Genomic DNA, 72,089 nt, shown 5'->3' on the forward strand with positions numbered 1-72,089 from the left:
GGACGACGAATACGATAAAGAAGTGTCGAGCAATGGCGACAAATTAGAGGTGGATTACAACGATGCGACAAGCCACGATGCCGTGGATGAAGAAGGATTGAGTGTCACATGCAAGTCCAATGATGATTGTGCAATAGTGAACAAACCCGAGAACAAGAACGATACCTTTGACGACGATGCCCGTCAAGGAGTCTCAAGCAATGAGGGTGAAGACGAGCCAAAGAGCGAAGAGTATGGCAACGAGTCATCTGTCCAAGATGGTCCATCTGATGACTAAGACGACGATGATGACAACGATGATGATGAAGAAGAGGAGGAGCACGACGACAATGATGAGGCGATATTGCAATTCTTGGATGGCGAGGACAAATATTATGAAGATGATTGTTTGATGCCGAATGGCAAGGAGGATGAGGACGACTATTATGAGTGCAACGAGGGCATGCCATGCGAACCGAGGCACTACATAGTGACTAGTCGATATCTTATTGCGTCAAATGTAAGTTGCTTATGCTAAGGCATAAAGAACACATACCTCTTTCATCCAGAAGCTACACACTCGAGATGGATGTTGTAGAGGCGGATGGACGCCCGTGAGTGGGTTCCAACGGAGATGACAGGCACATTGTGCGTGAGCGACCGTCACTCAAAATATGTTTCTGCACTTAGTGACAGGGAGGATGGATTGATCTGCTACTTCGCACATGTACATGACGTGATGGACCAAGAGTCTCAAACCCTGAAAGAAATAATTGGGAGTATGTCAACGTGGTTTTTCCCACGAGAGTTAGTTGTTTAATTAATGTGATGTTTATTCATTCATAATGTAGACCTTGATTATTTGTCTATATATAACATACGTGCATTTGCAACAATTATGAGTTCCAAAGGATGTGTTAGGGACAATCCATGGAAGCGACCATCACACAAAATATGTCTCCATGCTTAGAGCAACTGTAGAAATTCTCATTAGGGTCCATTTTATTTAATACTCCCCCCGTTTTTATTTACTCTGTATATCAACTTTGACCATAATCAAATTTTCTAAAGTTTGACCAAATTTATCGAGAACAATCTTAACTTTCATAATAAAAAATATAAATGGTATGAAACTATGTTGAATGATGATTCTAATGGCATTGATTTGGTATTGTGGATGTTATTTATTTTTTATAAACTTGGTCAAAGTTTAGAAAGTTAGACCGGAGACAAAGCCAATATGCAAAGTAAATAAAAACAGGTGTTCAAAAAAGAAGTAAATAAAAACGTAGGTAGTATATGACTTTTGGGGCACAAAAACAAATAAAATAAACCTCCATTCTCTATAGATGCACGTTTGGAGCCGGCAACACATCATCACGGGAGAGAGATATAGTCCATCTCATGATTGCCCGTGGTTTGAAATAGCATTTTTCTTTTTCAATATATAACCTTGTCGAGGCCGTCACGTAACCTTGTCCGTCTCGACGTGGTTTATTTTTTTTACAGATTCCCCGTATCGATCGGATCTCCTTTCCCTGTCTATATGCTACCAACGTATCTTTTATCTCTGCGCTAGTAGATAGATTGAAATAATCGAACACCGCCGCTGGCGCAGCATAAGATCGACTCGAACCATGGCGTCGGCTTGGCGGCCTTCTCGACGGTGGGCCGATCTCCCGTCGGAGCTCCTAGGACTGGTCATCGGCCGCCTCCCCTTCCCCGACGACCGCGCCCGCTTCCGTGCCGTGTGCCGTCCATGGCACTCGGCGGTGCGTGAGCACGTTTGTCCGAGGCTGCCGTGGATCATCCACTCAGACGGCACTTTCATGGATTACTACTACGGTTTTCACCGGCGTGTTCCTTTCCCCGACAACACGAGATTCATACTCGCCCACGGCAGCTGGCTTGCGCTCTACCGCACCGACGCCATCACGGGGCGGCGCAGCTATCTTCTGCATAACGCTTTCACCAAGGCCATCGTGCCGCTCCCCGGGCTGGACTTTGTCATCGGAAAGGTCTCGGACCGCTTCGAGATCCAGAAGGTGCTCATGCGGTCTGATCAAGATGATCTTGTCGCCGTGACGACCAACAACAACAATTATCCCATTATCTTGTGTTGTCCAGGAAAGTCTGGTGTATGGTTGCAGTTAAATGATTTTTCCGGGATATTTCCAGTTAAATGATTGCAGGATAAATCAAGACTCACTATGTCTATGAATCGACCAATATATTCGCGCCCTTGCCCTTTTGTGACTACAAATATGCTAGCAGTCATAGCATGCTCATACCCACCACCAGGATCTTGGGGGTCATCTACTACAGTAATGCCATCATCTACTGTAGCCATGTCGCTGGAAGTGCTGGATGGGTAATCCCGAGCTGCTAATTCTGTGGTCTTGGTCATGCCATCCATGTTTAGTAGGGATCGAGGTATAGTACCTGAGAAGTTGTTGTGTGCTAGGTCCAAATATTGGAGATACCGAAGTCCTCTAAGCTGCGTGGGTATATAGCCAGAAAACATGTTGGACCTGACGCTCAGATATTTCAGCTGTGGTAATTTCTCTCCAATCCAAGGTGGTATACTTCCAAAAAACCTATTTTGCCCAAGATCAATAAAAGTTAGTTCTGGGCAATTCTGTAATATCAAAGGGAATTCATCCGAGAGGCTATTGTTGTTGAGCCTCAGAGTTTCAATTGACATCGACGATGATATCTCAGAGCTTGAATCACTATCCACAGAAGCTGTGTTTGATGGCACCGTTCCTGAACTTGACGCCACATTCTCTGAACATCGAGGGAACTGACCTGTTATCATATTGTTTCTAATGTCAAGCAATGTTAGTGACTTCATTTGGCATAACGATGCCGGGATAGTGCCCGTGAAATGGTTGTCAAATAGAAGCAAACTATCCATGAATAATGGCCATCTGACATTTAATGGCAGAGCCCCTGACAGGGAGTTTCTTGAGAGATCTAAAGTCGCTATATTCTGAGGCAGCTGTTCTACTGGACCAATGAACTGATTCGAGCTTAGATCTAAGAAACTGGCGTCCATCTGTCCAAGAGTAGCTGGTAATGTGCCACTGATGTTATTGTTTGAGAGGTCCAAAACGTCAGCCTTTCTATACACAGTCCAAAACCAATCAGGCATGGTATCAGCTATGCTGGCATTGGACATATAAAGGTAGGAGATATTCTTTGGTGATTTGAGCCACTGAGTAAATCTCGGCCCAAGATAGCATGATCTTAATCCTAGTGTGAGCAATCTCCTTGGAGGGATCCAGTCAGAGTTCAGCTTCATGGTAAAGGAATTTCCAGATAAGTGCAGCTCCTGCAACTCTGTAAGCTTGGAGAAGTGCTCTTGAGTGATGAGACCATCCATCTGATTGTACCCTATGTTCAGGTAAATCAGGTTAGAAAGCATGCCTATCGCAGTGGTCAGAGGTCCTGTAAGCTTGTTGAAACTGAGATCAAGAGTGCTCAAGCTAGTCATGTGGCTGATCCAATCTGATGGTGAGCCAGTTATGTTATTGTGGCCCAGATGCAGCTCCTGCAACTGACTCCATGAACATTTCGGTAACCTCTCGATGAACTCCGTCACGTCCCCTTGAACATCATTATATGCCAATTCAAATATTCTCAGGCTGCAAAGGCTGCTCAGTGTGTCTGGTATCATTCCCTTTATATGGTTCTCCCTCAGCTTAAGGACTTCAAGTGAGGTCAAGTTTCCCTATTGTGCAGGAAACACACCATATATATGGTTGGACTCAAGGTTGAGATATTTCAGGCTGCTTGCGTCCCAAACCCAGCTAATAGCGTCAAACTGCATTTCAATGGAGTTCCGAAAGAGGTCGAGGATCTTGAGCCTGGTGAGATTCGAGCGAGGCATATAGTGGTTTGTGGTAATAAGCGAACATGTTGATAGCCTGAGGACCTCAAGAGAGGACAGCATGTTCACTGTGTCAACCCAGCCTATCACGGCGCTGAGGTTCGCAAAACTCATGTCAAGATGCTTGAGCAAAGAGAGCTGTGACAGCCACCGGAGATCTTCTGAGTACAGACCATAAGATGTCAGATCAAGGTATCGCAACCTCGAGAGGTTGCCAAGCTGATGGGGCACCGTGCCAGAAAAATTCAGGCCCGAAAGGTTGAGGTACCGCAGATTGCCAAGAGACCCTAAGAAGCCTGGCAGGCGGCCTCGACGCCCGGTGAGATGGTAATCCCCGCCAAGGTCGAGGTGTTGCAGATGCTGCAGGGTTTTGAGAGAAGAACTGATCTCACCTTCCAGGGAAGACCGGATGTACCGTGCATGAAGGTCAAGCTCAATGACATGGCCGGTCATGTTGCTGCACCTGATGCCCTCCCACTGGCAGCAGTCCTGCCCTCGCCACGACGAGAGGAGGCGCTCCGGGTCAGCTGTGATGCCGGCTTTGATGGACAGAAGGGCCTCCCTCTCCCTTGCGATGCATCCTCCTCCATGCGTCTTTCATGAATCAGGTTTGGACCATCCTGCTGTGGTTTGTGTGAGCAGGAGCACGAAGACTGCAAGTGCAAGCATGGTGCATTGAGATCTCAGAAAGAACCAGCTCATGTTCTTCTTAGGTAGTGCTAGTCCTGGTTTGTTGTACAATTGGTGTTTGTGGTGTTTATAGTGTAAGTTGAAATGTATCTCATTGCTGAATTTAATTGTTACTGATATTATAGGAGCAGATTGCATGTTCAGTCAACATCTGATATGACAAGGATACTATTGTGGTCAAGCTGCAGTGTGCTGAATATTGTGATTTTTCAGCATTGCATTAACTGCGGTCAAACTGATTGTGGAACAGGGAAGGAAAAGAGAGCGTTCAGCAGGATTGACCCCATTTTCGTCCTAGCTGCTGGAGTCAATGGCTAGCTGTTCATTTGATACAGTCTAGTCACGTACAGTATATGCGGTTTGTTTTCAGTTTTCTATGTAACGCAGAATAGTTACTGTAAAGTTAGTTTGTTAACGAAGATAAAAAATATTTAATCATTTGCCTCCACCTGTAGGGCCATAGAAAAAAAAGTAAGGCAAAGACTAATACTGTTGCTGCCCAGGAAAACATCTTGGAACAAGGTCCTAGAGCTATGCCGAGTGTGTCCGAAAAGGAGGATCAAAGCAAAGGTAGCATTGTCAAAAGTAAACTGAAATGTATCTCATTGTCAATTTAATTCTTGTTGACATTAGAGAGCAAATTGCATGCTGGGTCTACATCTCATACAGGAACAGTGGCCTGAACAATTGCAACTTTTCAGCATTGTATTAATTGCGGTCAAATCAAAAGTTGGAACAGACAAGAAAAGAAAGAAAGCATTCAGCACTTGCGAGGATTGACCACATACACATGGAGGGAAGAGAGTACAAAGAGACAGTTTGTGTTAATTATCTCCCTGTCATGCTAGAGTTCTAACTGTTCTTTATTAGGTACTCCCTCCGTAAACTAATATAAGAGTGTTTAGATCACTACTTTAGTTATCTAAACGCTCTTATATTAGTTTACAGAGGGAGTACAGTTTAGTGACTTTAGTCGTATTTATGCAATTTGTTTCCTTACTGCTCCACTCTCCACGTAACACAAATTATTTACTGTAAAGTTAGCTTGTCGATGAAGAGAAAAAATGGTTTCATCATCTGACCCTGCTATGTACCATTGACTTGCAGAATAATGTCCATCTCTGATTCTGTCGTCAAGAAAGAAGAAACACAAGGTAAAGAAACATAATGTTGATGCCCAGGCCTTCAAATTTGAGAAAGCAGGTACCGGCGTAACGGACATAGAAACCAGAAAGCAAAATGGCCGAGATTCCCCAGCTAGGACGGCACCCAGAAAACAGAGGATCACACAGAATCAGAGGATCTCGCCCCTGCTTTGTTGTGTAACTGGTGTTGGTGGTGTTCATTCATAGTGTAAGGTTAATAAAATGTACTAGTAGTGTATCTCATTGTCAAGATGTCGGTGGCCTGGATAATTGCATTTTCCGATCATCGTATTTAATTGCGGTCAAATAAAAGTTGGAAGGTGGAACAGATTTAAAAATAAAATAAATAAAGCATTCGGCAGCATTCAGCAGTTGCCAGGATTGACCACATCCACGGTCCAGTGTTGTCTCTCTGTCATAACTATACATGATATTAGTTTGTGGCGCTTGTGGACACGCCGGGGTCCCTTGCTTCGGCTGCCGCTACGTTGGTGGGCTCGGCGGCCGGGCGCGCCACCCCGCTGGTGGGTCGTGGGCTGTTCTGGCGTGTCCTGCTGTCTCGCTCCCCGAGCCTGCCGCGCTCTCCTTGATCGGTATGCTTTACGGCAGTCGACTCTACGGCATGGGGTCGCACCCGCGTTGAAACTATGCATCTCGCCACCTCGCCGCCTTTCGTTCAGCCCGGAGAAAACCGCGGAGGACATGATCAGGAGGGCGTCAGTCGGGTTGCAAGACGCGCTGGCCAGCTCGGACGAGGAGGAAGGTGGTGGCGTGCGGGGACAGGATTTGGATGCCGACATGCTGTCCATGGGCGATGGCTTGCCGCGCATTCAGACCACCAACAGGCCTGTCAGCCCTTTGGGCAGCAACTCCAGCACGGTGTGTACTCCGTTCGCCGTTCCGCTGGAGCCTCATCAGTTGCTGCCTCCAGCTGCGACTGTGCCGCCGCCGGAACCAGCCTTGGGTGTGATGGTCGGACCCAAATCGGCTACTGACACTCTGCTGGAAGGGCTTCTCGCCTCCCCAGCTCCATCCATTTTGGGCCCAAGACCGGCGGCCTCGGCTCCGGCGAGGCGCAAAAAAGCTCTGCCCCCCAACTTCACCCCCCGGAGGAGCGCCAGGATCAATAAACTCAACGGTGGCAAGCGTATTGGTCCGGTGCTGCGCGCTCAGACGGTGCTGCTTCGCCGCATGGGTATTATTCAAGCTGAAGAACACCTGTCGCAAGAGGCCCTGGACGCGTATCTGAAGCTCTTTGACAAGCAACTGGCACCGCACCACATCAAGGTTGTAGCTGCTCTCTTCGATCCCGATGGGGCAGAGTTTGACGAGCCTGCCCACGAGGGGTTCGCTGCCTTCTCGTTGCCGGAGTGTGTGGAACCGTGTGGGGCTTAATACCCAGCAGTGGCTGCTCACGGGATCTCTCACACCTTGATCATGTCTCTGAGTGTGCTGAGCTGGAATGTGAGGGGGTTGAATAACCCCGCGAGGCGTTCGTCTATTAGACTTTTTGTGCAATCCTGTAATGCTGCTCTTGTTTGTCTGCAAGAATCTAAGCTTGACAGTGTTGATGCGTCGGTGGTTTGTAATACTCTTGGGCCAGGGTTCGGTGGTTTTGAGGCTCTGCCGGCGGTGGGCACCCGAGGGGGCATTTTGATGGCTTGGAAGCCCGATGTGCTGGGTGTCATGGTTGTTCAGAGAGGCGAGTTCTCGATTACGGCCAATGTTCTGTCTCTGGTGGATGGCAAGGCTTGGATGGTGTCCTCAGTGTATGGGCCACAGGCAGTGGATGACAAGGTGAGGTTTTTGCAGGAGATCGAGCTCATTGGGCAGCAGGTGCAACTCCCTTGGATCATCAACGGGAATTTCAACCTGGTCAGAGGAGAGGGGGAGCGCAGCTCGGGGAGGGCTGATCGAAGGATGGTCAGTAAGTTCAGGCACACCATAAACTGTCTCGGTTTGCATGATTTGCCGCTGGTGGGCAGAAAGTTTACTTGGTGCAATGATCAACAAAGAGCTATCATGGCTAGGCTTGACATGGTGCTTTTTAACAACGAGTGGGAAGAGGTATATCCCATCAGTGATCTCATGGCTCTGAGTTCCAATATTTCTGACCACTGCCCTCTGTTGTTGTCGTGTGCGGCTGCCTGTCCACGTGCGCACCGGTTTCGATTCGAAAATTTCTGGTGCAAACTGCCTGGTTTCCTGGACACGGTGAAACGAGCTTGGCATGCGGAGGTGGCTAGTTCCGATCCGGCGAAAGTTCTCTCTATCAAGTTAAATCGCACGGCTAAAGCCCTTCGAAGCTGGGGTCAGAAGAAGCAGAGCACGTTGGAAGTGCAGTTTCAGATTGCGAATGAGGTAATCCCGCGTCTTGACACGGCACAAGAGTCAAGATCTCTCTCGGAGGAGGAAAGAAGACTGAAATCGTTCCTAAAGGGGAAGTGTCTTGCCTTGGCTTCTCTCGAGAGGGTTAGGCTGCGCCAGCGTGCTCGGGTCAGGGACCTGAAGGAGGGGGATGCCAATACCAAATATTTCCATATGAAGGCTAATGGTAGGCATCGACGGCATTATATACCTTACCTGAAAGATGGTAATCGTACCGCCACTAATATGGATGATAAGCTGAACCTGGCTCGGGAGTTCTTCTGTAATCTGATGGGTTCCTCGTCCCCGTCGGGCTGCACTCTCCGTCTGGACGCTTTGGGCTTGCATCGGCTGTCGCTGGATTCAGCCCAGGGACTGGAAGTGCCGTTCACAGAAGAGGAGATCAAGAAAGTAATCTTTGATATGCCGTCTGACCGCGCGCCGGGGCCGGATGGGTTTTCTGGGCTGTTTTTCAAGACATGTTGGGAGATTATCGCCAAGGACTTCATGGATGTCATGGCAATGCTGCATGATGGGCGTTTCTACTCCTTTCATGATCTTAACTCCTCAATTCTTACCCTCCTGCCTAAGAAAGAAGATCCCTTGCAGCTATCTGATTTCAGACCAATTAACCTGATTCATGGGGCAGCCAAAATCTTTGCCAAGGCGTTAGCCATCAGGCTTGCGGCACTATTGCCGTCTCTGATATCCCAGGCCCAAAGTGCTTTTGTTTGCAAAAGGAGCATTCATGAGAATTTCAAATTCGTTAGAAATGCAGCGAGGGCTTTGCACCAGAAGAAGAAACAAGCGGTGCTGATGAAAATCGACATCTCTAAAGCTTTTGACACACTCTCTTGGGGCTTTCTGCTGGAGGTGTTGCGGGCCAGAGGGTTTGGTGTTCGATGGTGCTCCTGGATCTGCGGCCTGCTGAGTACTGCTACCACCTCGGTGCTCATAAACGGTGAGTTGTCGGCACCATTTGCCCTTGCTCAGGGCGTCAGGCAAGGTGATCCGTTGTCCCCAGCGTTGTTCATCATCGCCATGGACACTCTCCAAGGAATGTTGCTGTGGGCGGCGCAAAGGCAGGTGTTATCAGATATGGGGCTGGGTAGGGAGATACTGAGGGCATCCATCTTTGCAGACGACGCGGTTCTCTTCTTTAAGCCGCACTCAAATGACCTTCAGGTGATCTCCGCGGTGTTGCAGTTGTTCAGCCAAGCCTCTGGCCTTCGCATCAACCTTCAGAAAAGCTCGGTGTCCTGTATTCGCTGCGAGGAGGACCTTGCATCTTTGGTGGCGGAGCACTTCCAATGTCAGAAGCAGGGTTTTCCCATCAAATATTTGGGCCTACCTCTGTCAGTTTTTAGATTGAGGCGTCAGGATGTTATGCCCCTGGTGGATAAACTTTCTAATAAAATGAAGGGCTGGAAACCAAAGCTTTTGCCGGCAGCGGGGCGGCTCACTCTGGTAAACTCGGTGCTCATGGCGCTGCCGCTTCACCTAATGGCAGTGCTTCCTCTGCCGGTCTGGGCGATCAAGCTCATAAACAGAAGGTGTCGGGGGTTCATTTGGGAAGGGGAGGAGGCCATCAGTGGTGGGCACTGTCTAGTGCCATGGGCGCAAGTTTGCACTCCCAAGGAATGTGGTGGGCTTGGTGTACTCAATTTGCGATGGTTTGGTTGGGCAATGCGGTGTAGATGGCCTTGGTTGAAATGGGATGAGAACCCCAGGCCGTGGCATCTGCTGCCCGACAGTATAGAAAAGGAGGTCGCGGCGATGTTCAGCGCTGCTACTGCTATCTCTCTCGGCGGCGGGGACTCTGTGAGGTTCTGGACGGACAATTGGCTGCCGAATGGCTGTTCGATTGCCACCTTTGCACCAGAGTTGTTCTCCTTCGTCAAGCACTCTGGCCGTTCTGTCCGTGAGGCCTTGCATAACCAATCCTGGATAAGAGAAATTGAAGGCGGCATATCTGTGCAGGCGCTCGCCCAGTACCTATCTGTCTGGGATATGGTGCAGGCCACTAATCTTTCGCCAGGGACGCGAGATCGGGCAATCTGGAAGCTTACTAAGGAACAAGTTTTTACGGTCAGCAGCGTGTACAGACTGCTCTTCATGGCTAATGTGCGTTTTGCCTGCAACAAACCAATCTGGAGGTCAAAGGCTCCCCCACGGTGCAAGTTCTTTATGTGGCTGGCTGTTCACGGCAAATGCCTGACAGCAGACAACCTTCTTCGCCGCGGCTGGCCTGCTAATGCATCCTGCCCCCTCTGTTTGTCGGGAACCCGAGACATGTACGCACTTGTTCGTGCATTGCCGATACACGCAGCAGCTTTGGGGATTGCTCAAGCGCAGGTTTGGGGCTCGCTTCATCATGCCAGAGGACAGTTTTAGCGGCATAGAGGAGTGGTGGCTCCAGGCCAGAGCCGGCGTTCCTAAACCGATGTGTCGCAACTTCGACACTATTACTATTCTCATGCACTGGAGGCTGTGGAAGGAGAGGAACTCCAGGATTTTTGACCAGGTGGCAAGCAGCGCCGACAGGGTGCTGGATTTGGTCTGTGAAGATATTGCGGTTTGGCGTGCGGCCGGTTGTATTGTTGAGCTCGGAGCCTAATCTGAGAACTTTGGATGTACCTCTGTGTTTCCTCTTGTATAGCTGTATTTGGCTGCTTTAGACGGTTTTCAGCTTTAGTACGCCTAGACTGCTAACCAGACTGTACCTCTCTTCTTTCTATCTAATAAAGTTCGGCCATCGGCCCTTCGATAACTATACATGATGAACAGGTGGGGCGACTGGCTAGCTGATCATCATGTATAGTATGTATGTGCAGTTTGTTTGCATTCCACTCACCATGTAACACAAATTATTTTACTGTAAAGTGTAGTATGTATCATTGACAATGCCAACACATTGCTGTCTGACAACAGCGCGAAGGATGCCAACACGAGTTGATCTTTCTAGCTTCCTGACGAACATGGCGGTTTGATGCAGTTGTCGTGAGAAGAATGGTGGCTGTGCCGTAGGCTTTATTTCTTTCTCTCTGTGATGATGCATCGTTACATTAGAGGCTGTAATGAACGATCTTGTGGAACTCGTTGTGCCTTTGTTGTAGAAACAGACTTCCGCTCTGCATGGCATTGAGGAAATTCCTAGAGGCCGATCAAAAGAGAAACACACAAAACACGCCGACCGCGCTAAAAAGCACAAAGAGTGCACTACTAAACACCTTCAGCAAGTCGCCGAGAAGAAGCACAGTAGACACGCTACCGCGACTTAGAGACATCCACACTCATCGGCAACATCCCCTAGAGAGTCATGACACAAAGCAGCGCCACCGCCACGTCTACCAAGGCGGGCAAAGGTTTTCACCCCCAAGTGTCAAAGGGAAGGGAGAGAGGTTGGTGCCCCAAGAAGAATGCGGCGCCCGCAAGCATTGCCGCCACCGGCACCGAGGCAGCAAGCGTTCACTTGACCCCTTTCGTGCACCACAACATGGGAACTCAGGCCACCAAACCCCCACAACAGCGGATCAGGGACTCCAGATACATATCAGGGCTTCGTTGCAACAACCTATGACAGCCTCTCCATGACCACCCGCCACAATACACCTCGCCACCCACATGGTCAAAGCACAACGCCAACACCAACGACAGCGCTGCTCGCTGAAGAACCAACAGTGCAGCCTGCCATCCAGGGTCATCGCCCTAGCACCTGGCCCCAATTCCACCCCGCACCAAGTATGCAGCCACCAACCTTCGAAAGAAAGGGTGGGAAGGCCTTTGCTTCCCCACCACTACACAAACACTATCCCCATAGCCACCAGTGAGCATACTCATATGTGGACATGCATGAACCCCAACTCGACGATCGTCGACCACCAACTGTAGCAGCAGCCATCGAGCCCAAGATCGAGCCCCACCCTCTTCTGCGACTGGATCCGGAGTTCAGGACAAGGCACTGGTCAGCACCAGTGCCCCCATCGTGCTCACTTGGGTAGAGGGCAAGCCCCCGCGATGGTGCACAACCACCAAACCGGGGAAGGGGACAAGGTGGCGAACGCCACACCCCCAAGTGGCGACCACTAGTGGGGCATGAAGAGGCATCCAACCAATCAACATCAACCCGCTCAGGCCCGACTAGGGTTTGGGGCATGTGTCACCCCTAGAAAGGAGGAAGACGAGAAAGGGAGGGGAGAGATGAGGAAGGGGCGACCCCACCACCACCAACCGCAGAAAACTTTTCCCAACGACGCGCGGACAACAACAATTAGGAGGAAGACCTAGGTGGGCAGCGAGGAGCACCCTACGGATGGTCAGAGGGCCAAGTGGGGTTAGACAATCTCCAACCGGCGCCCTACTACCCCATATGTCCGGGCGGTCAGCCCGGGAATATATGGGACAAAACAAATGCCACCCAATCGGATGTCCCATACCCAGATGATATATATGGGCTATTCGACACCCATCCAACCCAGCTCATATGTGGGACGGATTTGGGGCCACCGGATAAGCCCGGACGTCTTCGCCATGGCAGACCCACACAAAAAATCGCCCCAAATTGACCAAACCGTCCGTTCTTATCCCCCTCCCCGCCCCACGCGTGCGCACGTCTCCGCCATCGCCGTCCTCCGTGTCTGTGCCATTGACCACCTATTCCACCCTAGGTGCTGACACCCGCTTCGCCGTCAGCCTGCTGCCATGCACAATGGCACGGAATCTATGTGGGGTACCAACCATTGGAAAGGAAGTGGAGACTATCACCCACAAGGATCGATGCTGACGGAAGCGCGCCCGGAAGAAGGCCGAGAAGGAACATGTAATGAATGACGTCCTCAACATGTAATTCGCCTTTGTTTGATGTTCTGGGCATCATCAGGCCTTCAAAAAAGAAGGTGAAGGCAAAAGGACTAGCATTCTCAAACCATGAAGATGTCTTTTGTGTAAAGCTTTGGTTGGCCATAAGCATGGATCCTATGTGTGGAACCGAGCAAAATGGCTCTAACTATTGGCAAAAAATCCACACGCGATACCATGAACACAAGCACTATGTGGATCGACATGCAATCCATATCACCTGTAATGAGGGCTCTATCCAATGTAGATGGACCACCATCCAAGAGTGCATGAATAAGTTTTGCCATTACTATGCGCAAGTGCCAAATAGGCATCAAAGTGGTGTTGGACTCGATAGCCATGTAGGTTTTGTTTGCTTCATATTGTTCACCATCTTTCTTTCTTGCTTCGTTTCTTGCATTGTGTTGATGAGTGGTTTTTTCTTCATAGATGGGGTTGGCCGGGGAAATACGAAGGAGAACCTGCTCACGCCACCCCCCTAAATCTCACCATTCAAGGTTCATCCAAAGCCGTCAGTAACTAGTATCTCTCTGATTTTTTTCTGTGTATAATTACGACAGACAACCAACCCGTATATCATTAGTATTTCGCATTCAAGTTGGTTCTGCTCACGTCAGCATTAAATGATGAATCCTGCGCTTATCTGAAATCCCCTGCCAACCCACCACGCATATATAGTTAATGCCTCAATCAACCTCTATTGATTAATAGCCAGATTAACTACTGAACAGCCAGATTAATAACACAGATCATATGCAAATGTTGATTTGTCGCCTTGTTTTTCTCTAATTAAGGATTAGACGACTAACTAATACACAATACTTTCACTTTGGTTTCTAAACCGAATTTTTTAAGCCAAAACTAATTAATCACTTCATTTTTCTCGAATTAAGGACCATACGACTAATTACATCTGAAATACTTTCACTTCGTCTTTTGAACCAAAACATTTTTGAGCCTAAATACATGCACTAATTAATCGCCTCCTTTTTGCTCTAATTAAGGATCGGACGACTAATACACCTGAAGTACTTCCACTTTTTTTGGAACCGGAACATTTTTGAACCGAAATGCTTGCACTGGTTAATCGCCTCATCTTTATCTAATTAAGAATTAGGTGACTAATACATTCAAAATGCGTTTACTTTGCTTTTTGAACCAAAACGCTTTTTAGCCCAAACACTTGCACTAATTAATCATCTCATTTTTGCTGTAATTAAGGATCAGACGGCTAACACATCCGAAGCTTTCACTTTGCTATTGAACTGAAATGTTTTCGGGCCGAAATACTTACACTAATTAATCACCTCAATTGTTATAGTCGTGTGTTGTGTTTTTTTTTTCTTTAATTGAGCAGCATGCAACGGCGTATTAGCCATCAAAGTTCCTTTACTGATTTTATCAATGAAATTCGACTACCTTAACCACACATCTTAAAGACATCCTGCACCGTCAAGATACAAGGGGCGCGCGCCGCCCGGAGCCAAAAGTGCGCTTCCGGGTTGGCCGCCACTTTGGACCATGAAATTGAGAATAAGCCATTCATCATGTCCTATTATTGGGTGCAATAGAATGGGAAATTGAAGATGATGGCGTTCAACTCTCTCCCCTAGTTCGATGTCTAATTCTCCGTTGCCTACATGTACACCATCCCTAAGATAAAGCAGACGAGATTGGAAGAAGTGCCTCCCATGGCTGCTCTGAGTGAAATCAACAAGAGGGGACAAGATGGTGCAGGCCAACCCCACCGCAAGGGAGAGTTGTGCCTGGCCTATGACGTCGGCAAGCCATGGGGGGAGTTGCCTGTGTTTTTTGCGATTCTTGTTGCGACAGAGAGAGGGCCACCTAATGGCTGCTGCAACCAGCGACCAGCGATGTTGCAAGCTACAACCGGTACGGGGGAACTACTATAACCGGTGGGCACAAGCGCCGACGAGCTGCAACCGGTGCCTGGCGCTGCTACGATGTAGATGGGCATTGCGACGAGTCTTGGCGGCCATCGACGATGACAACGATGGGCAACCACGCGATGTTGCGACGAGGGGGGGGGGGCATTGGGGGATGGGACTGCTATCGTGCCTCGTCGGAGCTGCATGCGTGTGGTGGGAGGCGGAGATGTGCACGTTGATGTCGCGACTAAGAGGCAGAAGGGATTTTTTTTTGTTCGTGCGTTGACCAAGCGTGGGCGCTGAACCTCTCCATGCAACGGTTGCACGACGATCTCCATGCAACGGTTACACGACGACCGATCGGGTGCTTGCGCCGGTCAATCGACACATAGCGCTCTCCAATTATTTCAGTCTGGTTGGAGATGCTCTAACATGCGCGCCTCAAACCAAGCCAAAAGAAGAGAGAACAAAAAGCGAACGAAGCATGGTATTGCAATATAAAAAAAAATCACATGCTGCAATTTAATATTTGTACCCACAGAAATTGAAATCAGAAAATTGCGATGCCAATCTAGTCTGTCTTCGTAATTTTGGATGACCTTCTTTGTAAGTTGTGCTACTACTACTTGACTTGTATGGTCCCACACTGACACACACACGGCCCACACGGCTGGAGCCGCAGCCACATCTGCCGCCACGCCGGCATCGGCAACGGCGCGGCGGTCCGCGGAGGCCAGCGAGCTCGCAGCTCGCTCCAGGGTCCAGGCCACCCCCACTCCGTGCCCTACGCGCAGCGGCCGTCCATGTGATGCGCGCGGGCTGGGCGGGGCAGGGCACGGCCGGCGATTCGTCGGCTACCCCAGGCTCGCCTCCCTCGCCATCGCCACCATCGGTTTCCGTCTACTCGCCTCCCGAGCTAGGGTTCCTGACCGGGCCTTCACTCTGCTTCTGCTGAAGGTCTTTTTCTAGCACTCACAAATCATGGCTGCAATAATCCCCACATATATTTATGCTCTCTTTGGCCACTAATACAATTACAGAGTACAGACAGGTAAATAGACTACTATTTCTTCCGTAAACTTATATAAGTTTACAGAGGGAGTACTACAAATTAGAAGCATCAGGAATGCAATAAGAGTCTGTAACAACATTGTTTGATTACATGAACAAGTAATTCAGTAGTAGCAGCTTACTGCATTTATCTCCACAAATCACAACCTCGACAGGACACTTGTTGGACATAATGCACTGAACTGCATAGTAGTACCACTTGTTGCAGTTAAACCTGCTCAATCTGTGGCCATCACCTTCCGCCTCATCCTCGCCCAATTCACAACCACAAATACATACATTTTATCACAAGCCTCATCAAAGAACAGGAAATAGGAGACCCTCCACGTTTTCTTGAACAGAAGGGAGCAGAACACTACCCAAAGGCCAAATACCAAGCCGACGCTTAGTCCAAAACACAAGGGCATCGTCTCGGATCCTCCTTTGCTCTCTTTGGGGTGGCTTTCCGCTGCATGGTTTCCTGGACAAGTCTTCCGGAGACGAGGCCCGCAGAGTCCAGGGTTGCCAATGTACATGGAGGTGGGATCATCAGGGTTGAGTGTGTCGAGCTGGGGGCCTGACGGTATCCTTCCTGACAATTTGTTGTAGGACAAATTCAGATAGCTTAGCAATGTTAGATCGGATAGTCTCGAAGGGATTTCGCCAGAGAGCTGGTTGCTGGAGAGATCAAGTGATTCCAGTGAGCGCATGGAGCCAATGCTCTCTGGGATTTTTCCAGTCAAGTGGTTCAGAGACAGATTCATGCTCACTAAACCGGATGCGGGACCAATGCTTTTGGGGATATCTCCAGTTAAATGATTCAAGGACAAATCTAGACTCACCATGTATATTGATTGACCAATATATTCTCGTCCTTGCCCTTTTGTGACTACAAATATGCTATCAATATAATAATACGCAAATCCTCCAGGAACATCGCCATCATCTACAGCAATAATGCCGCTGGAAGTGCCGGACGGAATATCCCGATCTGCTAATTCTGTGGTTTTGGTCATGCCATCCATGTTTAGCAGGGACCGAGGTATAGAGCCTGAGAAGTTGTTGTGTGCTAGGTCCAAATATTGGAGATGACGAAGTTCTTTAAGCTGGGCAGGTATATAGCCAGAAAACATGTTGGATCTGAGACGCAGATATTTCAGTTGTGGCAATTTCTGTCCAATCCATTCTGGTATGCTCCCAGAAAACTTATTTTGCCCAAGATCAACAAAAGTTAGTTCTGGGCAATTCTGTATTAACAGAGGGAATTCTCCCGAGAGGCTATTGTTGTCGATCCTAAGAGTCTCAATTGACATAGATAGTGGCATGGTAGAGCTTGAATCACTATCCGGAGAGGTTGTGTTAGGCGTTACCATTGCTGAACTTGATGTCACATGTTCTGAACATCGAGGTAAGTGACCTGTTATCATATTACTTCCAATGTCAAGATATCTCAGGGACTGTATTTGGCATAACGATGCCGGGATAGTGCCTGTGAAGTAGTTGTTAGAAAGAAACAAACTCTCTATATATATTGGCCATAAACTCAATGGTAGAGGCCCTGACAGAAAGTTGCTTGAGAGATCCAATTCAGTTGTGTACTGAGGTAGCTGTTGTACTGAGCCTGTGAATCGATTCGAGCTTAGATCTAAGACATCAGCTCCCATTTGTCCAAGAGTAGCCGGTAATTTGCCACCAATGTTATTGCTGGAGAGGTCCAAAATTTCAGCCCCTATAAATACTGTCCAAAACCAACCAGGCATGGTATCAACTATGCCAGTACCAGACATATAAAGGAAGGAGATGTTCTTCTGTGATTTAAGCCATTGAGGAAATCTCGGCCCAAGATAGGATGATGTTAATCCTAGTGACTGTAATGTGAACGGAGGGATCCAGTCAGAGTTCAGCTCCATGGTAAAGGAATTTCCAGATAAGTGTAGGTGCCGCAACTCTGTAAGCTTGGCGAAGTGACCTTGAGTGATGAGTCCATCCATCTGATTGTAGCCTAGGTTCAGATAAATCAGGTTAGAAAGCATACCTATCCCAGTTGTCAGAGGTCCTGTAAGCTTGTTGAATCTAAGATCAAGAGTGGTCAAGCTAGTCACGTTGCTGATCCAGTCTGACAAGGAACCGGTTATGCTATTGTGGCCCAGACGCAAGACCTGCAACTGACACCATGAACATTTCGGTAACCTGTCGATTAAAACTGTCACATCCCCTTGAACATCATTCCCTGCCAGTTCAAATATTCTCAGCCTGCAGAGGCTCGTGAGTGTATCTGGTAGCATTCCCTTCAGATAGTTACCACTCAGCTGAAGGACTTCAAGTGAGGTGAAGTTTCCCAAATGTGCAGGAAACATGCCATATATACCGCTATACTCAAGGCTGAGATATATGAGGCTGGTTGCATCCAAAACCCAACTGATAGCCTTGAACTGCAATTCAATTGAATTGCCAGAGATGTCAAGGATCTCGAGCATGGTGAGATTCGAGCGGGACACAAAGTGGCCTGTGCTATTAAGCGAACATGACGATAGCCTGAGGACCTCAAGAGCGGCCAGCTTGTTTACTGTGTCAACCCAGCCTATCACAGTGCTGAGGTTCACATAACTCATGTCAAGATGTTTGAGCAAAGAGAGCTGTGGCAGCCATAAGAGATCTTCTTGGTGCAATTCTTTAGATAGACCATAATAAGATCTCAGATCGAGGTATAACAACCTCGTGAGGTTGCCAAGTTGATGGGGCACTGTGCCAGAAAAATCCAGGCTGGAGAGGTTGAGGTACCGCAGGTCACCAAGAGACCCTAAGAACTCTGGGAGGCGTCCTCCAGGCCCGGTGAGATCCTCATTCCCGCCAAGGTCCAGGTGCTGCAGATGCTGCAGGTCTTTCAGAGAAGAGCTTATCTCACCTTCCAGGGAAGACTGGTCGTCCCGTTTATGGAGGTCGAGTTTGATGACATGGCCGGTCATGTTGCTGCAGCTCACACCCTCCCACCGGCAGCAGTCCTGCCCTCGCCACAACGAGAGTAGGCCATCTGGGTCAGCCGTGATGCCGGCTTTGATGGACAACAGAGCTTCCCTCTCCCTGGCGATGCATCCTCCTCGATCATGGGTCGTCCTCAGTGCTTCTGGCTTGGACCACCCTGTTGTGGTTTCGGTGAGCAGGAGCAGGAAGACTGCGAGTGCAAGCATGGTGGATTTGGAGCTGAAAGTGAAATGTGTTTCGTTGTTGAACTTCATTGTTAGAGGAGCAAAGTGATACGACAACAGGTATTATCGCAGTCAAGAAGACGCAATGGCCTGAACAATTGCAAATTTTTACCATGGTATTAGTGCGGTCAAATCAAATCGATGTTGGAATGGAGAAGAAAAACAAAGCATTCAGCACATTCAGCACTTGGCAGGAAAGAGGATCTACCGGGTCAAAAAGACAAAGGAAAAGGAAAGGGGACATAAACAAACATTTTCCTTTTCGTAGTGCTTCAGACCCTTCAGTCCCGTGTTATGCTAGTACAGTTGAGTATGAATGTGCAGTTTGTTTCCACTCCACTCACCGTATAACATAAATTATTTGGGATAATCGGTTTTATACCCTTAATTGGGTACCACTCGTCAGGATTGCCCCTACTTTTGGAAAACACGCGGTCTTGCCCAACTCAGTTCGCTTGTCTTGTGCTTTTGCCCTTCTGGCACGGCTCCATCCAGTCAGCGCCATTTGACCGTAAGGGGCGCTAGATTTTGGACATTTTTGCCCCTGTCGGTGCTACACTTAGTACCCTTTCGTCCTTAGTGAGCTCGCGCTGAACAAAACAAAGGAGCGGAGCCGGCGACGCGAGGCCTGACAAGGAAGAAGATGGAGCGGCGCAGCACGGCGAGCTCGGGCTCGTCCAACTGCTCGCAGGCGGCCGGTGAGGTAAGTGAACATGAGCTTGTGCTGCTCCTCCACCCCCCAATTCGTTCTAGGATTTCTAGGGTTTGTGAGATTTGGGGGAAATTTTGACCTTCCTTCCCTTCCATTTGGTTTAGGTTGATGGGGTCGGGATTGTGCAGAATGTCTCCGAGTTCTATCTTCCCGATGACACCTATTGTGGATCGGAGTATCGTTCAAAGCATCGTTGCCCTGGTCACGGCCTTGTTCTAGCCCGCCGTGTTTCCTGGGGAGGGGCAGGCACTTGCCACCGGTTTTTAGGGTGTCCTTTCACTACTAGGGAAAACCTTATACACAGAACTTTAGCAGTAGCGCGTGCTAAAAAAGCACGCTGGTGCTATGTAGCAGTAACGCGCTGGTGTAAACAGCGCTACAGATACAATTGTAGCAGTAGCGCGCCTGAAGATAAAAGCGCTACTACTAAAATTCCCACGGCTTAGCCGATAGGCTACACATAGTAGTAGCGATCTACGTCGAACTGCGCTACCGCTACTTGCTTTGTAGCAGCGCGTTTACGCTGAAAGGCGCTAATGCTAAAGGAAATAAAATTAAATGGAAAGCAAATAGAAAAGTAAATGAAAATGAAAGAAATAGAAAAAGGTGAAAGGAAAAAAATAAAATGTAAAGAAAAATAAATGAAAAAGGGGAAAAAAGAGAAAGGAATAGCAGTAGCGCGTATGAAGGAACGCGCTGTAGCTAACTTTGCAGTAGCGCACTTCCTGTAACGCGCTACTGCTACTTCTGACTTAACCGCGCTGTTCGTTCTTCCCCACGACCACTTCCCCCAAATCCCAACTCCTCCGCTATCGCCGCCGCCGTCGCTCGTCGGCCACCGCGCGCTCTCCCGTCGCTCTCCGCACATCCTCGACGCTGCCCCCGACCCCGGATTCGACGCCGCCCCCGACCCCGACCTCGACGCCGCCCTCCGCCGCGCGCCCAAGCCCCGACCCCGACCTCGACGCCGCCTGCCCCTCCCTCGCCGCAGACACCCGAGGTGAGCACGCCTGCTCCTCCCCCTCCCCTACCTCTGCCTAGGGTTCTTCAAATTTTAGTTGCATCAAATTAGTTAGGGTTCATCTATGGGTGGAAAGGAATCGGATGCGGATCGGATAGTGCTCTTACGACTTCCGTTTTCATATTTACAAAACGAATACGAATGCGAATACGGATGTTATCGGATACGGATGCGGCTGGATGTTTTCTTACATGATGTTTTCTTAGATGATGAATAAACACTATTGTAATGCATAATAATTTCTAAGATTAATCATAAAACGAGTAAAATTTGACCACTTATTTGACTTTTAAGTTGGATAATTGGAATATCCGATTGAATACGAATATCGGATATTTTGGATTATCCGCTACCACTTTCCACCCCTAGGTTCATCAAATTAGATGGTAATTAGGGCAGTAGTTCCTAGGTACTAATTAGTTAGTAAGAACTAGGTACTAATTAGGTACTAGTTTATTTTTATTTATAGTAAGTTTATTTTTAGTAAGAACTAGTTGAATTAATAGAACTAGTTGAACATGTCACATTTGTTGTTATTTTTTTAGTTAAAGCAATTTTTCCCGCATCGACGTCGACGATGCCTATCCCGCATCCTCGTCGTCGACTCGGTGGAGGACACCTGCTTGACCAGATGGGCCATGTCCGGGAATGGGCTCTGCCGGGCTGGTACTGAGAGGCGGTACCTACCGGGGGCGCAGCTTGGTGAGGAGTCAGCCCGTCGTTGACCCGAACCTTCTTTGGTGGCGGTCGCGTGGGCCAGCGACGGTCGAGAGGCTTGAGGACCCCACGGAGGTGGTACGTCACCGTGTCAGCGAGGAGGACGCGCACGTCCGTCGCTACTTGGTTGTGCTGGAGCACAGGTTCTCCAATACCTCGCAGGTTCTTCAGGGATCTCACTGGAGCTATGATCCTGTGATGGTCCCTTCTCTTTGGGTGTCCACTGCCCGCGCCGATACCCATCGTTCGCTAGGGTTTTAGTTGTATTAGTGATGTTATATGTATGATACTATTCGGGATGTATTAGTGATAATATTCGACGATGTGCGGACGCAAGAGATGATTTACTTTTGCTTATTGAATGCATGCTAATTTGAATACTTATTTATTTTATGATTTGGTTTCGCTTATTGAATGCTCATGTCAATATGAGTCCTATAAGATATTCTGAAATGTATATCTTGTGTTGCTCAAATAGGATATGTGTTTGCCCAAGTGGCCGGTCATGTTTGCAGGTTACACCTCCGAGTGGCCTATGTTTTGCCGGAGTGTTGATTCATTTCCGTTCCGACAAATTTCAGGCGCCCGATATGTCCTATTTTAGCAAAGTGCCGGATTTTTCCGTGAATTTTGGCATGACTTGTGCTAGAATATGTAGGAAATATCGAGTGCCCCGGATTTGTGTGTTGAGTATCCTGGTAGTTGTCTTCGATCGATTTTCAATTAATGTTTCAACTATGAACATAGGAAATGTCTGGCGACGAAAAGGATTTCGGTATTTGCAAATACTGCGATAACGAGCGCGGCCTGTGCGACAGAATCTTCCTAAATGATGATAGGCGCTTCAGCATCAAGCTGGACGAGAACTTCGAAGTGGATACAGTAAGTCACAACGACAAGTCTTTTTTCGTAATTAAGCATGACATCTGCTTCATTTGCTTCAACTTATAATTTATTTTTTACTATTCTACTAGTGTATCCCCTGCCATGCAAGAGTTTTTGTCTTGGATAAGATAGGTTTTAGTCCTATGAAAACTACTATGGAGGTGAAGAGAGTTTACTTGAAGACCGAGCATGGTTGTACTTTCCACGCAAAATTATACAACGCAGACACCTACACCTATTTTGGATGCAAAACTTGGCAAGCACTATGCAAGACTTATGCATTTGAGCCTGATATGGTTATCATCTTTGATATTTGTCCGAAAGATGATATTGAAGGCAATATCGACATCTGGGTCGATGTGCAGACGCCTCCAGTTATACCATTATGTGAGTTTCTCAACCATATTTATGTCTTTGATATTGTTTATTCAAAAATAGTTGACAACTAATTTTTATTGACAGCTATTTCCATTCAAGCAAATATGTCCAGCGCTTGGTAGACATGACCTACTACTGTCCCGGGGCTGTACTAAAGTGCGAGGAGATGAGTCATTATGTTTCATGGCTTGAGGATCTTCATACTGTCAAGACAAATTAGTTTTCTGGACTTAAAAATCTTAGTACTCAAAACGTGCGACCAATAGTGTTCGTACTGAACTACGGTCACATCTATTTAGGAAAGATGGTAAGATTTTTACTATTTGTCCTTAGTGCATCTTTTGCATCCATTATTTTTTAAGCTAAACTTCATTGCTAAGTATGTTACTATACGATATTCTTCAACAGGGACTCCCGATGAATGTTGTGCCTCATTGGATCGAGATTAAAGGTCGCATGAGAATTGTTAGCTTACGGCCAAGATATCCTACAATGCATTTTAGTGCATTCAGGATTTCTAATAGCGAGGAATGCTTAATAGTGAAAGATTGGAGCAAAATTGTGAACGATCGCAGAGAAGTACTAGGGGGCAGCAATCAGAAGCGCAGCCCACGATTAGGAGACAGGTTCATCTGCATGCTCCAACATGATGAAGCAGGAGTGCTACACATGTTTTATGTTATTTTACCTGAGAGAGAGCAGCATGAGTGATTAGCTAGCTAGAAATGAGTTTGAAGATGATGATGTGCTACACTATGACTATGATGATTAAATAGCTAGTGTTGGTGGTAATGACTATGATGATTATTATTAGCTAGTGTTGGTGGTGATTAGATAGCTACCGCAGCTAGTGTTGGTGGTGATTAGCTAGCTAGAATGAGTTTGAAGATGATGATGTGCTACACTATGACTATGATGATTAAATAACTATTGTTGGTGGTAATGACTATGATGATGATTACATAGCTTGTGCTGGCGGATTAGATTCAAGTGGAGGCAACATGTGGTGCACATCGAAAGTACTACTAGTCCAAACTAGATCAAGTTTGAATTAGTAGTATACTTTTGACATGCACCACATATTGCCTCCACTTGAACCTAATCCACCTTCATTGGACACACTGTTATGGACATAATGATATAAACCTCATAATTGGTATTGTACCAAAATTTGTATAATGACGTATAAATACATTAAAAATAAAAAAATAAAAAAAAAGAATACTAGTAGCGATGGATAGTAAACACGCTGCTAGTAGCTAGATTAGCAGCAGCGCGGGAGAGAACAAACGATGTGGCTATGTGTCTTAGCAGTAGCACGTGTCGCACGCGCTACTGCTAAGTAATAGCTGTAGCACCTTATTAGTAGCGCAGTGTCCCGCGCTACTAGTGGGCATTAAACTCGCGCTACTACTAGGGTTTTCCCTAGTAGTGTTTAGACGTAAGAGATTGTGAATTTGAGCATGTTTTAGTTCTTGTTTATGAAAAATCTAATTTTTGGTTAATGTGATGTGCAATCAGTTACCACAGGAGTGTGAGTGGGTGGTGTGGGTTGATCCTCCTCCTCCATTGCATGTTTCCCTGGCTTTTGAAGACCTGCACGCAGAGGTAGAACAGAGCTGGATCAAAAGTCACAAGTTGAAGAAGGAAAACATGGAGCTGTCAAGAAAGAATCATGTTTTGAAGAAGAAGCTGAGAGAAAGAGATGAGATGATGCTTCTTTTAGCAATGTTGTTTGTAGGAAGTTGTGTTGTAATGTTGTTCATGTTGTAGTTGTATCAGTTTGTGCTTGTTGACCGAATGGTACAACCTAGTATGATGTATCTGAAGACGATGATGCACTGTTGTGGTCAAGATGAACATGCTATTTTGTCAATGCAAACTAGATGATGGTGTGGATGGATGCAAAGTAGATGTTGGTTTAGATGTCCTAAGTAGAAAGAAGTGTGCCAAGGTAGATGTAGGTTTTGTCGTCGACGACGTCGATGACAAAACTATGCCAAGGTAGATGTAGGTTTTGTCGTCGACGACGTCGATGACAAAACTATGCCAAGGTAGATGTAGGTTTTGTCGTCGATGACAAAACTATGCCAATGTAGATGTAGGTTTTGTTGTCGATGACAAAACTATGCAAAGGTAGTTTTAGGTTTTGTCGTCGACGACGTCGATGACAAAACTATACCAAAGTAGATCAACAACAATCCCAACTTATTAAACACCACAGTGAGCACAAAGCATTAAGAATAAGAAGTTGATCATCACACATGTACCAAAGACTGCATAACTAGTGCATAAAGCATTAAGAAGTTGATCATCACAGTGCACAGACAACAACACCAAGTGCATAAAGCACTAAGAATATAAAAGTACTGGTATCACAATGCACACAGTAACAACATCAAGTGCATAACAGTTTCAAACATAAAACTGAAGTAACAGGACTAAAACTGAAGTTTTTTGCTCCTGGTGTTCTTGGCTGGGTTTGGAGCCATCTTTGCTTTGCTTCTAGTGTTCTTTGCTGGATTGGGGCAGTGGGTGGAGCTTCAACTGCTGTTGCTGCTTTTTTGGCTGGAGAGACACCCTTGCTGTCAACACTGCTTCCAGTAACTGAGCAAAATGTAGTTGTTGGTCCATTTTTCTTCTGCTTGCAACACCTTGGAGAAGCTCCCCTCTCTGCTCCTCTTTTATAATTCTTTCTAGGACTAAAACAAGTTCAAACATAACACAATTTTTAAGATATGAACTAATGAAAACTGTAACAAGTTCAATATAAAACTGAAACAAGTTGCTGGCACACACCTCACTACACTAGCTTGTGTAGATGCCTCATGTGAGATTTCCTTTGGTGGTGGCATCTGCTGCTGAAGAACATCAACTTCTGGCTCTTCATCCTCCTCCTCATCTTCTACTTGTGCTTCTGCTGGCTCATTAGCTGTTGGATGATCATCTGCATTATCTGCTCCCCAATGTTCTTCTTCTCCAAAGGCTGGATCAACAGATTCTTTGCAGCCTTTGGTTTTGTGTCCACATCTTCCACATCTCTTGCACTTATACTTCCTAGGACCAAGGCCCTTTCCTTCACTGGTAGATCTTATCCTCTGCTTTCTTGGTCTTCCTGGTGGTCTGTTCTGAACAGGAGCACACAGTTTGAATCCTAGATCTACACAGTCCCACTGTTGTTTGCCTTCTAGAGCTGGTAGATTCTCAGCATAAGTTGCTCTAAACATCTCAACTGAGTAATATTTGTGGACATACTGATCTATTCCACTAGCTTCACCTCTTAGAGCAGTGATGACAAAAAGGGCATGGATGCAGGGTTTACCAGTGATCTACCACTGCCTACAACTGCAAGACCACTTCTCTATGTCAACAGGGTACCTCCATTCTCTTTTCTCTCTGTCAGTAGCAGTCACCTCAGCCTCTGTTGGGCTTCTCCTAACTATGCTCATCTCCAAACCTTTTGTCTTCTCCATCAAAACCTTCATTATTGCTGGTATGATGTAGTGCCCAATGAAATGGTCAGTGGCAATTATGTTTCTTAAATCAAATTTCTCCATGATGTATTGCCTAATCTTGTCTAGCAAGTCAACTATGTGAAGACTCTTGTATTTCCTGATTCTTGAGTTGAATGATTCAGCAGGGTTGTTGTTCACATAGTCAACCTTGGACATCTCACTGAACTCTGCTCTTGCCCAGATTTTTGTGTGGTGCTCCTCCAGATATTCCTTAACTTTGGGTTTGCTTTTGAGCTAGTTCAGATGATAATTACGCTTCTTGATACTGTAGGTTAGTGAACAAGGCCATAAGTTATCATCAAAGAACTTTCCCTTAAATTCTTACTGAAATTCTGAGCCAAGTGTCTCATACACTCTCTATGTTCCACTCCAGGGTACACATCATCAACAGCAGTTTCCAATCCCTTGCAAGCATCAGTATGTATCACTAAACCTTCTGGATGACCTACCATTTTCTTCAGGTTTGTGAAAAACCATGTCCAACTCTCAGTAGACTCCACTTCTAGAACACCATAAGCAACTGGAAACAACCAGTTGTGTCCATCCAGTGCACAAGCTGCTACAAGTTGCCCTCTAAACCTACCATTCAATGTTGTAGCATGTACAACTAGGTATGGCCTGCACCCCTCCAGAAAACCCTTCTGGCAACCTTTGAAGCAAACAAACACTCTTCTAAAACACTCCTTGTAATACTTCTTGCCTTTAATCTAATACTCAACTGTGTGCCTGTCAATTTCTACAAGACTGCCTGGTGATGCCCTCTCCACTTCAGCTTTGAAAGAATAGAGAAGTTGGAAACTATCACTGTACTTGCCATATATTTTGTCCAGTGCAATCTCTTTGCCATTGTAGCACCTGTCTTATGGCACCTCCACACCATACTTCTCTAACAACTTCATCTGAATTTCCTTAGGACCAATAGATGGATTTTGTCTGATCCAGGGCATAGAAGCATCTGCAATCCACCTTCTTTTTGAAGCTCTCAATCTCTGAGATCTGTTAACACTAGGACAAGTATGCCGGTGTTGGTTCACTTTAATCTAAAACAAAACAACACAATAAACATTAAGTACATATAACAACAGTGAGTGCAGAAAATATAACACATTTCAGAGATCACAACATTTAATACCTGAAACAATGTGGTCCTCCTCATTAAAGAGGCATGTAGCCTCCATTTACACATGTCATAAGAACATTTGACAGTAAACCTAGTTGGGTCACTTTTCAGAATACAGAACTCAGTTTCAGCTTTGATTGAGTAGGTTGCAACTACATTTCTGCAATCAACTGCAGAAGGGAAGACCACACCTTCCTCAATAGATGGATTTTCCTTGTCATACATCATGACAGGTCTGTCCTCATTTGCATCTTCAAAATCTCCCATTTCATGATCCTGTTGCATCTCATTAGCATCTGTATCTGAAAATTCTGCAGGGATATAATCTTTGTCTGCTTTTTCTTCTTCATTGTTGTGTTGAACATATCCAGGATAAAGTATCTCATCCTCCAGGCCTGGTGCATCAGGCAATGCCTCCTCCACAACTGGATCACCTATTTTGTTTGCTTGTTCCTGAATTTCATTAACACTTGGAGTTCCAGGAGCAGTAGAGGTGTCACTTGCTGCCCTGCTTCTACTGCTAGCCCCAGTTCTAGCCCTTGTCCCTCCAGCAGTGGGATTAAAACAAGATGGCCTAGATGCAGAGGGCCTAGAAGTTGATGGGTTTTCAAACCTTTGTGCTCTAGTTCTCTGTATCACTGTGATTTCCAAGTTGCATGACATAGTTTGTTCATTACTTGCAAACATCACACCTAACTCTGAATCACACTGTACAGGGACCCAACTGTTGGGGAACGTAGTAATTTCAAAAAATTTCCTATGCACACGCAAGATCATGGTGATGCATAGCAACGAGAGGGGAGAGTGTTGTCCACGTACCCTCGTAGACCGAAAGCGGAAGCGTTAACACAACGCGGTTGATGTAGTCGTACGTCTTCACGATCCGACCGATCAAGTACCGAACGCACGGCACCTCCGAGTTCAGCACACGTCCAGCTCGATGACGTCCCTCGAACTCCGATCCAGCCGAGTGTTGAGGGAGAGTTTCGTCAGCACGACGGCGTGGTGACGATGATGATGTTCTACCGACGCAGGGCTTCGCCTAAGCTCCGCTACGATATTATCGAGGTGTAATATGGTGGAGGGGGGCACCGCACACGGCTAAAAGATCGTAGATCAATTGTGTGTCAAGAGGTGCCCCCTGCCCCCGTATATAAAGGAGCAAGGGGGAAGCCGCCGGCCTAGGAGGTAGAGGCGCGCCAGGAGGAGTCCTACTCCTACCGGGAGTAGGACTCCCCCCCTTTCCATGTTGGACTAGGAGTGGAAGGGGGAAGAGGTGGAGGGGAGGAAGGAAGGGGGGGCGCCGCCCCCCTCTCCTTGTCCTATTCGGACTGGGGGGGAAGGGGGGCGCGGCCCTGCACTAGCCTCCTCTCCTCTCTTCCACCTAAGCCCAATAAGGCCCATTAAGTTAACGGGGGGTTCCGGTAACCTCCCGGTACTCCGGAAAAATCCCGATTTCACCCGGAACACTTCCGATGTCCAAACATAGGCTTCCAATATATCAATCTTTATGTCTCGACCATTTCGAGACTCCTCGTCATGTCCGTGATCACATCCGGGACTCCGAACAACCTTCGGTACATCAAAACATATAAACTCATAATATAACTGTCATCGTAACGTTAAGCGTGCGGACCCTACGGGTTCGAGAACTATGTAGACATGACCGAGACACCTCTCCGGTCAATAACCAATAGCGGAACCTGGATGCTCATATTGGTTCCTACATATTCTACGAAGATCTTTATCGGTCAGACCGCATAACAACATACGTTGTTCCCTTTGTCATCGGTATGTTACTTGCCCGAGATTCGATCGTCGGTATCTCGATACCTAGTTCAATCTCGTTACCGGCAAGTCTCTTTACTCGTTCCGTAATACATCATCCCGCAACTAACTCATTAGTTACAATGCTTGCAAGGCTTATAGTGATGTGCATTACCGAGTGGGCCCAGAGATACCTCTCCGACAATCGGAGTGACAAATCCTAATCTCGAAATACGCCAACCCAACAAGTACCTTTGGAGACACCTGTAGAGCACCTTTATAATCACCCAGTTACGTTGTGACGTTTGGTAGCACACAAAGTGTTCCTCCGGTAAACGGGAGTTGCATAATCTCATAGTCATAGGAACATGTATAAGTCATGAAGAAAGCAATAGCAACATACTAAACGATCGAGTGCTAAGCTAACGGAATGGGTCAAGTCAATCACGTCATTCTCCTAATGAAGTGATCCCGTTAATCAAATGACAACTCATGTCTATGGCTAGGAAACATAACCATCTTTGATCAACGAGCTAGTCAAGTAGAGGCATACTAGTGACACTCTGTTTGTCTATGTATTCACACATGTATTATGTTTCCGGTTAATACAATTCTAGCATGAATAATAAACATTTATCATGATATAAGGAAATAAATAATACTTTATTATTGCCTCTAGGGCATATTTCCTTCAGTCTCCCACTTGCACTAGAGTCAATAATCTAGATTACACAGTAATGATTCTTACACCCATGGAGTCTTGGTGCTGATCATGTTTTGCTCGTGGAAGAGGCTTAGTCAACGGGTCTGCAACATTCAGATCCGTATGTATCTTGCAAATTTCTATGTCTCCCACCTGGACTAAATCCCGGATGGAATTGAAGCGTCTTTTGATGTGCTTGGTTCTCTTGTGAAATCTGGATTCCTTTGCTAAGGCAATTGCACCAGTATTGTCACAAAAGATTTTCATTGGTCCCGATGCACTAGGTATGACACCTAGATCGGATATGAACTCCTTCATCCAGACTCCTTCATTTGCTGCTTCCGAAGCAGCTATGTACTCCGCTTCACACGTAGATCCCGCCACGACACTTTGCTTAGAACTGCACCAACTGACAGCTCCACCGTTCAATGTAAATACGTATCCGGTTTGCGATTTAGAATCGTCCGGATCAGTGTCAAAGCTTGCATCAACGTAACCATTTACGATGAGCTCTTTGTCACCTCCATAAACGAGAAACATATCCTTAGTCCTTTTCAGGTATTTCAGGATGTTCTTGACCGCTGTCCAGTGATCCACTCCTGGATTACTTTGGTACCTCCCTGCTAAACTTATAGCAAGGCACACATCAGGTCTGGTACACAGCATTGCATACATGATAGAGCCTATGGCTGAAGCATAGGGAACATCTTTCATCTTCTCTCTATCTTCTGCAGTGGTCGGGCATTGAGTCTTACTCAATCTCACACCTTGTAGTACAGGCAAGAACCCTTTCTTTGCTTGATCCATTTTGAACTTCTTCAAAACTTTGTCAAGGTATGTGCTTTGTGAAAGTCCAATTAAGCGTCTTGATCTATCTCTATAGATCTTGATGCCTAATATATATGCAGCTTCACCGAGGTCTTTCATTGAAAAACTCTTATTCAAGTATCCCTTTATGCTATCCAGAAATTCTATATCATTTCCAATCAGCAATATGTCATCCACATATAATATCAGAAATGCTACTGAGCTCCCACTCACTTTCTTGTAAATACAGGCTTCTCCAAAAGTCTGTATAAAACCAAATGCTTTGATCACACTATCAAAGCGTTTATTCCAACTCCGAGAGGCTTGCACCAGTCCATAAATGGATCGCTGGAGCTTGCACACTTTGTTAGCTCCCTTTGGATCGACAAAACCTTCCGGTTGCATCATATACAACTCTTCTTCCAGAAATCCATTCAGGAATGCAGTTTTGACATCCATTTGCCAAATTTCATAATCATAAAATGCGGCAATTGCTAACATGATTCGGACAGACTTAAGCATCGCTACGGGTGAGAAGGTCTCATCGTAGTCAATCCCTTGAACTTGTCGAAAACCTTTCGCAACAAGTCGAGCTTTATAGACAGTAACATTACCGTCAGCGTCAGTCTTCTTCTTGAAGATCCATTTATTTTCAATGGCTTGCCGATCATCGGGCAAGTCAACCAAAGTCCATACTTTGTTCTCATACATGGATCCCATCTCGGATTTCATGGCCTCAAGCCATTTTGCGGAATCTGGGCTCACCATCGCTTCTTCATAGTTCGTAGGTTCGTCATGGTCTAGTAACATAACCTCCAGAACAGGATTACCGTACCACTCTGGTGCGGATCTTAATCTGGTTGACCTACGAGGTTCAGTAATAACTTGATCTGAAGTTTCATGATCATTATCATTAACTTCCCCACTAATTGGCGTAGGTGTCGCAGAAACTGGTTTCTGTGATGATCTACTTTCCAATAAGGGAGCAGGTACAGTTACCTCATCAAGTTCTACTTTCCTCCCACTCACTTCTTTCGAGAGAAACTCCTTCTCTAGAAAGGATCCATTCTTAGCAACGAATGTCTTGCCTTCGGATCTGTGATAGAAGGTGTACCCAACAGTCTCCTTTGGGTATCCTATGAAGACACATTTCTCCGATTTAGGTTCGAGCTTATCAGGTTGAAGTTTCTTCACATAAGCATCGCAACCCCAAACTTTAAGATACGACAACTTTGGTTTCTTGCCAAACCATAGTTCATAAGGTGTCGTTTCAACGGATTTTGATGGTGCCCTATTTAGAGTGAATGCAGCCGTCTCTAAAGCATAACCCCAAAACGACAGCGGTAAATCAGTAAGAGACATCATAGATCGCACCATATCTAGTAAAGTACGATTACGACGTTCGGACACACCATTACGCTGTGGTGTTCCGGGTGGCGTGAGTTGCGAAACTATTCCGCATTGTTTCAAATGAAGACCAAACTCATAACTCAAATATTCTCCTCCACGATCAGATCGTAGAAATTTTATTTTCTTGTTACGATGATTTTCAACTTCACTCTGAAATTCTTTGAACTTTTCAAATGTTTCAGACTTATGTTTCATTAAGTAGATATACCCATATCTGCTCAAATCATCTGTGAAGGTGAGAAAATAACGATATCCGCCACGAGCCTCAATATTCATCGGACCACATACATCTGTATGTATGATTTCCAATAAATCTGTTGCTCTCTCCATAGTTCCGGAGAACGGTGTTTTAGTCATCTTGCCCATGAGGCACGGTTCGCAAGTACCAAGTGATTCATAATCAAGTGATTCCAAAAGTCCATCAGTATGGAGTTTCTTCATGCGCTTTACACCGATATGACCTAAACGGCAGTGCCACAAATAAGTTGCACTATCATTATCAACTCTGCATCTTTTGGCTTCGACATTATGAATATGTGTGTCACTACTATCGAGATTCATTAAAAATAGACCACTCTTCAAGGGTGCATGACCATAAAAGATATTATTCATATAAATAGAACAACCATTATTCTCTGATTTAAATGAATAACCGTCTCGCATCAAACAAGATCCAGATATAATGTTCATGCTCAACGCTGGCACCAAATAACAATTATTTAGGTCTAATACTAATCCCGAAGGTAGATGTAGAGGTAGCGTGCCGACCGCGATCACATCGACTTTGGAACCATTTCCCACGCGCATCGTCACCTCGTCCTTAGCCAATCTTCGCTTAATCCGTAGCCCCTGTTTCGAGTTGCAAATATTAGCAACAGAACCAGTATCAAATACCCAGGTGCTACTGCGAGCATTAGTAAGGTACACATCAATAACATGTATATCACATATACCTTTGTTAACCTTGCCATCCTTCTTATCCGCCAAATACTTGGGGCAGTTCCGCTTCCAGTGACCAGTCTGCTTGCAGTAGAAGCACTCAGTTTCAGGCTTAGGTCCAGACTTGGGTTTCTTCTCCTGAACAGCAACTTGCTTGCTGTTCTTCTTGAAGTTCCCCTTCTTCTTCCCTTTGCCCTTTTTCTTGAAACTAGTGGTCTTACTGACCATCAACACTTGATGCTCCTTTTTGATTTCTACCTCCGCTGCCTTTAGCATTGCGAAGAGCTCGGGAATTGTCTTATTCATCCCTTGCATGTTATAGTTCATCACGAAGCTCTTGTAGCTTGGTGGCAGTGATTGAAGAATTCTGTCAATGACGCTATCATCCGGAAGATTAACTCCCAGTTGAATCAAGTGATTATTATACCCAGACATTTTGAGTATATGCTCACTGACAGAACTATTCTCTTCCATCTTGCAGCTGTAGAACTTATTGGAGACTTCATATCTCTCAATCCGGGCATTTGCTTGAAATATTAACTTCAACTCCTGGAACATCTCATATGCTCCATGACGTTCAAAACGTCGTTGAAGACCCGGTTCTAAGCCGTAAAGCATGGCACACTGAACTATCGAGTAGTCATCAGCTTTGCTCTGCCAGACGTTCATAACTTCTGGTGTTGCTCTTGCAGGAGGCCTGGCACCTAGCGGTGCTTCCAGGACGTAATTCTTCTGTGCAGCAATGAGGATAATCCTCAAGTTACGGACCCAGTCCGTGTAATTGCTACCATCATCTTTCAACTTTGCTTTCTCAAGGAACGCATTAAAATTCAACGGAACAACAGCACGGGCCATTTATCTACAATTAACATAGACAAGCAAGATACTATCAGGTACTAAGTTCATGATAAATTTAAGTTCAATTAATCATATTACTTAAGAACTCCCACTTAGATAGACATCCCTCTAATCATCTAAGTGATTACGTGATCCAAATCAACTAAACCATGTCCGATCATCACGTGAGATGGAGTAGTTTCAATGGTGAACATCACTATGTTGATCATATCTACTATATGATTCACGCTCGACCTTTCGGTCTCCGTGTTCCGAGGCCATATCTGCATATGCTAGGCTCGTCAAGTTTAACCTGAGTATTCCGCGTGTGCAACTGTTTTGCACCCGTTGTATTTGAACGTAGAGCCTATCACACCCGATCATCACGTGGTGTCTCAGCACGAAGAACTTTCGCAACGGTGCATACTCAGGGAGAACACTTTTATCTTGAAATTTTAGTGAGAGATCATCTTATAATGCTACCGTCAATCAAAGCAAGATAAGATGCATAAAAGATTAACATCACATGCAATCAATATAAGTGATATGATATGGCCATCATCATCTTGTGCTTGTGATCTCCATCTCCGAAGCACCGTCATGATCACCATCGTCACCGGCGCGACACCTTGATCTCCATCGTAGCATCGTTGTCGTCTCGCCAACTATTGCTTTTACGACTATCGCTACCGCTTAGTGATAAAGTAAAACAATTACATGGCGATTGCATTGCATACAATAAAGCGACAACCATATGGCTCCTGCCAGTTGCCGATAACTCGGTTACAAAACATGATCATCTCATACAATAAAATATAGCATCATGTCTTGACCATATCACATCACAACATGCCCTGCAAAAACAAGTTAGACGTCCTCTACTTTGTTGTTGCAAGTTTTACGTGGCTGCTACGGGCTTAGCAAGAACCGTTCTTACCTACGCATCAAAACCACAACGATAGTTTGTCAAGTTGGTGCTGTTTTAACCTTCGCAAGGACCGGGCGTAGCCACACTCGGTTCAACTAAAGTGAGAGAGACAGACACCCGCCAGTCACCTTTAAGCAACGAGTGCTCGCAACGGTGAAACCAGTCTCGCGTAAGCGTACGCGTAATGTCGGTCCGGGCCGCTTCATCTCACAATACCGCCGAACCAAAGTATGACATGCTGGTAAGCAGTATGACTTATATCGCCCACAACTCACTTGTGTTCTACTCGTGCATAGCATCAACGCATAAAACCAGGCTCGGATGCCACTGTTGGGGAACGTAGTAATTTCAAAAAAATTCCTACGCACACGCAAGATCATGGTGATGCATAGCAACGAGAGGGGAGAGTGTTGTCCACGTACCCTCGTAGACCGAAAGCGGAAGCGTTAACACAACGCGGTTGATGTAGTCGTACGTCTTCACGATCCGACCGATCAAGTACCGAACGCACGGCACCTCCGAGTTCAGCACACGTTCAGCTCGATGACGTCCCTCGAACTCCGATCCAGCCGAGTGTTGAGGGAGAGTTTCGTCAGCACAACGGCATGGTGACGATGATGATGTTCTACCGACGCAGGGCTTCGCCTAAGCTCCGCTACGATATTATCGAGGTGTAATATGGTGGAGGGGGGCACCGCACACGGCTAAAAGATCGTTGATCAATTGTGTGTCTAGAGGTGCCCCCCTGCCCCCGTATATAAAGGAGCAAGGGGGAGGCCGCCGGCCTAGGAGGTAGAGGCGCGCCAGGAGGAGTCCTACTCCTACCGGGAGTAGGACTCCCCCCCTTTCCATGTTGGACTAGGAGTGGAAGGGGGAAGAGGTGGAGGGGAGGAAGGAAGGGGGGGCGCCGCCCCCCTCTCCTTGTCCTATTCGGACTGGGGGGAAGGGGGGCGCGGCCCTGCCCTAGCCTCCTCTCCTCTCTTCCACCTAGGCCCAATAAGGCCCATTAAGTTACCGGGGGGTTCCGGTAACCTCCCGGTACTCCGGAAAAATCCCGATTTCACCCGGAACACTTCCGATGTCCAAACATAGGCTTCCAATATATCAATCTTTATGTCTCGACCATTTCGAGACTCCTCGTCATGTCCGTGATCACATCCGGGACTCCGAACAACCTTCGGTACATCAAAACATATAAACTCATAATATAACTGTCATCGTAACGTTAAGCGTGCGGACCCTACGGGTTCGAGAACTATGTAGACATGACCGAGACACCTCTCCGGTCAATAACCAATAGCGGAACCTGGATGCTCATATTGGTTCCCACATATTCTACGAAGATCTTTATCGGTCAGACCGCATAACAACATACGTTGTTCCCTTTGTCATCGGTATGTTACTTGCCCGAGATTCGATCGTCGGTATCTCGATACCTAGTTCAATCTCGTTACCGGCAAGTCTCTTTACTCGTTCCGTAATACATCATCCCGCAACTAACTCATTAGTTACAATGCTTGCAAGGCTTATAGTGATGTGCATTACCGAGTGGGCCCAGAGATACCTCTCCGACAATCGGAGTGACAAATCCTAATCTCGAAATACGCCAACCCAACAAGTACCTTTGGAGACACCTGTAGAGCACCTTTATAATCACCCAGTTACGTTGTGACGTTTGGTAGCACACAAAGTGTTCCTCCGGTAAACGGGAGTTGCATAATCTCATAGTCATAGGAACATGTATAAGTCATGAAGAAAGCAATAGCAACATACTAAACGATCGAGTGCTAAGCTAACGGAATGGGTCAAGTCAATCACGTCATTCTCCTAATGAAGTGAGCTCGTTAATCAAATGACAACTCATGTGCTAGGAAACATAACCATCTTTGATCAACGAGCTAGTCAAGTAGAGGCATACTAGTGACACTCTGTTTGTCTATGTATTCACACATGTATTATGTTCCCGGTTAATACAATTCTAGCATGAATAATAAACATTTATCATGATATAAGGAAATAAATAATACTTTATTATTGCCTCTAGGGCATATTTCCTTCACCAACAAAGGTTGCTACTATCCCAATATCTCATCTCAACAGCATCAAACAATCCCCATGGATACTTAGCACAAATGGCAGCCCTAAAATCCTTGTATATATGAAGTAGTATTCCCCACAAACAATGGAAAAGTGAAGCCACAATCTTTTCCTTTAGTACCCGCAGAAACAAGAACGGTGGTCTCCATTCTAATAGATCGATAGAACGCGGTCGCTAGATTCATCCTACGATAAAAAACATGCCATCTGCCGTGAAAAAATGAACAAAACCTAGCCTAAAGCATTGTTGAATCAACCCTACAGCAGTAAACACGAGCAAATCCAGGTCTGATACTTACCCGCAGGAATTTCCCGTCCAGATCCGTTGCCCTTGTCGCCGTGGGAGCCGTCGGCGTCGCCTTGTCAGTGCTCCCGTGCAGATCCGCTGCCCTTGTCGCCGTGGGCGCCGTCAGCGTCGCCTTGTACGCGCTCCCGTGCAGATCCGCTGCCCTTGTCGCCGTGGGCACCACCAGCGTCGCCTTGTACGCGCTCCCGTGCAGATCCGATGCCCTTGTCGCCATTGGCTCCAGCAGCACCGCCGCCTCCACGCTGAAGTGAGGATGTGGTGTCCCTACGGTGGCGGCCGCGTCCGCCGACGCTTTCTCCGGTCTCCACCATCGCCTGCCAATGGATCTGGCGGTGCGGGTTTCGCCGCCACCGAGCGAGCTAGGGTTAGTGAGAGAGAAAGAGAGACAGTGGGGAACGAGAGAGTGTGAGCTGGTTAGGTCGACCGGGGGGCTGCGGGGGCAAGACTTGTCCAAAATCTAGCGCCGCTTACGGTAAAACGGCGCTGACTGGACGGAGCCGTGCCGGAAGGGCAAAAACACAAAGCAAGCTAGCTGAGTTGGGCAAGACCGCGTGTTTTACAAAACTAGGGGTATTCATGTCGAGGGTGACACAACTAAGGGCTCAAATGCAATTATCCCAAATTATTTTACTGGAAGTTAGTTTGTTCACTAAGAAAAAGGAAAGCTTTAATCATTTGCCCACACTATGTATCATTGACAATGCCAACACATTGCCGGCTGACAGCAGTGCCAGAGAAAAAAAATGTTGCTGCCCAGGATGGAACTAGCTAGACCTTCAACATTGACGAAGCAGGCACCGGCACAACGGAGCACAGACATAGGAAAAGATAAAATACTCGAGAATCCCGGGCTAAGATGGAGCGGAAGGAACGGATGATCACGCCGAAGCTATGCAAGAAAGATGCCATGATCGTCGCGGATAATCGCCCCTGTCCCTCGTGAACCACCGTCTTCATGAATGAAACTAAGCATCAATGTCACATCCCAAAAATTTTGAATTTTGAATTTTTAATAAAATAAATCTAGAAAAAACAGGGCATGTACATTCATCAGAGTAGGATTTTCTACAATAGCTTGCCACACAACTAGTTAAGGTTTTCGACGGTGTAAAAGTTCTTAAAAATCCTGAAAAAATACTGAACCAACACATCTATAATATAACATGATCTAACGGGGGGTTGAAAAAACATGACTGCATGTGTCCTGAACAAAAATACAAATGTTTCAATATATATTGATCCTGCAGTGAGCTAAAATGCTTGTTTTTTCTTGCTGTGGACACATAAATGCATATTTTCACAATCACACTGTTGGATCATCTTATTATATTAGAGTGAGGCTCCCCTATTTATTTCATATTTTTTTACTTATTTTTAAACCGTTAAATGTTTAGCAAGCCATAACTAGTTCTGTGGCAAGTTATGATAGACACAGTTTTACCTATATATATAAATATAAATATAAATATAAATATAAATATATATATATATATATATATATATATATATATATATATATATATATATATATATATATATATAACAGTCTACTCTATGAAAAGGAGAAATTGCTATGCCCAATCTACTCTATGTCTTCCGTAATTTTAGGCCTCCATTGGTTTGAAGGAATTTTGTAGGAATTCCATAGGATAGGATTTCTATAGGAAAAATTTCTTTAGTGCCCTTTGGTTTGTTGTCTTTTAAGGTTATGTTATGTTGTCTTTTAAGACTGACCTTATTAATGTCTTCTTTATCAGGATGCAAATATACTACCTTTGTTGCTGGCTGGTGATGGAAACAGATTGTTCTGCCTCCGTCCAGGGCAAATGAAGATTTAAAGGAAGTACATTGCGTCTCCTTATTATAGGTGACCAGAGGTGTCACCGATTCTATTTTCCAAGACTTAATACCCTACAAAAATTATAACCATACTTCTTTGGGTTTTTTGAGTTGATAAATAGTTGATCAAGCTAGGTTGAGGACCCTGGTTTAAAAGCCTAAAGCATGTTCCAATCATAAACAGTTTTCATTCTGAAAAGGATTTCAAACTACATCTCATGTATGCTCTGATGAAAGAGTTAAAAACAATTTGTTTTCTAAAAATTTAAGTTGTAGTTATCACGATTTAATACATTGTCTGAATTTCAATTTGAACTTAAACGCGAGATTGCAGGTTATATATACACAGACCAGTTACTATAGAGTTGCATTTTTCTTCTCCTCATATCATATTATGCTCGAATGTGTGAGTTACAGGAGAATGAGATTTACAAGATTTACCAAAATCAAGACACAATAGTTTCTATGCAAAATCCATCTCCTCCCAAGTCATTCTTCATTTTTCTTCCCCCAATAGCAATTTCCTCACATGTATCATTTACCATCATATGGGTTCACGTAATTCCGTGTTTTTAGCTTACACTACAATAGCTGGATAAGTCACAATTAAACAAACAATGGGCATTTGCAGGGCGCGGCGTGTCGCCGCGCCTCCGCCCCCTAGTAACACCTAGGCTGCCTAGTTACAAACTGAATCAGCATAGAATACTAATCCTATAAGGTAACTATTTCATGCACTAGCTGGACCCGTATACGTACATGTAATCCGATTGGACGTTAGGTTTACTTCCAACATACACTAGACCAATGGCGGAGCTTGATGAAGATTCTTGAGGGGGCTAATCAGAGTTCAGGGGGCGAAGAAGATAAGCTATGCATGAACTCTTAGAAATAATTGGTATTCAAACCTAATAATTAGGGGTATTATTCCTAGAGTAGGGGGGCAATGGCCCCCTTTGCCCCCCATCAAGCTCCGCCTGCACTGGACGGTGTAGTATTACCATTGGTTGCGGTTAAACCCGCTCAATCTGTTGTTGTCGTGGCCTTCCACATCATCCTTGCCCAATTCACAACCACAAACACATATATTTCATCACAGACCTCGTCGAAGAGCTGGAAATAGGAGATTCTCCATGTTTTCTTGAATAGAAGGGAGCAGAACATCACCCAGAGGCCAACCACGAAGCCCACGCTTAGTCCAAAGTAGAAGGGCATCATCTCGGATCCTTCTCTGCTTGTCGTGGAGGGGCTTTCCGCTGTATGGTTTCCCGAGCAGCTCTTTTGAAGAGGAAGCCCACAGAGGTCGTCGGGATTGATTGTGTCGAGCTGGTGCCCTGACGGTATCCTTCCTGATAGATTATTGTAGGACAAGTTCAAATAGCTTAGAAATGTTAGATCAGATATGCTTGAAGGGATTTCACCAGAGAGTTGGTTGTTGGAGAGGTCAAGTGATTCGAGTGAGTGCATTGAGCCAATGCTCTCTGGGATTTTTCCACCCAAGTGGTTTAGAGACAGATTCATCCTCACTAAACCTGATGCAGGACCTACGCTTTTGGGGATATCTCCAGTTAAATGATTGCAGGACAAATCAAGACTCACCATGTATATGATTAGACCAATATATTCATGCCCTTGCCCTTTTGTGACTACAAATATGCTCTTAATGAAATAAAACCCATGTCCACCAGCATCCTTGGGGTTATCTACACCATCATAATCATCTACTATAGCCATGCCGCTGGAAATGATGGAAGGGTTATCCAGAGTTGGTATTTTTGTGGTTTTGGCTACACCATCCATGTTTAGCAGGGACTGAGGTATACTAACTAAGAAATTGTTGTGTGCTAGGTTCAAATATTGGAGATAACGAAGTTCACTAAGCTGGGAAGCTATATATCCAGAAAACATGTTGGACCTAAGGCGCAGATATTTCAGTTGTGGTAATTTTTGCCCAATCCATGTTGGTATACTTGTAAAAAACTTATTTTGCCCAAGATCAATAAAAGTTAGTCCCGGGCAATTCTGTAATAACAAAGAGAATTCATCCAAGAGGTTGTTGTTGGCAAGCCTCAAAGTTCCAATTGACATAGACAATTGCATGTGAGAGCTTGAATCACTTTCTGGAGAGGCTGTGTTAAGTGGGACCATCCTTGATCCTGATGCTACATTTTCTAAACATCGCCGGAACTGGCTTGTTATCATATTCTTTCCAATATCAAGAAAATTAAGGAACTTCATTTGGCATAATGATGATGGGATAGTGCCTGAGAAGTGGTTGTTAGAAAGAAACAAACTAAATATGGCCATCCGAAATTCAAAAATAATGGTAGAGGCCTTGACAGAGAGTTTCTTGAGACATCTAAAAAATCTATATGCTGAGGTAGCTGTTGTACTAAACCTGTGAACTGATTCGAGCTTAGATCTAAGACAACAGCTTTCATTTGTCCAATAGTAGCTGGTAACGTGCCACTGATGTTATTGCTAGATAGGTCCAAAATTCCGGCCTATGCAAATACAGTCCAAAACCAATCAGGCATGGCATCGGCTATGCCACCATCAAACATAAAAAGGAAGGAGATACTCTCTTGGGATTTGAGCCACTGAGGAAACTCTGACCCAAGACGGCATGATGTCAATCCTAGTGACTGTAATCTGAACGGAGGGACCCAATCATAGTTCAGCCCCATGGTAACAAAATTTGCATACAAGTGCAGCCCCTGCAACTTTGTTAGCTTGGAAAATTGATCTTTAGTGACGAGCCCATCCAGCTCGGAAAATAAAACATAACGCCAGCAAGTGTGCAGGGGGCCCTTGCCCCCCCTCCCCAAGTACTTCAACATGTTATATTTATCCAAATATTCTCAGGCTACAAAGGCTATTCCCTTCAGATAGTTACTATTTAGCTGAAGGACTTCAAGTGAGCTCAAGTTTCCCAACTGTGCAGGAAACATGCCATATATACTGTTGCGCTCAAGGTTGAGATATTTGAGGCTGGTCGTGCCACATGCCCAGTTAATAGTGCCGAACTGCATTTGAATTGAATTGGAAGAGATGTCGACTATCTTGAGCCTGGTGAGATTGGACCGGGGCACAAAGTGGGCCTTGTTATTAAGCGAACATGATGATAGCCTGAGGATCTCAAGAGAGGCCAGCATGTTCACTGTGTCAACCCACCCTATCACGGCACTGAGGTTCACATAGCTCATGTCAAGATGCTTGAGCAAAGAGAGTTGTGCCAGCCATGAGAGATCGTCTGAGTGCAGATAATAAGATCTCAGATCCAGGTATCACAACCTCGAGAGGTTGCCAAGCTGATGGGGCACCATGCCATTAAAATTCAGGTAAGAGAGGTTGAGGTACTGCAGGTCACGAAGAGACCCTATAAAGTCTGGGAGGTGGCCTCGAAACCCGGCGAGATTATAGTTCCCGCCAAGGTCCAGAAATTGCAGATGTTCCAGGTCTTTTAGAGAAGAGCTTATCTCACCTTTCAGAGAAGACTGGATGTTGTAAGGTGCATGAAGGTCGAGCTCGATGACATGGCCGGTCATGTTGCTGCACCTGATGCCCTCCCACCAACAGCAGTCCTGCCCTCGCCACGATGAGAGGAGGCGCTCTGGGTCGGCCATGATTCCTGCTTTAATGGACAATAGGGCTTCCCTGTCCCTCGTGATGCATCCTCCTTGATCATGCGTCCTCCATATATCTGGCTTGGGCCACCCTGTTGTGGTATCTGTGGGCAGGAGCGCCAAGAATGCAAGTGCAAGCACGGCGGATTTGGATCTGAAATGTGTTTCATTGTTGAACTTCATTGTTAGAGGAGCGATGTGATATGACAAGAGATGTTTTATCGCAGTCAAGACGAAGTGGCCGGAACAAGTTGATTTTTTCAGCATGGTAACATATCGCGGTCAAACCAAATCGATGTTGGAAAGAAGAAGAAAAAGAAAGCATTCAACACTTGGCAGGGTTGGCCACATTTACATGGAGGAAAGAGTATCTGCCGGGTCAAGAATGAAAAGAAAAGAGGATCTAAAAGACGATTTCTTCGCACCGCTCCCGTCCAGTGTTATTATTTCTGTGTCACTAGCGTTGGTGGAGTCAAAAAGGAAAAGAAAAATGATCTAAAGAGACATTTTCTTTTCCCTAGTGCTTCAGTCCAGTTTTATTACTCTGTCATGCACTCATGCTAGAGTCAGTGGAGTGAATGGCTAGCTATTAATCAAGTAATCCCCCCTCCGTTTCTAAATACAAGACTTTTAGATATTTCAATACGGATGTATATAGACGTATTTTAGAGTGTAGATTCACTCATTTAGCTCCCTACATAGTCTGTATTGGAATCTCTAAAAAGGCTTATGTTTAGAAACGGAGGGAGTACAATTTACTAATTTAGTATGTGTATCTGCAGTTTGTAATTCCCACTATCTGAGTAACATGATTCACACTAAAATCAGTTTGTTAACAAAGAGAACAATATCTGATCATCTGCCCCTCCTATGTATCATTGACATGCAGAACAATGGCCATCTGATTGTAATGCCAAGCAAAAAATGAAACATGGTAAAAGACAATAATGCTGCCGTCCAGGATTGAACCCCAGACCCTCAGTACTGATCAAGAAGGTACCAGCGTAATGGACGGAAAGGAGAATGCCTGAGATTCCACGGTCAAGATGGCGCCGAAGAGACAGACAGAGGACCGGATCACACTGAAGCTAGTGGGGCCGGGGACGCCTAAGGCTCGTGTATTTTGAGAAAACACATCTTCGGATCTTTGTCATCCTCTCCTGAGGAACATGATGGTTTTTGCTGTAGTTGCCATGAGAATAGCAGTGGCTGTGTGGTGTTGCCGTGGGGCTTTATTTTCTTCATGAAGAACATGATGATTTTTGCTGTAGGTTGTAATAGATGAAAAGACACAAATTATATACTGTACAGTTAGGTCGTAGATGGAGAGAAAAAAAACTGCTCCTAAGCTATATTATCATTGAGATGCAGAAAAATGCCAGATGATTGGGGCCAAAAAAATAGGAGAAAGAAAATGCTGCTGCCCAGGATCGAACTGGAGACCTTCAGTGTGTAAGACTGACGTGATAACCACTACAGCACAGCAGCTGTCGTGCCGATTTATAATCGACGCTTTAATTGTACGGTAATCATTATCATTACGTTCCTAAGCTCTCTGCTCCTTACCGTACGTTATTATTACCCTCCTCTGCTCCATAGGTACCAAAACAACTTTTAGGGCTCATTGAAGCTGCCGGGAGGGAATATCTGTATATGCGCGTACTCGTCGATAATGCATAAATCATAGTATATGACATGCTTTATCCGCAAAACATACAACTTTGTCACATTATTACTGCCATGACAAGTACGTACATTGTCTAGCTCCAGACCATACATGAAGACATGAAGTTACAACACTGTCTGAACTGGATTAAGAGCAAGTTTGGTTGATCCCGTCAGAGAGATGAAGCGTGCAGCCTTTGGGAGCCATGCAGCAGTTGCACCTCGCCGGGAGCTTCTGTGACCCGGAGGACGGGCAGGTTATGTAGTCGACTTCCAGGCAGTACTGCGGGCAAGCCACGGCTTCCATGCCCTCTTGATTTTGCCCCAGAAGCACAACACCTGAATACACAGTGAAATAAATACTAATAACAAATTCGTTTCAAAGCTTTTGAAAAACTGCCATTAAAACAAGAGTTGGATCTGCTTTGCCTACCAGCGAGGAGGAGAGCGCAAGCGATGTGGAGTCTGGAGGTGGCCATGTCTGTACTCTGCACACGCTCTTGAGGTGGTTCTGAACTCTGATCTGAAACGCTGGGTAAGGTGTTTGCTTCCACTGACATCCTTATATGTAGCCTATGTCCTGAAGAGTACTGCCTTGTACAGTAGTGGGTGGCTACGCTGAAAACCACCATTTTTCGTAGCTTGGAGTCAACTAAAGCAGGCTTGAACCTTGACCAGATTCGTGATGTCTACTTTGTACTATGGATCTAGTGGAACTCTCACCGTAAATCTACCATGAGTGCATTTAATTCTCAACGCGTCTACCGCTATGGCCCTCGTCGCCGGCACTGCTCTAGCCCGCTCTGTTGCCATCGTCGTCGCTGTCGGAGTCACTGGAGCAAAGGTTGATGACCTATGTCATCCCGGCCTTGTACTGCTCGTACTCACAACGGGCATAAAACCGGATACCTAAAGCCCGAATCCTAAAAACCCGAGACCCTAAGCCTGCACCCAAAAAAACAGAACCCGAACCCATAGCTTGAACTCGAAAACCCTGAGCACTAGATCGGGTAACAATTTTAGAATGAAAAAACTAACGCCCACACGCCCACACGCCTCCATCACCACTCATTTTGCCACGTATGAACAGATGACATGAGCAGAATTTTTTTTGCTTTTCGGCTTAAAAATGTTTTATCTCCTAATTAAAAAATCAAATTAAAAATCCGTTTTCACCATTAAATCCGTCTCGACGAGATCTTCAAAACTAGACCCCATGTTGATATGTTTCGACGAAATTTTTTTTTTCCCAAAAGTTGCCATGATGTTTACACTGTAGTTGCCATAGTGCTTAAACTAAAGTTGTCATGTGGCAATTTTAGTTTGTAGAGCATGACAATTTTAGTTTTTTGATGATGGCAATTCCAATACTTTGACCATAAAAATATTTTTTTGTGAACCATGGCAATTTTAAGTGCATGTATCATGGCAATTTTGTTTAATGGTGCATGGCAAGTCTAGTTTCTTAATTCTCTGTTTTATAATATGTCAAAATTTACTTTTAAATGTAGAAGAAAATAGTTGAAACATATCATGGCAAATTCAGTGTAAACATTATGGCAATTCATGTGCAATAGACATGGCAATTTTTAATCAAATTTTTTTGTCGAAATACATTGATATGCGATCTAGTTTCGAAGATCTCGTCGCGAGGGATTTAATGGTGAAAACGGATCTTCAATCGGAGTTTCCATTTAAGAGATAAAACATTTTGTAAACTGAAAAAAAAATCCCACATGCATGCATGCAGTGACATGGCGTAGTCTGTGTGTTATAGAGCGTGTAGGCGGGTTTGACTCCCACCACACGTGTGGACGTTAGCGTTGTCCTTTTAGAAACCTGCATTTTATCTGAGAAAATCGGGTAAGAAGCCACGGTACCTGAATTACCCAAATAGCCCGAAATAATTTGGCAGCCCAGTTAAAATTGCCCTGTGGTGCAAACACTGATAAGGCCGAACCCAAAATCAGTGACCACAAAAAGGTCGTGTCCCTGTGCGCGAATGCTATTTCTCGCTTATAATGAGATCGAATGTAGCCTCGCCTCGAGGATTTCGCCTCTACATTCTAACTTGGCCGACATGTTCTTCTCGTTGTCTCGTTCCCTAGCTCAAGGTGTGGATCGTTGTATTGGTTGGTCTGGTTTCCGTTAATTTTTTTTTTGGGGGGGGGGGGGGGTCATTTTCATTTTTCTTTTTGTGTTTTCTTTCAGTTTACTTTGTTTCTTCTTGGCTTTTTTTGTGGTTTTCTATTTTCTTTCTTTTTCACCACTTGTCTTCGTTCTTTATTGCTTTTCAGTAAAAAAAATTCTTCTTTTTTCTTTGTTTTCTTTGATTTTTTTGTCTATTATTTGGTTTTCATTGGTTGTTTCTTTTCTTTCTTTTATTCTTTATTTTCTTTGTTTTTCTTTTTGTATCTTTCTTGTTCTTCATCGGTTTTCTTCATTTCTTTGTTTTATTCTCGGTTTTCACTATTTTTCATTCTTTTTGTAGTGACTTTCTTTGTTTTCGTCATTTTATTTTTTCTTTTCAATTTTCTTTGTTTCTTTTCGGTTTTCGTTGGTTTTCTTTTGATTATATGAAAAACATGTTGATCATGTAACTTTTAAATGTTAAATGTGCATACAAAAATGTTGATCATGTATACAAGTAAGTAAGAATAGACGTAAAAAAACATGTACTTGTCTAAAAAATAATTTTATGTTAAACATGTATATCAAAATCTTCCTGATGAATGTACATGGTGTGTGAATTTTTTTTATTGGCATTTAGAAAATGTTCCATAAATGAATACTTTAAGACATGTTTGAAATTTTTAAATACATTATCAACATTTTTTATACATGTTCAACAGGTTTTTAAATACATGAACAATTTTTTTTCTTACACATGTTTCCTATACATGACAAACATTTCTTCCATACATATTTAACATTTCTAAATGCATTAATATTTTATTGCCATTTATAAAATTTCATGAATAATTTTTATACAGGTTTAACATTGTTTAAATACATTATCAGCATTTTTATACACTTTTAACAAGTTTTTCTAAATACATCAAAAATTGTTTTCTTTCACATTTCTTTTCATTTTGTAAACATTTTTCTATACATGAAAAACATGTTTTCTACATATTCAACATATTTTAGATGCTTGATTAATATTTTTGAAATGATTAATTAACAATTTCTAAATACATGATAAAAAAATTATACGCATGCTATATTTTTTGTATACATGAGAAACATGTTTCTATACACATTTAACTTCTTCAAATTCTTAATTAACATTTTATCAAATGTTTTAAGTAAAGTGTTTTCTGTAATATATATTTAGAATACTTTTTATGTACAAACAAAATAAAAAATAAAAATATGTAGACAACCCGAATCAATCTTGCACCGCATTGATCGAGGTGAACGGCTCGAGCCACGGTGACTCATGCATGTTTGATGAAGATATCGTGGAGTGCGCCTATTATGCACTTCTTGCGGCCCACTTGTCCCATAAACACGTCGCTGCACGGGCGAGGGTTGTTTCCACCTTGCGTCAGGCGAGACACAGGGTGGCCCGTCCCAGTCCAAGCGTCCGCATCCCCGATCTCCAATGGCCATCGCCCTGCCCCAGCGCCACCGCGGTCGCCACCTCAGCACCACGCCCCCACCACAAAGGTTAAGGGACCTTGGTCTGTCGCCAATCCACCTATGTGTCGTCGTGACGAGCAAGCCATAGGTGGAGGACATCATCCATCCATCGACTCGAATGACCTGAACGCGCCGCCTCACCTCATCTTCCCCGATGGCCGACGCGAGGCCATGAGGCCCACGACGACGATGCCTCCCCAACGTAACACATGCTCCCAACTCATGGCGATCGGCGTCCTCCTCGTTCCATAATCAGTGTCGCCAACACGACGCCAACCACCAAAGCATCAACCAACATAAATCTCTCCCTCCTCTACTCCTCTGTTGCCGACTGAGAAGTGCCAGAGGGGGCAACCTAACGAGTGATGCACATTGTTTTTCTTATGTTCCCGACTTTCTGGGAGACAACCCGGTGAGTGATGCATAACTGCTATTCCCTACTTCATGTTTAGTGTGAACTTTGTATGTGTCATGTTGAATTGATGTTATTGTGGACTTGTAGTCATTTGGTTGTTATGGTGCTAGAAGCCTAGAGTACTGCTAAAATTTTGTTGAAATGCCACTGAAATGTCTATTATGTTGTTGCATTGCTGTTCTTTTACTATCATTTGTTCTTATGCTATTATGTTGCCTAAATGACGCAGAAATGGGTCGAAATGTTGTAGAAATGCTGCAGAAATGTTGTGCAAACTTGACCTGTTGATGTCAATGTTCTTCACTATTTTTGTAAATCGGGTAGTGTTTCGGGATTACCCGAACTCACCCAAAATTCTAGGTACCCAAATTGTCAGGTAGTAAATTTCCTGGTCAAATTTTGGGTGTTGATTTTGAAAACGTAAAATATTTTGTACCCAAATTACCCGACCCAAATTTTGGGTAAACCCAAATGCCCAACGCGAGCTCGTACAGCCGACGACTCGGGTACAGGCGGCGGAGCTCCGCCATGTATTCCTCGTCGGCTTGCTCCGCCTCGAGGCACTCGCGGGACCCCGGTCTTCCCGCATCTCCCGGGCGGTGCCCACCCGGGGGTCGACCACCAACCGCAGCAGATCATCATCGAAGTTACACCGGGTGTTGCGGCCATGGAGGCATACCGGGATTATGTCGTATTCCCGCGTCGCATGCACCGCCAAAGGGGAAGATCCAATCCGAGCTCGTCGCTGTCACTGTTGGTGATTTCCCTGACCCACGTCCCCCACCGACGCCGCTGCACGCCAAGGTATTTCCTCTGCATCTTTGGCGGAGGCGGTGGGAGGTCGGGTGGAGGAAGTGTCGTCACGGACATGACCTCACGACTGCGTGTGGCGGTGCGGATCCGCGCTAGGATGGGCGATAGGGAGCGGCAGCGGCTGGATCTGGCCATTGTCTGAGGCGGTACTGTGCCAAAGTGGATGAGGTGGGGGTAGGGGAATGCCGACAAAGCTTGAACGGCGTCGGAATGGAAGATGAGGAGAGGTGGGAGTGTGGGGATTTGTACTCTCTGTAGGTGCGCGGCGGAGTATACTTAAGAGTCCGGAGTAAAAAATATCCTCCACTGAATGTTTTAGGAGTTTGATTAGGTGTCGGTTAGTGGAGGAAAACCAAATTTATCCTTATCTAACGGGTTACTGGGGATCGGTTAGAGATGTTCTGAGCACCATGCATGGCCCATTAGCCTAAACTCAGCCTGAGGATGAAACAAACAAGCAAATCTAGCTATTATCTATCTTCTACCTCTATAAAAGCACCACATGGGCAAACATAGAACATCTTAGGTATCTATCCTTATCCACGTGATCTAACGGTCGAAAGCCTTCCAATGGTGAGCATGAACCGTGTTAAGCGCCTTGACAAAACACTAATCTCACTAATCAATCCCCAATCCTTATAGCACTAAGATATATAAGATGGTCAAGGTAAACTTTTAATTTTATAATACTTTGTTTGTTCCTGCCATGCTTGAATTTAAATGTCGCAAATATATTTGATAATATAGGAATGGTTTGATTTTTTCGTGGAGAGGTAAAATTATTGGCACATATAGCAATCACCAAAAACAAGATATCTCACTCTCTTTTAGCATTGCATGTGCTCCTAGTTTACATAAATTTTGAAAAATAAAATAATAGACGACTATGCTTTCCAGTGCGATTGGACTCACTTGTAAATATTCAAGAAACTGAAAGACGGCACAACTATTTGCCGCACTTCTTTACTCATGGCATTTTTTATTAGATAACTAAAATCTATGATGCTCTATTGTTTTGTTTTTATTCACAAAAATGATCCATTGTTACTAGGCGTATGATGAGAAACATACCACCGAGCGTGCTTAGAAAGTTGACGACATGTATATCAGTGTATGATCTATTATTTCAGTTCAAATGAACCATTAAAAGTTTTTATTAGCTCTACACATGAATAATTTTACAAAATGGTAGAAATGCCACAACTTGGACTTCCGTCCCGTGTTGCTCCCATTTTAACAATATGGACTCAGAATTAGATTCAAATATTTTCCAATAATCTTTTCTCAAGTTACAAAAAATAAATGTACAAATCTGGCAAACAAATATACATACAAAATTCATGTATCCAGATACATCTGTTTCAGCGATAGCTAATATGATCGAAGGGAGTGACATATTTTTTTTGATGGTTATGAATTAAAAACTCAAGCAAATGGTATATTTTGCTATAAAAAGTTATAGTGGCCTTCATGTATTGTTTTCCAACAGAACTGTTGTATATTCAGATGAGATCATATCTTTATCTGGAAGGAAAATTATATCGGCTCAAGATGTTGCCCGTTCACGTGGCCTCACGTTAGCGCCACAGGCGGTGACTAGGCTCTGGCAGTGACCACATGCATGGTGGCAATCTGCAAAGATCCGAACAAGCCATAGTCAGATTCCAAACTCTACTAGCGACTAGCGACAGAAACAAAACGCCTGCTTGTATGATTGCGCTAACACTTTTAACTTCACCGAGACTATATAGCTTTATAAAAAAACTAAAAAACTAAACTGCAAAGGGTGACGGGTGGCATAGCATGAGTGGAAGAATCTCACCGCTGCAGAGACGGGTCATGGATTGGGTCTGTGGGTACCATATACTCTACTAGTCTTTTTCCATGCAGTGACGTGTGCGATGATGTGGTTGATCTTGTTCTACATCTGATTTTTCCTACAAGTAGGGAATCAACCACACACCACTCTTGGTTGAATCGAGTCGACTGGAAGGCTGCTGTTAGCCATGGCCTCTGCTGAAGGAGGAGACAAATACCGGTCGTTCCTGCACGGCGACGGCGAGAAGAACACCGTGTGGAGGCATGGAGCCCCTCCCAACTACGACCTCGTGAACAAGCTCTTCGAGGAAGAGCGGACCAAGGTACGTACTAAACCTGTCCACGGTCGAATGCTTCCTTCCGTGGTGTGCACAGATTAGTAGCTTGAACTGCCGAAACGTCTTACATTAGTGATCAGATGTAGTAGCTTAGTAAAAAGTTCTTCATCTTGGAAGTTAAATTTGTTCACATGCATGGCTTGGGTGCAACAGGAATGGGCCGAGGGATCTCTGGAAGAGAAGGTGCAGCGGCTGCTCAAGACCTGGGAGATGGAGTTGGTCCACAAGGTGCGGCCCGAGGACCAGAAGAGCGTCCACCCCAAGAACTACTCCGCCACCACCAACGGTACAAAAACCACACCTCAACACATACAATCGAACTATCGACCGGCATGAAACAAAACAAAACTTTGTTGCAGGGCTGAAGCCTCTGACGCGGGAGGAGGTGATGGCCATGGGCGGCTACAACGCGTTCCTGGCGACCACGCTGCCGCCGGAGCACCGCATCTACGACCCGGACGCGGAGTCGGTCGAGTCGGCCACGTCCACGTTCCTCACGGCGTTTCCCCGGGGCTTCGCCATCGAGGTGCTGGACGTGTACAGCGGCCCGCCCAATCCCAGGATCGCCTTCAAGTTCCGGCACTGGGGCTACATGGAGGGCCCCTTCAAGGGCCACCCTCCGCACGGCCGCCGCGTCGAGTTCTTCGGCGTCTGTGTCTTCCACGTGAGTTGATTTGATTGGCAGTAATTAATTCATGGTGGTATATTTGCTCTTCGAATGTTTAAGTGGCCTGCAACACTGTGATGATGATAGGTTGATGAGGGCACCAAGGTGGAGAAGGCGGAGTTCTTCTACGAGCGCGGCAACTTCCTCGCAAGCTTCTTGAGTGCGCCAGCTTCTGCTGCTGCATCGGCTTCAGGTTGCCCTGTGATGAGAGGAGACTGAAGCGCGAAGGAATTGGCGAAACGTGCGACTTGTTTCGTCTCCAGAATTTCGGATTTGGCTAAATTCCTTGTAATGGCAAGAAATATTTAAATAAATAAAATATTATTTCAACCCATCGACTATATTATCAGTGTTTTTTTTAGCTTTACTGATATCTGACTTCTAGTTTAATTTCAAATGGGCGATGCTAGGCGTGTCCGATTGGGCCAACTGTAGTTGTTGATCCCTATCTCACCTTATCATCTTTTCACCACTTCGTCCCACTACGAGTCTTCCTCTCATCCTTCTCTCGCGTCGCTCGCCACCTCGCGCCCTCCCACACCTCGCCGTCGCGCTCGCCGCATCCCCCACACCCGCTGATGAGCTTATAGCTCCCTCCCCCCCTCCCCCCCACACCCCCTCGAATCATTTCCTCCCTTCGCATCTCATCACCTGCCCTTGTTGTTTCCAGCGCGGCAAAATTTTGTGTTTTGACCCTTTTTCTGAAAGTTAATCAAGATCTGACCCAAGTTTGCAAAAATTTCGGAATCTGACCCTTTTGCTACCGCCAGGGGTGCATGACAGTAGGGTGTAATAGCCTACCGTCAGGGACCTTAACGGTAGAAAACATCCCTACCGCCAAACAGGCTGGCGGTAGCCCTGTACAACCCTACCACAAGGTGCCTGGCGGTAGGCGCGAGCACGCACTGTGTTTCATACTTAGAAGAAATTTGCAGTAGGGCATGCAACCCTACCGCCAGGGATCTTGGCGGTAGGCTGTTATAACCTACCGTCATGGACCCTGGCGGTAAGAAAAGGGTCAGATCCCGAAATTTTAAAAGGCAGGGTCAAATCTCGATCAAGTTTTGTAAAAAGGTCAAAACATGAAAATTCGCCTCCCAGCGCCGCCCCTCGTCCACTACTAGGGAAAAGGCTACTGGTAGCGCTAGAAAACTGGCTAGTAGTAGCGCGGGTTCCCGCGCTACTACTATCGCGCTATAACTAAAAGTTAGTAGTAGCACGGATAAACCCACGCTAATACTAAAAGTTAGTAGTAGCGCGCGGTTTTTTCCCATGCTACTACTAACTAATTACAAATTAAAAAAATAAAATCCCCAAATTCCATTTTATGCATTACACATCATTACAAATCCAAGATTTATTGTAAACCAGGAGCATTAGAGCATATCCAGACACCTACAGTTCTTACCAAGTCAGTTATTTCCCAACTAGTGCAAACACAGTTACAAGCAAACCAAAATGCATAGAAAGACCAAACATTGGCATCCTATATATCTTCCAAATGATCTGCTCCCGCTGCGCGTTTTCATGATAAGCAAATCTGCAGGAAAAAAAGTCACCGCACCTGCGTTCACGTTCGGCTTCGCATTATCCTCCCTCCTTCACTTGAACGGCGCACTGCATTTGTAAATGGATAGTCAGCTGCACATCAACAACCAGCAAACTTCATTACAAATCCAAGGTTGTCGACAAACAATAAGCCATGGATAGAATAAAACAAATCTAAAGAAATAGCATATATACTACCAATTACCGTGCCTGAACTGGCAGTAATATGGTATGAAAAAGAATTAGATAGTACTCAAATACATCAGATTATACTAGCAAATGTGCCCATGCGTTGCAACGGGAGAAAACAAACACTGCACGCCTCTAAACATGACTCCCAACCTCACACACATAGGTCTATGTCCTCTGCTTCAACATGTCACCCCACCGTGTCCTTGCTTTATATAAACGATAAGTAAAAACATATTATCAACAAAATTCTCACAACGTGTAGAAATTGAAAAGATTACGAAGATAATTAATAATTGATTGCTACCAATTATAGTTCACTTCAAAATAAAAGAATCAATTGAGTATGAAGAAATTTATCTTAGAAAATTAGGTAAACAGTGGTGCTGTGATCTACCAAAATGATTAAAAAAATAAGCATTAACATATTCTAAGAATTCAAAAAGGAATTCTTCCAAACACACATGCTTTACTAATTAATTTTTTCCGCAAAATTGTTTATTTTGTGGCAACGGGAGCTCCAACGCTCTAGAAGAGGCACATGATTGAGGAACCTCTAGAATAACATACCCAGGTAAGACCACACGCATGTCTCGAGATTGAGTCAATCTTGACGCTCATGTTTATAATATAAATTTGAATCATTTATTCTTTCTAATTAGTTATTAGTACAAAAACAACCGCTAGCCTTCGATCCTTTGATCGTTGAAACTAATAGTTTGTATAGTTAGATGAAAGATCAATGATAATCTCCTCCAACCCTCTCCGTCCCAAATGTACACTTTCCTGCCAACTATTGCTAAAGGAATATCTAGGCATTCAAGGAAGCAAGAAGTACTCGAATGTTAGTATGTACCAGCACCATATAGAGTCCAACAACGCATCAATATTCTGGTATTAGAACTTTGTATAATATTCAATCAAGTGTGTCCACTAGTAGAAAACATGGCTTTGGTTCGGGCCTGGCTAGCCCATTATTCCCGGTTCTGTCACGAACCGGGACCCATGGGCATACGTCCCGGTTCGTGCGCCCAGGGGGGCGCCCAGGCCTCAGGAGGCATTTGTCCCGGTTCGTGTGGACCCATTGGTCCCGGTTCTAGGCACGAACCGGGACCAACGGTCCTTGCTCCTGGCCCACAGCCATTGGTCCCGGTTCGTGCCTAGAACCGGGACAGAAGGGGGGCCTTTAGTCCCGGTTCCAGCCACGAACCGGGACCAATGAGTTGCCTATATATACCCCATCGCCGCGGCAGAGCACTCCACAGAGTGCTTTATTTTTTTCTGGCCGACGAGGGGAGAGCTTTGTGGTGCTCTAGCTCACCTCCTATGCACATGAGGTGTTCGATGAAATGCCCGAGCCACACTAGTTAAGCTTTCTCCTCTCGAAGCTCGACCTCCAAGCTCCATTTCCCCCGAGATTTGTCTAGGTTTAGCGGTCCGTCACGTCCCGTCCCCGTCTTCACCGCCGTCGATCGCCCGCGCCAATCTCGTTGCCGGCACCACCGTGGTGAGCCTCTTGTTCTTATCTTCTTTCTGAAAGAAAAAAAATACTTACTTTAGATAGATACTTGTCTAATTTTCTTACTTTTATTATTGCTTGTTATTATATAGTGCGATGGTTTTGGTATCTGCCCCCGTCGGCCCTCGTCCTGTCTATGATTCGGATGTGGTACACATTATCTTTTATTACTATTTGGTTCATTTATTGTTTATGATAATTATGCCGACCAACGTGACATAGATTTTATTTATCTAGGAGGTATGTGAACCGGAAATTCCAACCCACCCTATTGTCGAGAGGTTAAATTTAGTTGAAGAAGAAAACAATTACTTGAAGGAAAAAATAAAAAAAATTGAGCGGGAGAAGATGATATTGGAGTTGCATGTTGCGGATGTCGTCGATGATCACAAGATCAAGATGGATGCAATGCGCTTGAAGATTAGAAAGATTAGAAAATATGCCATTCATGCCGAGGCTTGGTATCATTATGCCGTTGGATCAATTGTTACCTTGCTTGCGATTATGATCGCATTTGTTGTTGCATTGAAATGTTTTACATAGTTTCAATGTATGGTTTAATTAATTAGATGCTCTGGAGAGCTATATGTTGTTAGATGAGAACTATGTATGTACTTTGGTTTTAATGTGATGATGAACTTCTATTAATTTGGTCACTTAATTATCTATTCATGATGTTCTGTAATGGTTTTTGACACACTTAATTATATATAATGCACGCAGATGAACCGACAATGGATGTACGGTGACAGACACACCTCCGAGTACATTAAGGGCGTGCATGATTTTCTCGAAGTGGCTGAGGCAAACAAGCAGAGTGGTTTTATGTGCTGTCCATGCCCTAGCTGTGGGAATACGAGGTCTTACTCTGACTCGAAAACCCTTCACACCCACCTGCTTTATAAGGGTTTCATGCCACACTATAATGTTTGGACCAAGCACGGAGAAATAGGGGTTATGATGGAAGACAGGGAAGAAGAAGAGGATGATGACTACTATGTGCCCCCTGAATACGGTGATGCTGCAACGGGGGAAGCTGCAACGGGGGAAGCTGCTGAAGATCAAGAGGAATCAGACGATGTGCCCGATGATGATGATCTCCGCCGGGTCATTGTTGATGCAAGGACACAGTGCAAAAGTGAGAAGGAGAAGCCGAAGTTCGATCGCATGTTAGAGGATCACAAAAAAGGGTTGTACCCAATTGCGAAGATGGCAATACAAAGCTCGGTACCGTACTGGAATTGCTGCTGTGGAAGGCAGAGAATGCTGTGCCTGACAAAGGATTTGAGAAGCTACTAAAAATATTGAAGAAGAAGCTTCCAAAGGATAACGAATTGCCCGACAGTACGTACGCAGCAAAGAAGGTCGTATGCCCTCTAGGATTGGAGGTGCAGAAGATACATGCATGCCCTAATGACTGCATCCTCTACCGCGGTGCGTACGAGGATTTGAACGCATGCCCGGTATGCGGTGCATTGCGGTATAAGATTAGACGAGATGACCCTGGTGATGTTGACGGCGAGCCCCCCAGGAAGAGGGTTCCTGCGAAGGTGATGTGGTATGCTCCTATAATACCACGGTTGAAACGTCTGTTCATGAACGAAGAGCATGCCAAGTTGTTGCGATGGCACAGAGAGGACCGTAAGAAAGACGGGAAGTTGAGAGCACCCTAATGACGGGTCGCAGTGGAGAAAAATCGAGAGAAATTACTGGGCTGAGTTTGGAGACCCAAGGAACGTATGGTTTGGTTTAAGCGCGGATGGCATTAATCCTTTCGGGGAGCAGAGCAGCAATCACAACACCTGGCCCGTGACTCTATGTATGTATAACCTTCCTCCTTGGATGTGCATGAAGAGGAAGTTCATTATGATGCTAGTTCTCATACAAGGCCCTAACCAACCCGGCAACGACATTGATGTGTACCTAAGGCCATTAGTTGAAGAATTTTACAGCTGTGGAATGGAAACGGTGTACGTGTGTGGGATGAGCACAAACAGGAGAAATTTAACCTGCACGCGTTGCTATTTGTAACCATCAACGATTGGCCCGCTCTCAGTAAGCTTTCAGGACAGACAAACAAGGGATACCACGCATGCACGCATTGTTTAACTGACACCGAAAGTATATACCTGGACAAATGCAGGAAGAATGTGTACCTGGGCCATCGTCGATTTCTTCCAACCAACCATCAATGTCGAAAGAAAGGCAAGCATTTCAAAGGCGAGGCAGATCACCGAAAGAAGCCTGCCATGCGTACCGGTGATCACGTAATTGCTATGGTCAATGATTTACACGTAATCTTTGGAAAGGGTCCCGGCGGGCTATCTGTTCTGAATGATGCCGAGGGACGCGCACCCATGTGGAAGAAGAAATCTATATTTTGGGACCTACCCTACTGGAACGACCTAGAGGTCCGCTCTTCAATCGATATTATGCACGTGACGAAGAACCTTTGCGTGAACCTGCTAGGCTTCTTGGGCGTGTATGGGAAGAAAAAAGATACACCGGAGGCACGGGAGGACCTGCAACGTTTGCACGAAAAAGACGGCATGCCTCCAAAGCAGTATGAAGGTCCTGCCAGCTACGCTCTTACCAAAGAAGAGAAGGAAATCTTCTTTGAATGCCTGCTCAGTATGAAGGTCCCGTCTGGCTTCTCGTCGAATATAAAGGGAATAATAAATATGCCAGAGAAAAAGTTCTAGAACCTAAAGTCTCATGACTGCCACGTGATTATGATGCAACTTCTTCTGGTTACATTGAGTGGGCTTCTACCGGAAAACGTCCGATTAGCCATTGTGAAGCTATGTGCATTCCTCAATGCAATCTCTCAGAAGGTGATCGATCCAGAAATCATACCAAGGCTAAGGAGTGATTTTGCGCAATGTCTTGTCAGTTTCAAGCTAGTGTTCCCACCATCCTTCTTCAATATCATGACGCACGTCCTAGTTCATCTAGTCGACGAGATTGTCATTCTGGGCCCCGTATTTCTACACAATATGTTCCCCTTTGAGAGGTTCATGGGAGTCCTAAAGAAATATGTCTGTAACCGCGCTAGGCCAGAAGGAAGCATCTCCATGGGCCATCAAATAGAGGATGTCATTGGATTTTGTGTTGACTTCATTCCTGGCCTTAAGAAGATTGGTCTCCCTAAATCGCGGTATGAGGGGAGAATGACTGGAAAAGGCACGCTTGGAGGGGACTCAGTAATATGCAAGGACGGGCATTCTTGGTCTCAAGCACACTACACAGTTCTACAGAACTCTACATTGGTGACCCCGTATGTCGATGAACACAAGAACAGTCTACGCTCCAAACACCCGGAGCAGTGTGACAACTGGATTACATGTGAACACATCAGGACTTTCGGCAGTTGGTTGGAAACACGTCTCAGAGGTGACAACACTGTTTGTGATGAGCTGTACTCGTTGTCCAGGGGACCATCTTCGACTGTATTGACTTACAAAGGATACGAGATAAATGGGAATACATTTTACACGATCGCCCAAGATCAAAAGAGCACCAACCAAAACATCGGTGTCTGCTTTGATGCAGCAACCAAGAGGGGAAAGGTCGACACATATTATGGTTACATAGTGGACATATGGGAACTTGACTACGGACATGATTTCAAAGTCCCTTTGTTTAAGTGCAAATAGGTCAATCTGTCAGGAGGCGGGGTATAGGTAGACCCACAGTACGGAATGACAACAGTGGATCTGAACAAACTTGGGTACACAGACGAACCGTTCGTCCTAGCCAATGATGTGGCGCAGGTTTTCTATGTGAAGGACATGTCTACCAAACCAAGAAAAAGAAAAGATAAGCAAGCGAACACATCATACGATGAGCCAAAGCACCACATAGTTCTTTCAGGAAAAAGAGGCATCGTGGGAGTGGAGGGCAAGACAGACATGTCCGAAGATTATGAAAAGTTCCATGAAATTCCTCCCTTCAAAGTCAAGGCTGACCCAAGCACCCTAATAAACGATGAAGATTATCCATGGTTACAGCGCAATAAGCAAAGGACACAAGCGAAGAAAAAGTGAAGACTTTATCTCCACACCTATTATGATGATGCCTTTGATCTAGAATATCCATGTAACAGACGAGTTTCCGTATGAAACTCTGATACTTCGAAAGAGATTGTCCATTTTGTACACGAAGTGCATCCAGTTTTTTTCGTAACCCTCTCAACTTTTTAGCATATGCTATGTGGGTGAAATGATGATACCATGCCAACTTTCAACCTTTTCAGAGTTCATCTGAATTGCTTTTCAATTTCAAGGTCATTTAGCTCAAAAAATAAGTAAATGCATGAAAATAACAAATGAAGTCAGAAAGGGTTGAAAATTGATGATGTGGATTTGAATGGTGCATTTTGAACACACAAAAAGTCTGCAGTTCAAATAAGATCAAAAAAATGAAATCCCTTTGTAACAGATGAGCGTCCGAAACCCTGATACTTCGAAAGAGATTGTCCGTTTTGTACACGAAGTGCATCCAGTTTTTTCCGTAACCTTCTCAACTTTTTAGCACATGTTATGTGGGTGAAATGATGATACCATACCAACTTTCAACCTTCAAAGGTTCTTCGGGTGTTTGGAGCGGAGACTGTTCTTGTGTTCATCGACATACGGGGACACCAAGGTAGAGTTCTGTAGAACTATGTAGTGTGCTTGAGACCAAGAATGCCCGTCCCTGCATATTATTGAGTCCGCTCCTAGCGTGCCATTTCCAATCAGTCTCCCATCATACCGCGATTTAGAGAGACCTATCTTCTTAAGGCCAGGAATGAAGTCAACACAAACCCAATGGCATCCTCTGTTTGATGGCCCATGGAGATGCTTCCTTCTGGCCTAGCACGGTTACAGACATATTTCTTTAGGACTCCCATGAACCTCTCAAAGGGGAACATATTGTGTAGAAATATGGGGCCCATAATGACAATCTCGTCGACTAGATGAACTAGGACGTGCGTCATGATATTGAAGAAGGATGGTGGGAACACCAGCTCGAAACTGACAAGACATTGCGCACATCACTCCTTAGCCTTGGTATGATTTCTGGATCAATCACCTTCTAAGAGATTGCATTGAGGAATGCACATAGCTTCACAATGGCTAATCGGACGTTTTTCGGTAGAAGCCCCCTCAATGCAACCGGAAGCAGTTGCGTCATAATCACGTGGCAGTCATGAGACTTTAGGTTCTGGAACTTTTTCTCTGGAATATTTATTATTCCCTTTATATTCGACGAGAAGCCAGTCGGGACCTTCATACTAAGCAGGCATTCAAAAAAGATTTCCTTCTCTTCTTTGGTAAGAGCATAGCTGGCAGGACCTTCATACTGCTTTGGAGGCATGCCGTCTTTTTCGTGCAAACGTTGCAGGTCCTCCCGTGCCTCATGTGTATCTTTTGTCTTCCCATACACGCCCAAGAAGCCTAACAGGTTCACGCAAAGGTTCTTCGTCATGTGCATCACGTCGATTGAAGAGCGTACCTCTAGCTCTTTCCAGTAGGGTAGGTCCCAAAATATAGATTTCTTCTTCCACATGGGTGCGCGTCCCTCAGCGTCATTTGGAACAGCTAGTCCGCCGGGAGCCTTTCCAAATATTACGTGTAAATAAGAGACCATAGCAAGTACGTGATCACCGGTACGCATGGCGGGCTTCTTCCGGTGATCTGCCTCGCCTTTGAAATGCTTGCCTTTCTTTCGACATTGATGGTTGGTCGGGAGAAATCGACGATGGCCCAGGTACACATTCTTCCTGCATCTGTCTAGGTATATACTTTCGGTGTCAGCTAAACAGTGCGTGCATGCGTGGTATCCCTTGTTTGTCTGTCCTGAAAGGTTACTGAGAGCGGGCCAATCATTGATGGTCACGAACAGCAACGCCTTTAGGTAAAATTCTTCCCCCATGTGCTCATCCCACGCACGTACACCTGTTACATTCCACAGCTGTAAGAGTTCTTCAACTAATGGCCTTAGGTACACATCAATGTCGTTGCCGGGTTGCTTAGGGCCTTGGATGAGAATTGGCATCATAATGAACTTCCGCTTCATGCACATCCAAGGAGGAAGGTTAGACATACATAGAGTCACGGGCCAGGTGCTGTGATTGCTGCTCTGCTCCCCGAACGGATTAATGCCATCTGCGCTTAAACCAAACCATACGTTCCTTGGGTCACTTGCAAACTCTGCCCAGAACTTTCTCTCGATTTTTCTCCACTGCGACCCGTCAGCGGGTGCTCTCAACTTCCCGTCTTTCTTACGGTCCTCACTGTGCCATTGCATCAACTTGACATGCTCTTTGTTTCTGAACAGCCGTTTCAACCATGGTATTATAGGAGCATACCACATCACCTTCGCAGGAACCCTCTTCCTGCGGGGCTCGCCCTAAACATCACCAGGGTCATCTCGTCTGATCTTATACCGCAATGCACCGCATACCGGGCATGCGTTCAAATCCTTGTACGCACCGCGGTAGAGGATGCAGTCATTAGGGCATGCATGTATGTTCTCCACCTCCAACCCTAGAGGGCATACGCCCTTCTTTGCTGCGTACGTACTGTCAGGAAATTCGTTATCCTTCGGAAGCTTCTTCTTCAATATTTTCAGCAGCTTCTCAAATCCTTTGTCAGGCACAGCATTCTCTGCCTTCCACTGCAGCAATTCTAGTACGGTACCGAGCTTTGTGTTGCCATCTTCGCAATTGGGGTACAACCCTTTTTTGTGATCCTCTAACATGCGATCAAACTTCAGCTTCTCCTTTTCACTTTCGCACTTTTCCCTTGCATCAACAATGACCCGCGGAGATCATCATCGGGCACATCATCTGGTTCCTCTCGATCTTCAGCTTCCTCTTGATCTTCAGCTTCCCCCGTTGCAGCATCACCGTATTCAGGGGGCACATAGTTGTCATCGTCCTCTTCTTCTTCGCTGTCTTCCATCATAACCCCTATTTCTCCGTGCTTCGTCCAAACATTATAGTGTGGCATGAAACCCTTATAAAGCAGGTGGGTGTGAAGGATTTTCTTGTCAGAGTAAGACCTCTTATTCCCACAATTAGGGCATGGACAACACATAAAACCATTCTGCTTGTTTGCCTCAGCCACTTCGAGAAAATTACGCACGCCCTTACTCAGAGGTGTGTCTGTCACCGTACATCCATTGCCGGTTCATCTGCGTGCATTATATATAATTATGTGTGTCAAAAGTAAGAAAATTAGACAAGTATCTATCTAAAGTAAGATTTTTTTATTTCAGAAAGAAGATAAGAACAAGAGGCTCACCACGGTGGTGCCGGCGACGAGATCGGCGCGGGCGATCGACGGCAGTGAAGACGAGGACGGGTCGTGACGGACCGCTAAACCTAGACAAATCTCGGAAAAAATGGAACTCAGAGGTCGAGCTTCGAGAGGAGAAAGCTTAACTAGTGTGGCTCGGGCATTTCATCGAACACCTCACATGCATAAGAGGTGAGCTAGAGCACCCAAATGCCCTTCCTTGCCGGCCAGCAAAAAACAGAGCACTGTGGAGTGCTCTGCTCGCCGACGATGGGGTATATATAGGCAACTCATTTGTCCTGGTTCGTGGCTAGAACCGGGACTAAAGCCCAGCCTTCTGTCCCGGTTCAAGCCAAGAACCGGGACCAATGGTTGTGGGCCATGAGCGAGGCCCATTGGCCCCGGTTCGTGCCAGGAACCGGGACCAATGCCCACGAGGCCCCAGCCGGCCCCCTGGGCTCACGAACCGGGACAAATGCCTCCCGTACAGGACTCAAAGTGGTGCGGAGGGCTCCCCAAATCCGACCCGCGGCATGGCGCGGCGCGGCGGGCGGCGGAGGAGGAGCGCGCGTGGATGTCCCTCTTGTTCTCATGCTCATACAAGTGGGGAAAGAACCTCCCTTATAAAGAGGTCCAACTCCCTCTAAACTAGCAATGTGGGACTAAACTTTAATAGTGTCCCTTGCCTTGCACGAATGGGCTAAGTGGGCCTCTAGGATTTATTAGGAATTTCTGAAATTGTTATTGGGCTAGGCCCATAAATAATCTGTGCACGAGCTACCCATTGTAATACCCACCGACGAGTGGCAGGCATCCATGCACCAGTATCGGTCAAGCAAGTCCTTGCAAATACCCTCCGCATCTACCGGCAGAAAAACAGAGCATCTTCACTCCACCCACACGGATTGGATAACAACCATCCAAATGACCGGAGTTGCATGGTCCATAGTCATCAAATTTTCAGCGAGCTGCCAAGCATCATGAATAACAGTTCCTCTTGAGACTTCTCCAGCCTTTAGTTTAACAATTATTTGCTGCACAAGCCGGTCAGCGTTACCGAAAAAGGGTTGCCCCCCGCTTTATATTATAAAGCCAACATCACCACATACATCCGAGCGAACCAATACAAACACACCCACCACGACACACAGCACACACCCAAGGCAAGATACAAAGGTGCCGGGCACCGACACACCACTCGGACGACAACCAAGCAAACTAGAGATGAACCAAGAAGAACTACTTGGAGCCACCGAGGAGGGGTGAGACAGACAAAGACGGAGCAAGGACTCCAGGACGGTGCCTCCCAGAAGGGTACGACCACGGATAGCCGCCACCGTCCGATCCGAAGATCGAGCTTTCACCCAGAGCCACACGGAGGAGTGGGAGCACCGCGACGGAGCCTTCAAGAAGGATACGACGTCCGTGGACGCCGCCGCCGGCGGCCAGTGCGAGGACTGGGCAAGTGATGGACCCCCGCGATCACACCCCTTCGACACCCCCGCTTCGCCCACCACCCGCAGCCAAGCCTTCCATGAAGCCATGGCCACCCACCCGCACCTGAGACGCAGGTTCCGCCCTCGAACTCCACGCCTCCCACCACTAGGGCCGCCGCCCAACATCCAGGCACCCCCAAGACCATCCAAAGAGGCCAGCTTTGTACCAGAGGGACACCCCCGACCGATGTCCCGCGGCAGACGACCCGCCTTGAGCATCGCCGGAGTGCGACAACCTGCACGTGGCTGGGGAAAGGGGGAGGTAAGGGAGCGGACGCATCCGGACCGGCACACCCCCATGCTAGTGACGGGTGACCCGAGCACGTCGGCGCCACCCATTCCTCCAGCAACCTCCCCACCGGACACACCCCTGTGCCGCCCCATCTCAGCAGCCGTCACAGAACAGCGCAAAGCCACCGTCGCAGACCCAGCCACCGGCGAGGAGGACCCCCAAGGACCGCCACTGACCACCAAGAAAACTCATCAGGGAGCCCATCTGCGCTGCCGCCGTCGTCCAGTCGGCGGGACGCCTGGATCCCAACCAGCACGCCCACCAGCCACCGCTGCTGCGCCTCCACCACCACAAGCCGTGGCCACGGTAGGAGCGGACGCCCGCAGCCCGCGCCGCCTGGGCCCAGATCTGGCCATCTGTCGCCGCCGGAGCCCACCGCGCACCACCGCTGCTGCAGCCCCTTCACGCCGCCGCCCATAGCCCGCGTCTCCGCCGCCGTCTGCTGCCGCCGCGCCGCCACGCCCCGAGCCAATGTCGCGTCGCCGTCCAACCCTGAGGCCCTTGCCCGCCGGGCCGAGCAAGGGAAGGAAAGTGCCCCGCTGCCGCCAGCACTGGCCGGGCATTGCCCGCCAGTACGTCTAGGCGGCGACGAGGGAAGGGAGGTAGGAGGAGTGTCGGTGTCAAAACCGGCGGATCTCGGGTAGGGGTCCCGAGCTGTGTGTCTAGGATCGATGGTAACAGGAGACGGGGGACACAATGTTTACCCAGGTTCCGGCCCTCTCGATGGAGGTAATACCCTACTTCCTGCTTGATTGATCTTGATGATATGAGTATTACAAGAGTTGATCTACCACGAGATCGTAGAGGCTAAACCCTAGAAGCTAGCCTATGATTATGATTGTTGTTCTTTTTCTATCGACTTTCCTGGCCTCGGTTTATATAATGCACCAAAGGCCTAGGATAACAAGAGTCCTAGCCGAATACGCCGATGGGGAGGAGTCCTTGTCTTCATCGCCAAGTCTTGTGGAATCTTCCTTGTATGCGGCAGCTGTCCGAACTGGCCCATGAGTATACGGCCATGGGGGTCCTCGGCCCAATCTAACAGATCGGGAGATGACGTGGTGAGTACCCCCTAGTCCAGGACACTGTCAGTAGCCCCCTGAATCGGTCTTCAAGTTAGGGATGCTCCTCGATTCTTCTGAACTGTTCTTCATCTTCGGTCGTCGGTCTTGAAAACTGGTTCAACAAATTTTCCCATCATCTGTCTTGAGGATTGCCGAGCTAAATATGACGAGTTTATACGTCGGGTATCCGAGGAGCCCTTTAAGTCTTCGGCCTTTATCAATGCCTTGTTATTTTTATGCCACGCCTCGGGTTTGAAGTTGTTCCCGTGCGGCGGTGTCCTCTTGCATCCGAGCCCCAACGCCGGACTGCATTCGAGGTATCCTTTGCAGCCAAGCACCAACGCCGGACTGTGTCCAAGCTCCAATGCCGGACTGTATCCGAGCTCCAACGCCGGACTATATCCGAGGTGTCATAGATCACCTTGGTTCAAAAAAGTTGAAGGAGTTTAGCTGAGATTAATACCGGAAATGCCCTCTATGGAGCCAGCCATTCAAATCCAAGCTTTATGCTGGACTACCTCCAAGGTGGTGCACCACCTTGGGCTTGGGCTGATTGTTTACGGATTTTATTTCTGATGCGCGTAAATTTATTAGCTGTCAACATGTATAACTAGTAGCCCTCAAGGTGTGTGTCGGTCTAAAACCCGAGATGCACCTGAAGGAAAACATGAAACCGCTGATCCTAGAAGCCCCTGAGACTCAGGTCGATGCGCGAAATCGGCCTGAGCATCAACTCCTAGATCGGTAGCACACGTAGGAATAGAAACGCAGTGTAATATATTAGGGATAATAGTGATCGGCGAACGGGCCCTTGAGAGAGGTGATAACCCACAAGTATAGGGGATCGCAACAGTTTTTGAGGGTAGAGTATTCAACCCAAATTTATTGATTCGACACAAGGGGAGCCAAAGAATATTCCCAAGTATTAGTAGTTGAGTTGTCAATTCAACCACACCTGGATAACTTAGTATCTGCAGCAAAGTATTTAGTAGCAAAGTAATATGATAGTAGTGGTAATGGTAACAAAAGTAACGGTAGCAAAAGTAATATTTTTGGTGTTTTGTAGTGATTGTAATAGTAGCAACGGAAAAGTAAATAAGCGAAGAACAATGTATGAAAAGCTCATAGGCATTGAATCGGTGATGGAGAATTATGCCGGATGCGGTTCATCATGTAACAGTCATAACATAGGGTGACACGGAACTAGCTCCAATTCATCAATGTAATGTAGGCATGTATTCCGAATATAGTCATACGTGCTTATGGAAAAGAACTTGCATGACATCTTTTGTCCTACCCTCCCGTGGCAGCGGGGTCCTAATGGAAACTAAGGGATATTAAGGCCTCCTTTTAATAGAGTACCGGAACAAAGCATTAGCACATAGTGAATACATGAACTCCTCAAACTATGGTCATCACCGGGAGTGGTCCCGATTATTGTCACTTCGGGGTTGCCGGATCATAACACATAGTAGGTGACTATAGACTTGCAAGATAGGATCAAGAACTCACATATATTCATGAAAACATAATAGGTTCAGATCTGAAATCATGGCACTCGGGCCCTAGTGACAAGCATTAAGCATAGCAAAGTCATAGCAACATCAATCTCAGAACATAGTGGATACTAGGGATCAAACCCTAACAAAACTAACTCGGTTACATGATAGATCTCATCCAACCCATCACCGTCCAGCAAGCCTACGATGGAATTACTCACGCACGGCGGTGAGCATCATGAAATGGTGATGGAGGATGGTTGATGATGACGACGGCGACGAATCCCCCTCTCCGGAGCCCCGAACGGACTCCAGATCAGCCCTCCCGAGAGGTTTTAGGGCTTGGCGGCGGCTCCGTATCGTAAAACGTGATGAATCCTTCTCTCTGATTTTTTTCTCCCCGAAAGTGAATATATGGAGTTGGAGTTGAGGTCGGTGGAGCGCCAGGGGGCCCACGAGGTAGGGGGCGCGCCCAGGGGGACAGGCGCGCCCCCACCCTCGTGGACAGGGTGCGGGCCACCTGACGTGGATTTTTCTTCCAGTATTTTTAATATTTTCCAAAAAGATGTTCCGTGGAGTTTCAGGTCATTCCGAGAACTTTTGTTTCTGCACATAAATAACACCATGGAAAGTCTGCTGAAAACAGCGTCAGTCCGGGTTAGTTCCATTCAAATCATGCAAGTTAGAGTCCAAAACAAGGGCAAAAGTGTTTGGAAAAGTAGATACGACGGAGACGTATCAACTCCCCCAAGCTTAAACCTTTGCTTGTCCTCAAGCAATTCAGTTGATAAACTGAAAGTGATAAAGAAAAACTTTTACAAACTCTGTTTGCTCTTGTTGTTGTAAATATGTAAAGCCAGCATTCAAGTTTTCAGCAAAGATTATGACTAACCACATTCACAATAACTCTTAGGTCTCATGTTTAGTCATATCAATGGCATAATCAACTAGCGAGCCATAATAATAAATCTCGGATGACAACACTTTCTCAAAACAATCATGATATGATATAATAAGATGGTATCTCGCTAGCCATTTCTGACACCGCAAAACATAAATGCAGAGCACCTTTAAAGATCAAGGACTGACTAGACATTGTAATTCATGGTAAAAGAGATCCAGTCATAGTCATACCCAATATAAATTAATAGTAATGGATGCAAATGACAACTGTGCTCTCCAACTAGTGCTCTTTAATAAGAGGGCGATGACTCAACATAAAAATAAATAGATAGGCCCTTCACAGAGGGAAGCAGGGATTTGTAGAGGTGCCAGAGCTCGGTTTTGAAGCAGAGATAAATAATATTTTGAGCGGTATACTTTCATTGTCAACATAACAACCAAGAGATGGCGATATCTTCCATGCTACACACATTATAGGCGGTTCCCAAACAGAATGGTAAAGTTTATACTCCCCCTCCACCAACAAGCATCAATCCATGGCTTGCTCGAAACAACGAGTGCCTCCAACTAGCAACAGTCCCAGGGGGAGTTTTGTTTGCAATTATTTTGATTTAGTTTGCATAAAGCATGGGACTGGGCATCCCGGTGACCAGCCATTTTCTCGTGAGTGAGGAGCGGAGTCCACTCCTCTTGAGAATAACCCGCCTAGCATGGAAGATACGGACAGCCCTAGTTGATACATGAGCTATTCGAGCATACAAAACAGAATTTCATTTGAAGGTTTAGAGTTTGGCACATACAAATTTACTTGGAACGGCAGGTAGATACCGCATATAGGAAGGTATAGTGGACTCATATGGAATAACTTTGGGGTTTAAGGGATTGGATGCACAAGCAGTATTCCCGCTTAGTACAAGTGAAGGCTAGCAAAAGACTGGGAAGCGACCAACTAGAGAGCGACAACAGTCATGAACATGCATTAAAATTAATAAACATTGAGTACAAGCATGAGTAGGATATAATCCACCATGAACATAAATATCGTGAAGGCTATGTTGATTTGTTTCAACTACATGTGTGAACATGTGCCAAGTCGAGTCACTTAAATCATTCAAAGGAGGATACCACCCCACTATACCACATCACAACCATTTTAATAGCATGTTGGCACGCAAGGTAAACCATTATAACTCATAGCTAATCAAGCATGGCACAAGCAACTATGATCTCTAATTGTCATTGCAAACATGTTTATTCATAATAGGCTGAATCAGGAACGATGAACTAATCATATTTACAAAAACAAGAGAGGTCGAGTTCTTACCAGCTTTACTCATCTCAGTCAGTCCATCATATATCGTCATAATTGCCTTTCACTTGCACGACCGAACGATGTGAATAATAATAAGAGTGCACGTGCATTGGACTAAGCTGGAATCTGCGAGCATTCAATAAACAGGAGAAGACAAGGCAATATGGGCTCTTGGTTAAATCAACAATAATGCATATAAGAGCCACTTCAACAATTTAATTATGGTCTTCTCCTATCGACCCCCAAAGAAAAGAAAATAAATAAAACTATTTACACGGGAAAGCTCCCAACAAGTAGAAGAAGAACGGGAAATATTTTTGGGTTTTCCTTTTTAATTATTACTACTACAGCAAGAAAAGTAAACTAGCTAGAAGCTACACTAATTTTTTTGGTTTTTCTTAAGGTTTATCAAACACACAAGAAGAAAGCAAGAAAAAGAAAATAAACTAGCATGGATATTACAGTGAAAGAGTATGAGCACCGACATCTAGCAATGAGTGTGTGTGAACATCAATGTAATGTCGGTGGGAAATACGTACTCCCCCAAGCTTAGGCTTTTGGCCTAAGTTGGTTCATTGCCACGGATGGCCTGGCGGATATCTGTAGTTGTAGTTGGGGTCATACTGAGATGAAGAGGACTCTGACTGCCACTGGATGGAAATCATCTCCGGATCCCACTAGTAGTTAGACTGTCATGGAGGCTCAAATTGTGGTTCCGGCTCCGTGGCTGGTGTAGGGTTCCGGTAGGCGTGAATGGCCGCCAGCGGAACGAGATACTGGCCTGCAGATAAATCAAACAAGGAGGGAGCAGGCAAGGTAATAGTCTCAGGGTGATGTTTATCAAAGAATAATTTGTATTTAAGTGCCCCTTCCCTGTTCTTAACAATGAAATCATGCGCTACCATACTCTTATAGTCTAAATAAGCATTGGGCAGCAATTTTTCTTCTTTTTTCATAGTGCCTCATAGGTATGTTATAATGTGCAGCAAGGCGTGAAGCATAAATACCTTCAAAGATGGGGCCCTTTGTACGGTTCAAACTTAACCGTTTAGCAATAATACCGCCCATACTAACAGTGTTATCGCAGAATAAACCATGGAACAAAATGATAATATCAGGAACACTAAGGTTTCCATAGTTTCCGCGACCAATTAAGCAATGACTAGCAAATATGGCAAAGTAGCGTAAAACAGGAAAATGTATGCTAGTGATTCTTGCAACGGAAACCTTCCTAGTTTCCCCTACAGTAATAGTGTCAATAAACCCATCCACATCTTTACGATGTGGTTCATCTAAAATACCCTCAAAAGGTATTTTGCAAACCTTGCAAAATTCATCTAGTGGCATCTTCTTAGCAACATCATATAAATGAAACTCTACTGAAGGAGGTGATTCCTTAGGATAATAGTAGAAGTTTTGCACAAAAGTATTGGTGAGTAAGAGATACTGTTGCGTTGGTCGCGGAGGAAGTCGGTGAGGCCTGCATTCTCAGCCAATTCATAAAAATCATCATAAATCCCGGATTCTCTCAAGAAATCATCGGAAGGCCAATCACACGGCCGAACCTCCGCGGTGCGAGGCAGATTATATTTGGGCCTCTGTGCTTCTTCACTCTGCTTTTCCTTCGAGCTTCGGCTCAATGAGCCCCTCAAAAATCTCTTCATTATTTTATGAAAAATTCTGAAATTTTTAGTAACTTCAAATAAAAGTGAACCAAGCTCAGCAAAATTGATAGCAACTACTCCTACAAGTGCCTAGAGACTATAACATGCATTAGAACTACTTGGAACCATATAAATTTGACATGCAAGCTCAAGAACATGGTCAGCTAGGCAGCACAAATTTGCAATGAATAGAGCACTAGAACAAAAACTAATTGGACCAATGGAGGAGTCACATACCAAGGAACAATCTCCCCAAGCAGTTTTGTGAGAGGTGCTTTGAGCAAGGAGATAGAAAATCGCAGCAAAATGAGCTAGAACTCGTGCTTGAGCTGGATGGTGATTTTTTTGGGAGGAAGAAGAAGTGTGTGGGTGCAGGAATAAGTGGAGGGGAGCCACCATGGGCCCACGAGGCAGGGGGCGCGCCCAGGGGGTAGGGCGCGCCCTCCACCCTCGTGGCCAGGTGCTTGCCCCTCCTGCTGTGTTCTCAGTGCCAGATATTCTCAAATATTCCAGAAAAAATCATATTCCATTTTCAGGGCATTTGGAGAACTTTTATTTTCGGGGTATTTTTATATTGCACGGATAAATCAGAAAACAGACAGAAAAATACTATTTTTACTTTATTTCAACTAAATAACAGAAAGTAGAAAGAGGGTACAGAAGGTTGTGCCTTCTAGTTTCATCCATCTCATGCTCATCAAAAGGAATCCACTAACAAGGTTGATCAAGTCTTGTTAACAAACTCATTCCGAATAACATGGAACCGGAGAAATTTCGAATAACACTATGTTACCTCAACGGGGATATGCACATCCCCAATAATAAGAATATCATATTTCTTCTTGACAGTAGGAAGAGGAAATTCAAAACCTCCAAAAATAATCGATGGAATTTTTCCAATAGAATTGATACTGTGGACTTGAGGTTGTTTCCTCGGAAAGTGTACCGTATGCTCATTACCATTAACATGAAAAGTGACATTGCCTTTGTTGCAATCAATAACAGCCCCTGCAGTATTCAAAAAAGGTCTTCCAAGAATAATAGACATACTATCGTCCTCGGGAATATCAAGAATAACAAAGTCCGTTAAAATAGTAACGTTTGCAACCACAACAGGCACATCCTCACAAATACCGACAGGTATAGCAGTTGATTTATCAGCCATTTGCAAAGATATTTCAGTAGGTGTCAACTTATTCAAATCAAGTCTACGATATAAAGAGAGAGGCATAACACTAACACCGGCTCCAAGATCACATAAAGCAGTTTTAAC

The 72,089-nt window shown here is 45.6% G+C and overlaps 3 protein-coding genes, 1 non-coding gene and 2 pseudogenes across 4 annotated transcripts; 1 reads left to right on the forward strand and 5 right to left on the reverse strand.

The window, feature by feature from the left end:
* Positions 1-1,791: 1,791 nt before the first annotated feature.
* LOC123183339 (receptor-like protein EIX2) lies at positions 1,792-4,573 on the reverse strand (annotated as a pseudogene).
* Positions 4,574-16,108: 11,535 nt separating this feature from the next.
* LOC123161407 (receptor-like protein EIX2) lies at positions 16,109-26,459 on the reverse strand. The gene is made up of 3 exons (XM_044579249.1): positions 26,132-26,459; positions 25,588-26,020; positions 16,109-19,070 (listed from the first exon to the last, which is right to left on the reverse strand). The coding sequence occupies exons 1-3, from the start codon at positions 26,457-26,459 to the stop codon at positions 16,109-16,111; spliced, it is 3,723 nt and encodes a 1,240-aa protein (XP_044435184.1).
* Positions 26,460-40,080: 13,621 nt separating this feature from the next.
* Positions 40,081-42,866, reverse strand: LOC123161418 (receptor-like protein EIX2; annotated as a pseudogene).
* A 1,232-nt stretch (positions 42,867-44,098) lies between these two features.
* TRNAV-UAC (transfer RNA valine (anticodon UAC)) lies at positions 44,099-44,171 on the reverse strand. The gene has a single exon. It is a non-coding gene; the product is annotated as a tRNA-Val (tRNA).
* Positions 44,136-44,827, reverse strand: LOC123178526 (proteinase inhibitor PSI-1.2). The gene is made up of 2 exons (XM_044591468.1): positions 44,782-44,827; positions 44,136-44,687 (listed from the first exon to the last, which is right to left on the reverse strand). Exons 1-2 carry the CDS (start codon positions 44,825-44,827, stop codon positions 44,497-44,499), a joined length of 237 nt encoding a protein of 78 aa, XP_044447403.1. The 3' UTR covers positions 44,136-44,496.
* Positions 44,828-51,122: 6,295 nt separating this feature from the next.
* Positions 51,123-52,376, forward strand: LOC123178542 (pathogen-related protein). The gene is made up of 4 exons (XM_044591469.1): positions 51,123-51,362; positions 51,531-51,663; positions 51,737-52,041; positions 52,132-52,376. The coding sequence occupies exons 1-4, from the start codon at positions 51,228-51,230 to the stop codon at positions 52,261-52,263; spliced, it is 705 nt and encodes a 234-aa protein (XP_044447404.1). The 5' UTR covers positions 51,123-51,227; the 3' UTR covers positions 52,264-52,376.
* The last annotated feature ends 19,713 nt before the right edge of the window (positions 52,377-72,089 follow it).

The sequence above is a fragment of the Triticum aestivum genome, chromosome 1D (assembly GCF_018294505.1).
Source record: "Triticum aestivum cultivar Chinese Spring chromosome 1D, IWGSC CS RefSeq v2.1, whole genome shotgun sequence".
NCBI classification, from domain to species: Eukaryota; Viridiplantae; Streptophyta; class Magnoliopsida; order Poales; family Poaceae; genus Triticum; species Triticum aestivum.

Bases quoted from the DNA above. Each gene is read 5' to 3' on its own strand.
- LOC123161407 (XM_044579249.1), bottom strand. From the start codon at position 26,459: ATGTCCAAGGTTGACTATGTGAACAACAACCCTGCTGAATCATTCAAC. The intron at 26,021-26,131 runs GTAGGCAGTGGT...AATATTACTCAG, and splicing joins AGAGAAGTGGTCTTGCAGTT to TTGAGATGTTTAGAGCAACT. The intron at 19,071-25,587 runs GTGTGTGCCAGC...TTTCACTTTCAG, and splicing joins ACACAAGCTAGTGTAGTGAG to CTCCAAATCCACCATGCTTG.
- LOC123178526 (XM_044591468.1), bottom strand. From the start codon at position 44,827: ATGGCCACCTCCAGACTCCACATCGCTTGCGCTCTCCTCCTCGCTG. The intron at 44,688-44,781 runs GTAGGCAAAGCA...CTGTGTATTCAG, and splicing joins TTGCGCTCTCCTCCTCGCTG to GTGTTGTGCTTCTGGGGCAA.
- LOC123178542 (XM_044591469.1), top strand. From the start codon at position 51,228: ATGGCCTCTGCTGAAGGAGGAGACAAATACCGGTCGTTCCTGCACGGC. The intron at 51,664-51,736 runs GTACAAAAACCA...ACTTTGTTGCAG, and splicing joins CTACTCCGCCACCACCAACG to GGCTGAAGCCTCTGACGCGG. The intron at 52,042-52,131 runs GTGAGTTGATTT...TGATGATGATAG, and splicing joins TCGGCGTCTGTGTCTTCCAC to GTTGATGAGGGCACCAAGGT.